Genomic DNA, 72089 nt, shown 5'->3' with positions numbered 1-72089 from the left:
GATGAGAGGTATTTTCCTCATTTACCTGATAGAATCTGATGGGGAAACTGAGTCACTAAGCAATCCAGCTATTAGCCTCAGGCCTCACAGCTGAAAGTGCCCAACCAGCACAGATGGTTGGGCCCAACATCGAGTCACTTCCTGTCTGCTTCCTGTGTGATTCCGAGTCACACAGCTGTGAGTGCCATTGAGGTCGTAAGCCCCCAGGAACAGGAAGGAAGGCTGTTGGAGGAGGAATGCTCATTTTCTATGACAGGTGCAGGGAAGGGGTTGGGCTAATCACATCCAGTTGCTACGGGCAAGGAACCACCATTTTCAGGCTGGGTTCTGTTGCAAACAACCCCCTAATCCTGCATTGGAAATGGCTTTCTTCTCACACTTGCAGACTCTGAATGGGTGTCAATGGCTTTTGCACTGAAGCACTGCATTAAGGACGAAGAATCAGCATGCGATAAGAGGGAAAAGTGATTGTTTTTTAAAGCTTAAAACCCTTCAATAACTTTCCAGTGCTCTTAGGCCATGGTAAGGGTTTGGGTCTCTCAGTCCTTGCGTGGCCTGGATCCTGCCAACCTATGCCGACAGCATCTACTCTGCCGCTGCTTCTTTTTTTTAATTCACAGGACCTTTGCACATGATCTTTCCTCCAACTGCCTTCACCTGGACAACTTCTGAGCTTTCCTCAGACTTCAGCTGAAACCTGTCTTTCTTGAGGAACATGTCCCGATCTCCCCAAGCAGGTGCTGAGACTCGGGTTAGGCACGTGCGTCATCACACTGCACCCCAAAACACTTATCACACTGCAGCCAAACTACTCGCTCTGTGGTTATTTAATGTCCACTGCCCTGTCCAGACCTGTACCGTCCAGTATGGTAGCCCTGGGGCCCAGGTGCATGTTAAGAACTTGCAAGGTGGCTGATGTTGTGGAGGAACACTTGATTTACCTAACAGGAATTTTAAAAGCTTGGGACAACTTGAGTATGTAAATCAATTTCTCAATTGTATATTTTATAAACTCTAAATACAGATCAAGTACTTCCAGAAATTTAGTGTCTTAATTGAGATGTGCTATACATGTGAAAACCACACTAAATTCTGAAGACTCAGTATGAAAAAAATAATGTACAGAATCTTATCAATGATTTTATACTGAGTACATGTTGAAATAATAATGGTTTAGAGACAACGAAAACAAAATACATTAACAATAGTTTGTTAAATTAATAGGTTCATGGAATTAACAGATTCATTGCTTGTTATTTTCTAATGTGATCCCTAGAAAATCTAAACTACATATGTGATTCACATTATACATCTGTTGGACTGTGCTGCTCTAGACTGTAAGGAATGCCCTTGACACTGGAACCATGTACCTGTTTAACTACTGCATGCTCAGTACTTAGCACAGTCTCTGGCTAATAAGTGTCAAATTAATATTTGCTTGACATTTGAATAAATGAATAATTATCCATACCTGTCATGGTTAAGAAGAGAGGATGGTGCATTTGCCCTATATTTTCTAACTCCATGCTAACTTTTTTCTTTGCCTTGGTAATAATAATAGTAACAATAATAACAACTATCCTTTTTCATCACTTGCTGTGTGCAAAGCACCTTTAATCTACCTGAGATTTGTTATAAAAATTAGAGATAATATATGTGAAGCAACTTGCCTGTAGTCACATTATTAATAGATAGAATTTACTAATTGTTTGCTTATAAATAACTGAATGAATGAATGAATGAACAAATGAATAAACAAACTTTCAAAGCCCCGAAAAAATCAGGATAAAATTTTTCTAGGCCTTTGTTGCCTTGAACATGAATATGAACCCAGTTTTTTCTCTGATTCAAAACTGCTCACTCCAGCTTAGACAGGCTCGTAGAGATTTTTAAATATAAAATCCTGGAGTGGAAACAAGAAAAATATTCTATTGACAAGAAAGTAGGTTGCTCAGCATACAAGAATAAATTACATTTGAAACGCAGAAGACATGCTTGCCTTTAGGGGCTTGAGAGAGGACCCAGGCCATGGCTCCCGCCCATCTGCACTCGCCGTGGACCATCCATAGGCACCACGAAACCAGACTGATCAGAAATCGGTGAACCTCTCTGCTCTTGGGCTATATGACCTTCCGGGCCAATTACGCAATCTTCCAAGCTCAAGAAAACACACTATGTCTTTGGCCATGCATTTTGCTCTCAACTTTAAAGCCCATATGTATTTTAATGGCAATTTATTCCATTTTGGTTCAGATTATTTGCATTAGATTCATCAGAAGAAATTTTCGAAGGAAGCTGCGATGTAATAACTTCCTCAGTGTGCTGTGCTAGATTCCTGCTCGCCGGTTCCTCCAGCAGATTCTGATGAACGAACTTTTCGGAGCTGGGGCCTGGGAGCCAGACTGCCGAGGGTCAAATCCTTATCTTGCTACTTAAGGTGTGCTTGACTTCAAATTTACTTTCCTTGAGTGTAAGATGGGTAAACACTGAAGAGGCCTACAGGGCTACTGGAAGGTCTGCCAGCTCTGTGAAGTGTTTACAGAAGTCTCACTGTGTGCTAGGCGCTATTTTTAACCATTACCTTCTGTTAGTACCACACTCATGCTGCAAGTGATAGAGAAATAACTGGAATAGATTGTACAGGATGGTTGTCTTTCACACAAACACAGACAGTCCAGGTCTGTATGGTGGCCCCGCCTCACCAAGAACCTGACTCTTCCTATCTGCTGCTCCACCTACAAGCACTTGGTTCTCCCTTCTGGTCCAAGGGGGCGACCCCAGTGCCAGCCAATCTGTCTGTGCTGCAGCCAGAAGGCAGGAGGAAAGAGGAGAAACCCACACACCCTCCCTTTCAGAACACCTGCGAGTGGCTGCACACACCACTTCTGCTTACGAACCATCACGCGTTGTCTTACAGGAGACTAAGAAATGTAGCTTTTCATTGTTATTACTTAGTCTATTGCTGTTACTATAAAAAAAATGGAAGGTCAGGTATTAGGGGACAGCTGGCCGTCTCTGTCACAGATTCAGATGGAAGCTGAAAAGCACCATCTGGATCTCGGACGCGATCCAAATGGAGCTCTTTGGCTGATGGGATGTGGTTTGAGGAAACTGCATCTCTAACACAGTACTCAGCCGTCTTCACATTCTGTTGGCTTATAAACCCCATAAACAAATGCTGAACAAAACACTAAATAAATGTTTATTCTAATTACTGTGCAAAAGTGACCACAAATCTCTCTCCACTCGCACCAGAATTACATCCATGGACGGTTTCAGAGGCTGTGGATTTAGAGTGGAGAGGAAGACGGGGTGAGTTACAATACTGCCTCAGTTTCTGAAAGGAAAAGGCTCCTCAGACACCCAAGCGCAGCCACATTCCACAGCCACTTTCTAGCCTTTCACCTCCATCGTGACTGCGAAAGTGAGGATACTGCAGCAGGCCCGGAGACCCACTGTCCCCACCCTGTCTGAGCCCTGCCCTGGGAAAGATGTTGACAAGACATATGAAGATAATAGGAAACATGTTTCTGGCCAGCAGATCCGCTTTTTGGTCAGACTTGAAGACTGTAGCAGATGGTTTGGAAGTTTCCCCAGCATCCTCACCCCACTCTCTCCTTCTGAGCAGAATTGTATCTCCCAGCCTTGTGGTTGGGTTTGGGATTGGCTTAAGCCAATCAATGTATCCAACACTGTGTCCACAAGAATTATTTCAGAGTTGGGCATGTGACTGAATAAGATGTGAAGGGAGACGTGGGGGCCTTGGAGAAAGAAGCTTCAGTTGCTCTTGGCTATATACTCTTGGGGCTGCAAAAAATATTCAGTCTTAGAGTAAAGACATCAGATTAACAGCCTATATTACATACTAACTAGAGTGGCAAGGTGATGAGAATTGGTCCAGGGGACATTGTTGAGTCAGGGGATTGCAACTTCCCTAAAGCCCTTCAGATCTTTGGACTTTAAATTCACAAGCCTGTAAATTCTCCTTGTGGTTTAGGCCTCCTGAGTTGAGGTTCCTGATAAGTAGTGTTCTAACTTACCCTGAGTCATTAAACGAAAACCTGGAAGTATCTGACATGAGACAGGTTAATCAGGAAGCCAGCAGAGACAGGACTGGAATGCTGCTCCACCACTTTCCCATAGGCGAGGCTTTTGGAGAGAACAGAAGGCTCAGTTTCTCACTCAGGCAATTGGGAATAACCCGACTGATCTCAGAGGGCTGTTGTGTGCACGACGCCACACAACGCGAATGAGATGGCCCGGAGCCAGGCCTATTTCCCGGACAGAGAAACCAGCAAAGATACAGTCACAAACAAAGGGAGAAGTAAGAGGCGCGTTTACTCAGAAATAAATTGTGCGTGAAGAGCATCTCTAATGTATAGGCAAGGAGGGGGATGGGCGGAGCCTGGATGGATGGCTGTAGACCCCAGACTTCGCAGGACATCCCAAGGACGACAGAGAAGCCAGACATACCCCAAGTAACATTTACAGGTGGTTACGAGTTTTTATCATCAAGTTCTGGAGCAGGTCCACCAAGCCCCAACTCCCTCCTGCTCCTCAGACAATATACCCAACCCCCCACCCCCAAAGGAGCAACAAATCACTCATCTGTTTTCTGTCCCTACAGTCTAACCTTTTCCAGAATGTCATATAAATGGAATCATACATTTTGTAGCCTTTTGAGTTTGACTTCCTCCATTTAGTGTAGCGCATTTAAAATTCATCTATGGTGGGGTGAAGTCACTAGTTTTTACTGCTACCCATGGACACCTCATCAGAGCCTGCCTTTCTTCTTAGCTGTATACACCACATGAAACGGTGGCTGTGGGCAGAGACCAGCATCCAATGATTGTTTTCATGTCTCCAAATTTTTATACACATTGGAACTGTAGAAGGAAAAGAAGCATGGAAGAGTGTGTTATAGACTGAACTGCACCCCCTACAGTTCATGTGTGGAAGCCCTAACCCTCAATGTACCTAAATCTGGAGGTGGGGTTTTTAGGAATTAAGGTTAAATGATACAATAAGGTTAGAGTCCTAATCTGATAGAATTGGTGTCCTTAGAAGAGGAAGAGAGACCCGAGGTCTTTCCATCTCTCTCTCTCTCTCTCTCTCTCTCTCTCTTCCCCCACTTCCTCCCTCACTCCCTCACTCCCTCTCTCTCTACCAAGTGAGAACTCACTGAGAAGGTGCCTATTAGTAAGCCAGGAAGGAAGTCCTCACCAGAAACCAACCCTGCCAGACTTTGATCTGGGACTTCTGGCCTCCAGAACTGTGAAAAGATGAATTTCTGTTGTTTAAGCCACCCAGTCTGAGGTTCCTTATTGTGGCGGCTCCAGAAGACTGATACAGAGTGACTCAGAGGGAAGGCCCGGGGCTGGTCACCAGTGAGACAGGTTTGGTGCTCAACATCTGTTTGTGTGTCGGGGCTCGTCCCTTCTCTCCTCTTCTCTTCTCTTCATTTCTTTCTGGGACAAAGATAATCTTCCACTTGGTTCACTATGAACACTGAACTACATGGATGACATATGTGCAGTGTTAGGCACACTCCTTCACACCTGCACCTGGAAATGCTCACTCTCTGGCACTTCTTTTTTTAAAAAAATATTTTATTTATTTGTCTTTAGAGGGGAAGGGAAGGAGAGAGGAAGAGAAACATCAATGTATGGTTGCCTTTCATGCATCCCCTGCTGGGAACTGGCCCCTGCCGGGAACTGGCCTGCAACCCAGGCATGTGCCCTGACTGGGAATCGAACCGCGATCGCCTGGTTTGCAGGCCCGTGCTCAATCCACTGAGCTACACCAGCCAGGGCTCACTCCCTGGCACTTCTTATTGGCCAGTTTGCATCCATCCTTGCGCCGAATATCCCTCACACACGCAGGGATGCTCAGGGGAGATTTGCGAAAAAATAACTGAAATGTAAGTGGACATACTAAGGCACACATGTACACATTAATATTTAATTTGTATAATGAAGTAATTGATGTGAAGGGTGTCTCTGACATCTGACACCATTGTTTTCTGTTGACCACAATGTCAGCGGGAAGGAATCTTACGGCAGTCATTTTCATTTTAGTGTAAACCTATCTCAGATATCATTACCACAATTAGGTATTTTCAGATTAAACTAGTTATCAGCAATCATGAAAAGAAAGTGTGTACCTCCTTGAAGCATAAAGTCTTACCACAAGATGAAAAATATCTGAGGGGACTGGGAGAGAAGAGAGTAAGGTGCTTCCATTTGTGATTGAAGTCATAACTGGTTCACCTCAAGGCCCTGGTGGAGACCAAAGGTAAAGAGGAATGAAAAGAGTGTCCTGCCCCTTGGACTTCACAGTTCCCTGGGGAAGGGGTGAGAGTAGAGAAATGGTGGATGTGTGGACCGTCCACTGACGCCCATGGCGGTGTGCTGGGGCCGGCCATTCCAGCTCCTGAGAGCCAGCCATGGACTTTTCTTCCCCACCTCACACTCAGTGATGCCATGTTGGTAGCTTGAAACCAGTCATGAAAGAAGTGTTTATACCACAGAAAACAGCAAATGCTATAAAAAAGCAGGGTTTCCCTCACTCTGTGGAGAGCTAGTTGTTACACACTTACCAGCACAACGGTGAGTTCACGACCCAGGCTTATCATTGCTTCCCAGGCGAGCACAGGGGAAGCAAACACAGTTCCAACTGGGGCTGCCATTCAGAAGCCTCTAAGAAGGGTAAAAAACGGAGAGCAGGGGGTTGGCCTGCACGAACCAAGAGAATGAATGACACAAGGAAGTTAAGGAAGCCCAGAACCTGGACCTTGGAGTCGAGGCCTTTATCTTTCACCATTTTTTCAATTCAGCAGATATCTGTGACCTGGGTCTAAGAATTGAGCCATGTGTGGTACTGAGAAAATTATCCTCACAGAGGCAGACTGTACCTTTTAACCTAGCAACTTCTCTGCCAGAACCATTACTTCCGATGAAAGTAGGAAGAATGTGTGCAAAGACTTTGTCTGCGGGAGGTTCCACACAGCGCTCCTTGTCATGCAGTGCATTCTGGAACCACCTAATGCCCACAGCAGGGCACTCTGCTGACCTCTGTTACTACAGTGGGTCTGCACGTGTGGATGCTGTGCAGCCTCTAACACTTCCTAACATTTGATTTTTAATGTTAAGGGAGAAGAAGAGCCACGATAAAAAGTGAGAAGAGCAAGTCACAAAGCAGAGCCATTTTAATGATAAGAGTTTCATAAACTATGAAAGCCTTGAAAATTACAGAGTAGTTAACTCTGAGTGGTGGCGACAGTTGTAACTTTTCTGTATTGTGTTACTTCTGAAACAAGAAAGAAAGAAAATACTATTTTTTTAAAGATTTTATTTATTTATCTTTAGAGGGGAAGGGAAGGAAAGAGGGAGAGAAATATCAATGTATGGTTGCCTCTTGTGAGTCCCCTGCTGGGAACTGGCCTGCAACCCAGGCATGTGCCCTGACTGGGAATCGAACCGTGATCGTGTGGTTCGTAGGCCCGCACTCAATCCACTGAGATACACCAGCCAGGGCAGAAAATACTATTTTTTAAAGTCATTTCTCCAACTAGATAATCTGAGAAGTTAAAACCCAAAATTTGGCTTATCCATGTAAAAGTAATGCTAATTTAACTAATGAAATTTAGTAACCATTATGACTAATAGGTAAGACCACAGAATTTATGAAATCATCGATTGTGCCTAAAACAATTCCTATTTTTAATCCCTGTCCCTTTATTGTCTTCCTCCTCCTTGTCTTTCTCTTTCTAATAATATTAATAAGCATTTTCCATGTATCGCTATGGTGCCAAGTAAATTAAACACATTAACTCACTTATTCTTCAAAATAACCCCTATGAAACAGTTACTATTTATATTTCCATTTAATAGATGCAAAAACAGAGCTTACAGTTATAAATAACTCGCCCAAATCCTCACAGCCAGTAAGTGCCAGACCCAATACCAAACCCTACTTAATAAAAGCATGCATTTTGTGCTGAAACAAATAATCAAATCAACTTGTGTTACTCACGCAGTCAGACCTTTAGGGAGGTCGGCTCAACCCTGAAAATGTGGAGGCAAACCCAGGAACTCCTGGGGCTGTGGTGTAAACTCGGTCTCGGAGACTAGACAACTGCAGTGCAGCGACCCACAGTGCCCGCCCTGACTCCAAACACAAAGGAACTTCTCACCTACACACCACCAGTGTGACACAGGGGCAGCCGGCAGAGTTTTTAGCTGGCCAGGACTGAGCACCTCCTGGGTACAGGGCACTGTTAGCAGATTCTGGGGACAGAGCAGCAGCGGGCTCGTCCTCATGGGGCTTGCAGACTCCCCAGAAAGACTACGGGACTCAGTGAACAGGGCGGATGCTAGGACAGGGAGTCACAGGGCTCAAGTGAAGCTGTCGCTCTCCCCTCTGATGTCATACTGGGCACGCTCATCGCTCCTTTCAGTCACAACCTAACCGAATCCTCTTATCCTCTTTTTAAAAAATAAAAACGACTGCTTTAGCAAAAATGTTTTATGCCTTCTTTATCTTTACACGCTCTGTTCCAGGTCTTTGTGAACTTACTCGGAGTGTTCACAGACTTACAGACAGGGAAGACCAAGGCTACTGCAAACCACCTCTGAGCACGGGTCTGGAGGTTTGAGGCCAAGCAAGTGGTGATGAGGCGGCTGCAGAAGCCGCAATTCCAGTGTTCCTCCTGCATGAAACACAAACGCCCCCACCGCTTATCCCTACCCCTCTTATGAAATCACTACGCTTTCCACCCAGCACTAGGTTCCCAGGGACAGTCCCTCCACGCACACCCCACAGTGCCCAAGGATTGCCTTTTCTCCTTAGTCAGGGACTTGTTCAGTGTGATGTCTGGGTGGACTCAGGTTCTTCTCTTCGTGTCAATACATGTGCCACCCAGCAGAGGGCAGGATTGCACAATGCACCCTAGACTTTCAGCATAACAGAGCATAGCCCAGAATGATGGCCATTGTGCTTAGAGATGACAACCTGAGAAATATTCTGAGCTGGGAATCGATATGAGTGGGCCCCAGTGTGGGTCAAGGAGTCACTTCACTGAAGGGCCTGTTTTGTGCCAGTCTCAGCCTATCAATAACTAATGCTTTGGCTGGACAAGCCCTTGTAGTTATTGTGACTTCAAGACACCCTCAACAAAGCTGATTACTTACAAGTCCTGGAAACAGAAGTGCTGTGGCACACCTAAGACCCCACCGTGAGGTTGCATGTGGAAAAAGAGACAGCAGGGCTGGGGTTCTGCTTTTAATGGGGTTGAGGGGGGAGCCCAGGGTTTCTCAAGCTCATTGTTTATGGGTGAATTTAAAACGTGAGTGGAAATTGAAAGCATGGCTAGAGAAAAAGCAAGCAGCCCAAATGGTCAGTTACTGAAATCAGTCAGACATGATCTCTAAAACAAGAGGGGTGGGCTGGGGTTTTTTTTGTTTGTTTTGCTTTGCTTTTACCTAGCCTTGAATGCCTCACAATCAAAGCTTAAGTCAGGTACTTGCATTATAAAAACAAAGCCAACAGGCAGAGCTCACACTGCAGGGTCTCAATTCCCCCAGGTATATGTGACGGCATTATCTTAGGTGACCCCAGATTTTATGTCCTCTCAAAATTTCTGTACTATTACACTCAGGCCTAACCTGAAGTAACTCTCTCAAAGTTGTGATCTTTCAACATGCAAACTGCAGCACGTGTGCCCCCAGTCTGTAATCTGGGGGTGGGAGTTACAGTGTGAGATGACTCACACCTGCTGGCTCCAAGCAGGCTTCTCCTCCCAAGTCCAAGTCGGAGTCAGAGGCTGGTGTTGGCTGTGGTGTGGTGGCAGTAATAACAATAGACTAATGTGCACTGATGAGGCAGGCAAATGCAAATCACTTGACATGAATTAATTCATTTAAAACTCCTGCCAGACTTCCAGCCAAGATGGAGGCATATGTAGATATACTTTGCCTCCTCACACAACCAAAAGAAGGACAACAAATTTAAAAAACAACAACCAGAACTGGCAGAAGATCGAACTGTACGGAAGTCTGAAAACCAAGGAGTTAAAGAAGACACATTAATCCAGACCAGTAGGAGGGATGGAGACGGGCAGTCAGGCAGAGAGGACTCTCAGCAAGGGCGGTGGAAGACCAAAGTGGGCAAGGCTGGCAGAGCAAGGCTGGCAGAGCAAGGCTGGCAGAGCAAGACAGGCAAGGTGGCAGGTTGCAGAGCAGGTGGTCCCACATTCGTGTGCAGATAAACCAGGAGGAACAACTGGGGACTGACACAGACCACATAACCCAGGGTTCCAGCTCAGGGAAATAAAGCCTCAAAGCCACTGACTGAAAACACCTGTGGGGGTTGAGACAGCAGGAGAAACCCCCAGCCTCACAGGAGAGTCCGTTGGAGAGGCCCGCTGGGTCCTAGAATGTATGCAAACCTGCCTGCCCAGGAATCAGCACCAGAAGGGCCCAATTTGCTTGTGGGAAGTGGGAGAAGTGACTGAAAGCAGGTTGAGAGCCTAGGAAGCGGCCTTGTTCCCTCTCAGACCCCTCCCCCACATACAGCATAACAACGCAGCAAGGTGGGTTGGCCCGCCCTGGTGATTACCTGGGGCTCTACCCCTTACAATGCAACAGTGCTCCCAGACAAAACAAAATTGCCCAAATAAAAGAACAGATCAAAACTCCAGAAAAAATACAACTAAATGACAAAGAGATAGCCAACCTATCAGATACAGAGTCCAAAACACTGGTAATCAGGAAGCTCACAGAATTGGTTGAGTATGGTTGCAAAATAGAGGAAAAAGTGAAGGCTATGAAAAGTGAAATAAAGGAAAATATACAGGGAACCAAAAGTGAAGAGAAGGAAGCCAAGACTCAAATCAACAGTTTGGACCAGAAGGAAGAAATAAACCTTCAACCAGAACAGAATGAAGAAATAAGAATTCGGAAAAAAATGAGAGGCTTAGAAACCTCCAGGACAACTTTAAATATTCCAACATCCAAATTATAGGGGTCCCAGAAAGAGAAGAGAAAGAGCAAGAAATTAAAAACTTATTTGAACAAATAGTGAAGGAGAACTTCCCTAGTCTGGCAAAGGAAATAGACTTGCAGGAAATCCAGGAAGCTCAGAGAGTCACAAAGAAGTTGGACCCAAGAAGGAACACACCAAGGCACATCATAATTACATTAGCCAAGATTAAAGGAAGGAGAGAATCTTAAAAGCAGCAAGAGAAACAGAGACAGTTACCTAGTTACCTACAAAGGAGTTCCCATTAGACTATCAGCTGATTTCTCAATAGAAACCTTGCAGGCAAGAAGGGGCTGGAAAGAAATATTCAAAGTCATGAAAGGCAAGGACCTACATCCAAGATGACTCTACCCAGCAAAGCTTTCATTTAGAATGGAAGGGCAGTAAAGTACTTCCCAGATAAGGTCAAGTTAAAGTAGTTCATCATCACCAAACCCTTACTATATGAAATGTTACAGGGTCTCATCTAATAAGAAGATAAAAAATATGAACAGTAAAATGACAACGAACTCACAACTATCAACAACTGAACCTAAAAAAACAAAAACTAAGCAAACAATTAGAACAGGAACAGAATCATAGAAATGGAGATCACATGGAGGGTTATCAGCAGAGAAGGCTAGGGGGGAAATGGGGGAAATGGGGGAAAAGGTAGAGGGAATAGTAGCATAAGTGGTAGGTACAAAGTAGACAAGGGAGGGTAAGAAAAGTGCAGAAAATGTAGAAGGCAGATAACTTATATGTACAACCCATGGACATGAACTAAGGAGGGAGGAATTTGGGAGGGGGTGTGCAGGGCGGAGGAGAATAAAGGGGAGAAAATGGAAGAACTGTAATAGCATAATCAATAAAATATATTATAAAAAAAGAAAATAAACCTCCCACCTACCTCATTTTCCAGACGAGATCTCAAAGGCAGAAAAATGAAGGAAATTGCCTAAGAGGATGCTTCTGGGAAAGACTGGAGCTGGTATCTGAACTCCAGAGAAGGAGCTCAGAGCTGTTCTCTGTTACTGCCTCCAAGAATTTTGGGAATGGGAAAGAAGCCGACCAAAGACAACTATGGGTCCTCATTTGGACCACACTTAGTTCATTCATTCACTCACACCCCACCTCAGTAAGGCATACCAGGTATTTACTGTTTCCCAGGAATTTCATTAAGCACTGGAATCCTTAAATTTGTGATAATGGCGTCCTGTCCAATTATATGGTTTTCTACCACAAAGCTTGGGAGCCTGGGGGTAAAAGAAATTTAACACTGATTTACAGTTGAGGTTTTGCTGGGTAGGCACAGTGGGGCTTGGGGAAGCGGTAAAAAGTTCTAGGGAGACAATCACCCACGAGGTCCAGCTGAAAACAAGTTATCCTCTGAGCTGCAGCTGGTCCAGATTTCACGCATCGGCCCCCATCCTCCCTCACCCAGGCTCCCCAGCTTTTTCCCAGCACAGCCCTCACTCTGTGCTGCTACGTGGCCCAGTTGTGCCAGAATAGTGGCAAGGAGCACGAGGTTCCATCCCAGCTCTGCCCCGTCTGTGCAGCCTGGAAAAACTGTTCGCTGTCTCTGAGTCCATTTCCCTCACCTATGAAACGAGGCACCGTTTATCACAATCCATTGAATATTTTTGAAGAGAGTAAAATGTTCCCAGTACTGTACTTCATGCCAGTCCTCAAAGAGTTCACATCCTAGCACATGCTAGGTACTTTTAATCTATAAAACAGTGGCTATCCCTATGATAGAAGGTTCTACAAAATACCACCACTACTATCACAAATAGCCTATGCTTTGGAACACCTAGTTTGGGCCGAGCTTTATACGTGAATTGTTTTGCTTTTGTTTTGTGGGAGGCAGAGAAAACTGATTCTGTCTTTACCAGCGATTTTTCTTAGCACAGATTCACTGGGGGAATTATAATAACTTCACAAGCCAATAACTCACAGGAGAATATCTCTTAATAAGCCAAATAAAGAAATAACACACTCCAAACAAATGACAAATTAATCACAATATTGTTCCAGGCGAGAGGAGATGAGAGGAAGAAAGTCCAAATTTTCACAGAGGTGTACCTTTTTATAGAGGAAGCACTTAGGAGAGATGGCGCAGAAGCAAAAACCCCTGCCGCTAGGGAACGAGGACACTGGTGTTGGCAGACGGACTCCCTTCCTTCCTGGAACCGCTGTCTGGCTTTTCCCCACTGCCCATCAAAGAGTCACCTTGGCAATGGCAGGAACTAAGTGCCCCAAAGGTCTTCGGAGACTCTCAGCCCTCACAAACACTCGGTGCTGTATTTAAAGTCTAAATGTCGCCTTGCCACAGTGGCTTCTCCACATATTCTTATCAATAAGCCCCAGCAAGGCCTCTCAGCATCTGGGCTGCTGTTTTGTCTATCAAGGACAACAGATGTAGAATGATGACATCCTGGCACGACTTACTCCATGCTTATATCAAAGCAACTTTTTTTTGTCTTTGTGCTAAACAAGTCAGTTAAAAATTCACTTGAGTCATACACAAGTGGATTTGAAATCATATAAACCAATATACAACATGAGTTATTTTTGTAATCCTTCATCACAAGCCTACAGAGCAGATACAGTTACCCTTCCCATTTTCCTGTTGGAAAAAAATGAGGATTAAAAAGACTCAGTTAGCCCTAGCTGGTGTAGCTCAGTGGACTGAGTGCAGGCCTGCAAACCAAAGGATTGCGGTTCAATGCCTGGGTTGCAGGCCAGTTCCTATCAGGGGACATATGAGAGGCAACCATACATTGATATTTATCTCCCTTTCTCCTTCCCTTCCCCTCTAAAGATGAATAAATAAAAATCTTTTTTAAAAAAAGCTCAGTTACTTACCAAAAGTCACATTGATAGTAAGAGGTAGTAGAACCAGAATTCAAGTACAAGCCTGCCGGTCTGAGACCGGTGTTTGGGACCACATGAAAGTACAGCACCAGGGAGCCTACTCTCCCAGAGGGTAAAATTTCAAGTCAATGGTTTCAGGTGACACCTGCCTTGATTCTTGAAAACAAGTTGTGCTGATCTTATCAATTCCTCTCCTAGAGGTAATTTCCCTGAAGACTCTTCAGTCTTCACCCAAGACAAGTTGGCTTAGCAATCAGAACTGGAATTCAAGGAAACCAGATTTTTCCAAATGTTCCCTAAAACTTTTGGTCCAGAGCTCTTCAAAAGAGATGTAAAAAGATGTGAAATTGTTAATTGGATACATAGTTTAAAAAATAACACTTTTGCCTCAGCTAATTCAGAGCTGTTGGGTGAGCGCCACTTTTTCCCAGGGCCTGCCTTGGAAACAGCCCCAGTGTGGAGAGGGACTTGTCAGCACAAACTCTCCATCACACACCCAGAGAGCCCCACAGAATCCAAAGTGCTAAGAAGTCCAGGTCTGCTGGAAAACATCTGCAAATCACAGCTCTTTTCATTTTAATTAACACTGTGGAAAGTTTCAGCTTCGGTGACTTAACGAAACTCCTGAGCCATCCCTAAAGACTTGTGTTCTTTCCTTCCCTAAGCCAGAGACCGAAACAGCTCTGAGAGTCATATTTGAAAGGGTGTACAACCCAGATGGCTGTTACAGTTGTTAACCTTTAAAATGATACTTCAGATATTCCTAGTAGCCTAAACAAACTTTGGTAGTCTATTGGTCATTTTTAAAAAGTCCTTAATGTTATGATTTATATCCCACAAAATTCATTTAAGGGTCCCATCTCATAACTTTTCGTAACTTTTCAGAACTGCGCCACCATCACCACAATTCAGTTCGAAGACATTTCTATCACCCCAAAGACCCTTCATGCTGGTCTGCAGTTACTCCTCACTCCCAACCCCAGCCCCCAGCAATCCCTAACCTCCTTTCTGTCCCCAGAGGTCTGCCTTTCCTGGACATGTCATAGGTGAGCTCATCTAAAATGTGTTTGCATCTGGCTTCTTTCACTCAGCACATGTCTTTGAGGTGTATCCGTGTTGCAGCCTATAACAGACCTCTGGCTCCCTTTTCCTTGCCGAGTGGCGTTCCATTGCACAGCCACAGCATGTGTTGTGTATTCATTCACCAGCTGATGGACACTGGGGTTGTTTCTGCTTTCTGGCCATTACGAACGATGATGCTCGTCTCGTGTACAAGTCTTTGTGTGGCCATACGGTTTCATTTCTCTCAGGAGACTCTAGGGATGGACTTGCTGGGTCACAGAGGAAATCTAGGCTTAACTCCCCTTTTTTTCTTTGTATCGCTTTCCTTTTTCTGTGTAACTTTTGAAGAAACTGCCACACTGTTTTCCTAAGTAGCTGTGCCATTTTACATGCCCATGCCGGCCACTATTACAGAGACACGTTAAGAGCACGTTAACTTCACAATATTGGGAATTTCAGCTATCTTTATTTCATTAGGGGCTTTCTGATTTTAAGCTGCTTCAAACCTTACTACTCGCCCCCTGGGTAAGGAGAAGATGAAAGGGGGATATTAGGCCTCTCAGTAAACAACCCAGCAGTTACGTAAACTGTCACCCCCACTCTTGCGCACTTAGGGTTACAACAGCTTCCTGGCCTCTCTCATTGGCTACATGCTACTGCTATCATGAACCCCACTGACACACCCAAATCTGAGGAAAACACCCTATTCACGATTCCCGTAACACCCGTGCCTGCCTTTTGCTACTAGATAATTTGTAAAGGCTCTCGGAAAGAACTACATTCTGCTCACCTGTGTCGGCTCACTACTCAGGGTAAATTTTGCCACCTTGAGTGTGCACTGAATAATAGTCTATGGATCAGTGAATGAATCAATGAACACGGAACAAGCCTATCAGTAAAGTATATCATCGTGGTCTTAATCTCATGTAATTGAAATACAGTACAAATATCGAGAATGAAAGAGCAGAATCTCCATCCAGGTAATATCTGATTTTCCTCAAAAAATTAATAGGAAATTAACCCTGAGAGTCTAAAGAAGGCCCTGAGAACTGGGAAAAGGCTGCCTGTTCCGTCTCCCATCAGCTTTGGGGCCTCGCTCTAGTTAATTCTGCTAAGCGTCAGTTTCTTTATCTAAAAGCATTGCTATGAGGATTAAATGAGATAATCGACATAAATCCCCTAGTTCTTATTTCATTGTGTCACCATTCAAATGTACACCGAGTAGTTACTAAAATCGGTGTCAATGTGAGTATTGAAGTAGACATGTTTTGCTGATAAACACAGCACTCCCTGCTGTGGGGCCCCCAGAAGGTGATGATGTACATCTCACCCCCCTACCATCCCCCGAGGCACCTGACACCAGATAATTTCAGGCTGTCAATCAACCTCCAAATGATAGTCACCTATGGAGAGACTGTGTAAAATATAATATCCTAAATCCAAAGGTCATGCACGACAATAACATGTATGTGGTGTATGCACACATGCACACACATCCACACATGAGCCCTCCCCTTATTCCTGTCTCCATAGATTCCTTTAATTTCAGAACTTGCGTCCCCAGGCTTCCTCTCTGAGGGAGGCTGGTGTTAGCACAGCACCCAAATCATGAGCTACGGCTTCTCTCCAGGGGTCCCTCTGGCCCCAACCTGCCACGTCAGTCTCTCTCAGGGGAAACAACTCAGGTCACCAGAAAGCTCTTGGGAACCCTCCCACAGGGAGCAAACCACTGCTGTGGAAACACTTCCCCATGACACAGGGCGCAGCCAAGAGTGGGGCCCCAAATGGGGATTTGGAATGGGGCCCAGGACTCAGAGTGTCCAGGAAATATTAGAAAGACACGTAAGATGTCCTCACCCCTTCCCTCCGACTCAACAGGTATGAGTCGGGGGGAAGGGACAAATGGAGCAGGAACATGCAGAGCTGTTTTGTACAGCAACAGCTTTGCAGCTAACCTCTGGCATGGTCATTTAACACATCTATAACCTTTAACTGGTTGCATAGATATGTTAAATAGCTGTGCCCATGCTTTGAGCCAAGGGGTAGAAGTGACTTCAATCCAAGAGGTACCTGGGGGCAGGTCCTCCAAGTTATGCTGCCTGCGTGAGAGCTTGGAGATGATTGGCTCCACACCATCGGGCCACACCTGCCCAGACTCACGACGGCAGCCCAGTAAACTTAGTATCATAAAGAAATGCTGGCAGGTGTAACTGTAGGAAGGGTTGGAAATGGGAGTACAGAGGAAAATTGGCATGGGGATTTAAACCCAGACATGACAGCCATTGAGGGGACAGCCATGGACTTTCGGCCAGAGTGGGGACCCCCTCTTGGCTTTGACAGGAAAAGAGATCCATGTGGTTTGTACAGACCCCTGCAGCTCTGGTGGAGAGAACCATGCAGTTTTGACCAGAATGGGGACCCCTGCAGCTTTGGCAGAAGAGGACCACGTGGCTTTAGGTGCTCCCTTTGGCCACGTGGCCTGGGAAGCAGGAAAGACTTTGCCTGGAAAATGGGTACAAAGAACTCTTGCCAATAGACCATAAGAAGGTGCCACATGGCTTTGGATTAATTAGAGATCCTGTCTGGACGACAACACAGTGGACAGTGCCAGCAGCCTGAAACACGGTTGTGTGCTTCTTTTCCTGAGATACGGTACCCCAAATTAGAGCAGGGGGAGAAGGAAGCACTATGGACATCTATGGGTATCCTAAAGGACTTTGATATTTTAATAAAGACATTAGGTCACTATAAGTCTGAATAGCATTAAATAAACATTTCCTTTCTTTTTCACAAATCTCTGGCATTGAGAGACGTCTTTCCTATCTGGTGGCGGATATAACAAACCTGGGGAGTGCTTTCGGTAATCGTATATCGTGACACCCCCCCGCCCCCGCCTTGGCCCTGTGTGTGTGTATTTGTTCTGTATCAGTTTTTGGCGTCCCTGGGTGGGCCAATAATTGTCCCCCCCCCGCCGGTCTGTTCTGTAATAGCCACACGTTATCTGATTTGAAAACGAAGGGGTTGCAAGGTTGCAGTTCATCTCTGGTGTTATGTGGACCAGCATCGTCCACCTAACAGCTGCGTGAGGTGACAAAACGCTGAGATACACCACCCCATGTGAACACACACGCATTTCTGTGACGCTGCCATCTGTGGAGGCAAAATTTTATTAGAATCCTCATCTACCACTTGCTTGTCTTGGTTAAATCATTCAGCTTTACTGAGCCTCGGTTTCCTCGCATGGAAACAGGGGTGAAATACTTTGCTGACATTATGGTAATTACAGTAAAAGTAAAATCGTCCAGCCAAGTATATGGCAAGTTATAGTTGCTCAAAAGTAGTAGGTGTTACTATTCCACAGTGTACATATGAGTACACTTCTGCACATGCCAATATGCCATCGTGCTAAACCAATTACTCAGCAATACATTCATGACTATGTATCCTGTGACATAAACTATTCAAACAGAAATAAGGAAAAAAAGGTAAGTTTTCTTCCAGGTTCTCATCTCTGTTTAGTTCACATAGTTTCTTTCCCGTTCATCCTCTTGCTTTCACTGACTGGTTGCCACTGGGCTAATTTTTTTTGACGTGAATATTCTGATTACCTGCAATGGGCAGTGATGTCACTGGGTCAGCAAAGGAAGCGAGCTTGTTGAAAACAGAAGGCAGCCCTGACCTGCTGGTGCCTGGCTACTGCAGGAGATGGAGCAGTGGAGAGAAAAATGGCCTGACAGTGACCGCTGAGGCTTCCCTGCCACGGCCTCAAGCATCTGAGACAAGGGCATGGCCCCCAGACGACAGGTAAGAGAACTTGCAATGAACACACACCCTGAGAACACTGGTACACCCTCAACTTAACCCTCCTTTTCCCAAGACCATGAAATTCCCAAACACACTTCTCAAAAGACGAAAGAATATTGCCCAAGGTGGTTTGGAGTGCTTTTCCATTTCAGAAAAGAATAAATACTCATTTGTCAATGAGAGAGTGTCATCTGGCATCATGGCTGGTAAAACCCTGATGTAATTTATTGCACTGCATTTTCCTAATTGCTTACAAAATTTATTCTACAATCCTGTGTAAATAACGTTGAGACTGGCAGTCATGAAGTGCACTCAACAGATGTCAGTTGTCCTCCACTTAAGCAACTTTGGAACAACAAAAATGAATTAGGATTATTGAATGCTGATGTGGAAAGCTAAGACATTAAATATTTAATGCCCCGAACATAATGATGTAGTTGATTTTGTGTTCTTGTTAGTTTGGGCGTTATGATTGTGCATCAGTGATCCTGCAAATGCGTTCATTTTCCTGCAAGGCTCATTGGGCGTTGCTATGGAGACCAGAGCTGTTCCGACATGTCCCCCTAGGCCCTGTTTGCTGGCTTTTTCAGCAAACACTTAATTATGCATTGCATTCAGCAATCAGGGTGGTTAGAGGAGAGTTTGCCTAGCTGATTGCAGGCTAAACATGAGTCCCCCTCATAAGCAGATGCTTTTGTAAGTCTGGTGTGTATGATTTTAATAAACAGAACAAAATAAAAAACCTCCAAGAGAAAGGCAAACTAATAAGAAGGCAAACACTTGATCTAATTCCTTCTGATATCCAACCTATATAAAAGCTGGTCAAAGTCTAATTAACAACCTTAGCTCCGTACTAAAAACATTCATAATTTGGGGAGCAAAATGGACTTTTTGACACCATATGACCTAACAGGAAAACTGCACAAAAATAAATATTTCTGAGGACTGTCTAGGAAGATGGTATTATCAAAATACAAGATCTTCTCTAGGTCAGAGATTTTCAATACAGGCCTGGACTTTCAGGGTTTGTGATTGACCCCCTCTTTGCACAGGTATAAGCAGAATATTGTTTCTTGGTATATAAATACATCTTTCTGGAAGGAGGGCCCAGACCTTTTATCGGAAACTCAAAAAATCATTCGACAAAACAAATTTAGGGCGCTAATGAACAATGCCGCACGACTCGCTCGGAAATCACGGTGCCTCTTTCCCATCATGTGCAATGACCAAAACGCGGGGAGGCGCTTCGGGGAAGGAAACCCACCTTGCATCTGTTCGGCATCCAGATCTGGGTTTTACCATGCCTGTTGGTGCTGGAATTCCTCCTCATCTGAAGGAACAAGTAGTGGGTGCCCCAAATCCAGCACCAGATCCGACCCATGCCTAGCACTGCAAGTTACAGTGAAAGCTGTGCCCCAATAAACTCCTCACTGGGGTTTACTAAAATGTTTTAATTCAAGGAAGTAACTAGTTGACAAATCCCTGTAGGACTCAGATTTCTATTGGATTCCTTTTTACTAGGTATTTGCTGTGCACCAGGAACTTTCTTATTCACACTCTCTATTCAATGTCCTCCTTGTGATTTCAATGTTGTTATTGATGCTGAAACTAAAAAACGAAGGCAAGGGTTTAGAGTCAGCCAAAACTCAAAATGACTGAAGCAAATCTGGGAATGAGAGGCATGTTGAAAGAATTCAACACATCCTTCGTTAAATGTCAACGGTGTGAGTATTTGTGCCGCCACATAGGATGCGTATATAACACACCACCCTAACACTTAGGGGCTTAAAAAGTCGCATCTCTTCCTCGTTATCATGGTTCTGTGGGGTACAGAGAGGACAGCTCGTCTTCACTCCACAGTGTCTGGCTTCCACTGGTTTGACCCAACAGTTTGGCTGCTGGATCACCTGCCATCTTTCTCTGCGCGGCCTCGGGCCTCTCCATGGACTCGCTCTTGTGGCCTCCCTAGTGTGACACTCCCAGAGTAATCTAACTTCCTAGTTGGTGGCTCACGGCCCCAGACCAGGTTTCCAAGAACCAGGGCAGAGGCTCCAGCGCTCCTTGGGACCTGGCCTCATCAGTTCCAGAGCACCACACCGTTCCTCAAGAAGACACTGGAGCCAGCCCAGATGAAAGGACAGAGGTTTGGCTGTGCCTGTCAGTGGAGGAAGTAGCAAAGACTGCCCAGCTGAGTTCAGCAGCTCAGAAGGCAGGGTAACGCAGTAGGCAACACTGTTAAGTAACTGTCCTAACCTCGATACATACCCATTATCTCAGTTACCTCTGCAAAGCGGCCCTGCTATCCCATTTTACAGATGTGAAAACTGAGGCTCAGAGAGATTATATAACTCGTCCAGGTGGTGGCAGAGCAGAGATTCAGTCCAAGATTGTCTGCAGATTCTGCGCCCTTCTCTACCAGCCTTCCTAGCTCTACTATGCTTTGAACTGGGTCACAGTCACTGCAGCCCCCACTGACTTCTTCTCCCTTCCTCCTAACACACTCCTTGAATATTGCATGAACTACGGTATAATTACTCATCACCCTGTTTGGCATGTAGGCATCTCCCCAAAGAGGTCACAGAATCACGGGAGAGCTGTGAGCGGTGAGATGGGGAAACAGAAGGGCACATTGGGCCAGCATCTGGCCATGATCACGCAGATGGCTGGGGGAGAGAGGACTGGGCTGACGGGGAGCTCGGCTTCTGGCCCCACCCCTCACTCCGTCCCTTTGTCTGGTTTGGGGCGGCATGTCACAGCCTCTGAAAAGAACATGCGGTGAAGCCAGCGATTACTGAGATATTCCTTTCCTCTACTTTGTTGAGAGCTGAACCCTGTCAAAGGGAAGATAATTTGCTCTCTAACAAGCGTGTTTGAAGTGCGTTTCTTTCACTTGCTTTGAGGTTTCTGTCCATTTTTTTCATCTAGTTCTAATCTAATGGAGCCTAAATCCATTTTCATCTAATTACAGGAAATGCTCCTCATAGGTGAATTATGGCCGCACTACTCTGGAAGGCTCATCAACTGGCATCTCTCCCTTCATTCCCCAAGGTTCGCTTCTTCTTTTGAAAAGGCTTGTCGCTCCCGCGTCACCCAGCCTTGTGAGAAGCTTCCAGGGGTCAGTCTGCCCTCACGGACCCCGAACATCCACCGAATCTACGTCCAGAGCCCTGAGTTTACTGACTGCAAATTGCTAATCATTTTAGAGGATGAAACGCCAGTCCTGCTTCCGGAAAACAAAAGATGGTTTGCTACTTGCCTGGAGGCTACAAAGCCTGCCAAAAGCAAAGTGGTGGGAGTTGGAATTACCTCAAAAACACTGTGAAAATGTCAGTCTTGTCCATTGTGCTGCCTTGCCTCCTCTCACAAAGGAGCTGAAGGAAACTGTGGGTCACCCAGCCCATGACGGGTGCATGTGCTCACAAAGGGAACAGTGGAGCCCAAGTGACAGGGAAAATGAACATTTGGCTGAGATTATGCCTAGCGGCAAGTTCAGCTGCAGATGTAAAGAGCAGGGCTTTGGAGGCCAGACACTGGCTGTTAAATTGGGTTCTTCATAGTGTGGGTCAAGGTTGAAAAGGAAAAGAATGGGGGGACCCAGATGATACAGCCTAGGCTACGTGGTAAACCACCGCTCTACACGCAGTCACCCGTGATCAAAATGTCGCTCTGCTGTGCATGACTGCAGTCCTGTGGAGATGGGGGGCGACGATATTCCTGGAACCTGCCCGCAGCCTCCTCTGCCCAGCAGAGCCCCCTTCCCTTCCCTGAACGGGTGTTGCTGAGTTCAGCAGCTCAGAAGGCAGGGCAACGCAGATCTGTTCCCTCCCTCGGCATCTGGGACATCCTCCCGTCCTCTCACGGGCTTGCTGACCCTGTGCCCCGACCACCAGTTCGGGGCAGGCCGGGCTGCTCCTGCACGTGGCCTCTTCCGCCTGTAGCTTCCACGCCCAGCTCTCCTCCAGGCTTATTGTTCCGATCTTGGCTTAAATGTCGCCTCCACAGAATGTCCTCCCGAGGCACGATGTAGAAAATAAGTCCCTCTCCACTTCCTTCATATCCCATTCCTTCAATCACCATCCTGGTGATTTTCTTTATTGTTTTCATAGGAATCTGTGTGTGTGTGTGTTGTCCACACAAGAAACGCCCACACTGCAGAGGATCTTTATGAGCTGATGTGAGCCAGCCTGACGACACACGCTGGGAGCAAGATCTCAAATGCTCCCGAGAAATAGTGGTTTTGCAGCTTCTTTTATGCCTTTGAAATTAAAGAGAGAACATACAGAAGGTTACATGGGGAGAGGAAAAGCAAGGGGGTTGGATCCTGTGAAGTCACTTTCCACAGAACCCCCTTTTCCGTCCACAGCGTTTAAGGCATTTGTTTATATTTTTAAAAAGTGAATCCTGTTAGGTCCCCGTCGTTTGTTCCCTTCTGTATTCCTAGGACCTTGTTCAGTGCAAAGAACATGAAAAGGACGAGTAATGTGTACTTGAAGGCGGGGGGTGGGGTGGGGGGAGGTTCCTGGAGGGAGAGTTTCTTGTGGGGGGGGGGAGGGAGGGAGGAAAGCAGAAAGAGGGAGGAAGCTATGCACAATTTCAGGAATCCTGTCCTTCCACTCCTGGCATCCATTCATAGAGCAGAATTCCACTTTGAAATTTGCAAATTAGCTGAAAATATGTTAGATCCATTACAGAGGTGGAGGAGGGAGAGGTATGGAGACACCTGTTGCTTTTCTGGCTTATATCAGTAGCAAAAATGTTGAACTGTACAGATAAACTAATTTTGCAGATAAACTCAGTTATGTTTCCAAACTGTTATTATGCAGATAAGTGTATGTCTCCTTGCCTCTCCTCTGTCTTGCGTGCTAGGAAGGGGCGGCTTCAGGGCCGACACCACTCACTCACCAGTGGTCGCTGTGTCTCCCTGAGCTAGGTAATACTGCTTTAAATGACTGCCAGTCTGAGAGCAGGAAAGAATTTTTACCAATGTGTCATAAATATATTCTGAGTGCCATTTCAGAGCACGATAAAACTATCACTTCTCGACAGATTCCAAACTCTAACACATTTAACAAAGGCATTTTAGAGCACTTTGTCTCAATAAAATGTACTGAGTCGATTTCACCCAGACCCAAGTCTGGGTGGAAATTGGTTACGAACATTCAGGAGCTCAAACGCCCCACCCCTGGGTGAGAAGCGCTACCCGCCCCCCCACCACTGGTGTCCTGTCTTCCCTCCGTGCCTGTGACATCACCCAGCCTCCTCTTTCCTCCAGCTCCAACTCTTCATTTCTATTCTCTGTCTCCTTTTCTGTTTACTCTTTACTGTTGGGGTTTTCAAGGCTACATCCTGTCCACTTCTCAAAGAATAACACCAGGAATGTATGAGCTATACTTTTATGCAATTTTCTCAAGCTTTCCCATTTATCTCGCCAGAGTAATAATGTAACCACTTCTTACTGTTGTCTCTATTCCATGAAAGAGGAAACTGAGACCCAGAGAAGTTCAATAACTCATCCATCCAGGGTCTCATGGCCAGTCACGGACAGAGCCAGGCAATCAGGTACCACAACCTCAGCTTATAATCATTTCTCTATGCCAGTGGTTCTCAATGGGGCAATTTTGCCCCTCAGGGGATGGTTGGAAATATTTGGAGATATATCAGTCATTACAACTGGGGGATACAATTGGTATCTAGTATATAAGGTCTGTCCAGAAAAAGTCCAGCCATTGCTATTATAGCGAGAATGGTTTGCACAACATCGATGTAACCTGGCAGCCAAGGAGAGTGGACTGGAATATGTATGTGTGAATGATGACAACTCCACCATATTAGTCAGTGGGGGCGGTGGGCGCCATTAAGTGAGCATGTGTACTGCATGGCCGTCACATTCAAAATGACTGAGTGAGCAAAGCAATGAATCCGCATCTCATTTTGCATTAAGCTTGAACATTCCTCCACAGAAACTATTCAGATGATTCAGAAGGCTGCAGTTATGGACAGTTGGAGATTGGCAGCTTCATTATGACAACATGCCCACTCATGCATCACATCTCATGCAGACTTTTTTGGTGAAACATCAAATCACCCAGGTGACCAGCCCCCCTACAGCCCAGATTTGGAGCTCTGTGACTTGTGGATTTTCCCAAAACTAAACTCACCTTTGAAAGGGGAGAGATTTCATACCATTGATGAGATTCAGGAAAATATGACAGGGCAGCTGATGGCAATTGGGAGAACTGTGTGAGGTCCCGAGGTGCCTACTTTGAAGGGGACTAAAATGTCACTGTCCTATGTACAATGTTTCCTGTATCTTCTTCAATAAATGTCTCTGTTTTTCATATGACATGGCTGGATACCTCCTGGACAGACCTTTTATATAAGTCTGATAAACATTCAACAATGCACAGGACAGGATTTCCTCCTTCCCTTCTAGGTTCTTTGGCTGGTCTAATAATTAAACTGACTTAATACAAATTAAAAGGAGAAAAATATTTTTTATGTACAGGCACCCCATAAAAACATGAGACTCAAAGACAGTTAGTTGGGCACCTGAGCCTCATGCAGCCTCCTAAGTTAAGGAGGAGAGGATAGGGGTCTGGCGCTTTGAAGAAGAGGAAGAAATGCACAGGAAGACGAGAAGAGCAAATGCTTGATAAACAGATGTCTGCCAAGCCACAAAGGTAAGTCTTTCTGATATAAAACTGTATCTCGGATAGTAGCTCTCCTCCTGAAATAGGACCCCTATCTAAATTCTCTTAGGCAGTAGAGGGGAAGGTAAGAAGCTTTACTAGACTCTGCTGGATCATAATTGCCTTCAGCTCAAAACGATTCACATGCGCCAAAGCTGGATAGTTTGGGGTGGCATAGGCTGCTCCCCCTGACAGCCCCCACAATAAAGAAGTATCCAGGCCAAAACACCAGCCATGCTGACATTGACGAACCCTGCTCTGCAGCACTTTTGTAACCTTTTGCTAAGTGAGTCTATCCGTGCCTAGAGCATTAAGCTCAATATGCAAACTGAATATACCATAATTTACATTCTTAACCCTGACCTCTTCTTTGACTTTTATGACTTTCCTGCATTTGGACATACCACTTGATGTCACCATGTGATATCACAAATTCAATGTATCCAACACTGAATTTGTGCACCCTCCCCCACCCCACATCTTCCCCCAGGTTCCCTGTCTCAGCGAATGACACCACCACCCAATCACCTGCACAAGCCAGAAGCCTGGGAGACTCCTGGGCAATTCCTTCTTTTCCCCTTCTCCAGTTCTATCCAACGCAAGTACCATAGACTCTACCTCCTGAGTATCTCCGGAGACAACCCACTTCCCTCCGTCTCTACCAAGCACACTGCCTTCCTAGTCCCAGGCTCCCTCTAGTAATTTCCAGCTTGGGCAATTTCAGCCGCCTCCTCCGCTCTGCATCACCACTCACCATCATCTAGGGCACCTCTTATATATTGGTGATTCCTCAGAAGACATCACTTAAAATTGCTATGCTGGTTATTTTTTAAAGTTTGAAACTATTAAATAGATATTTTACCCAGCTCTGTCAATACCCTTCTCTGAGCCGATTTCTCAGTTTGACCATTGTGTTTGTCTGTTGGTGTCTCCACCAAAAATGGATGGCTCGTTCAAGACAGGACGGTTAGGGCCAAGTTGGCAGAGCCAGCCTCTGGCCCCTCCCCAGCCACTACCACCAGAGAACAACAACTGGACAGCTCTCCACAAAGAAAAATAGCTCCAGGTGGGCTCAGGAGCCCACTGAAGAAGCTTTAGGGACACAGAAGAGCAAAAAAAAACAAAAAAACAAAAAACCCACCCTGAAATTCACGGGAGTATGTGTGTGCATTTTTCTCAGTCTTAACACTGCACGTGGCACATAGTGAACACTCAATAAATTAAAAATAGGAAGACCTTGAATATCTATTGAGCTCTTACTAAGCACCAGGTCCCATGCTGGGTGATGGGATTATGTTGGTGGGAAAGACTGGCCTTTCAGGTAAGGTCCTCCCGGATCACGAACCACAGGGCTTCACAGTGAACCTACTCCAGGGGAAGTGGTTCCATTTGGTTCCTGCAGGCAGAGCCCCGCTGACCCGGTCCTCACCATCCCCTGGAAACAGTGGCGCTGCTTCCTTTTCCCTTTACCTGAATTCTGGCGTGAATTCCTCCCTTCCATTCTGACACTTAAAAGGAATATTCTTTACAATCTTCACTTTTTTTAATGTTTATCCCCTCTAGGATTAAATGCCTGGCCAAAGTCACCGAGCAGGATATGAAAAATCAGTGCATTGCTGTTTTGTGTGTCCTCAGAAAAGGTTATGTTCTCTCTGTTGATTTGCTGGACCATGTTAAAGCCCTGAATCGAACTACTGACAAATCCTTGCCCATTTTCATTGATTTTATCAGCCTAAAGAATAATTTAGTAAGTTCTCAGCCATAAAACAATTCTGCCGCCTGCAAGTGCTTCTGGTTTTAGACTATCAAACTATTTTATTTGAATACATCCAGTATAAGATGCTCCAGAGAGTAATTGATTTATGGCTTAATGACTTTCTAAACACAGTATGTTCTAAGACAAATTATCCATAGGGAATAGCATGTTGTGGTTTAGGACAGAGGAGAGCTATGTTAAGGATTCTTAGTGCCTGTGCTTGTTGCCAGAAATAGTGTGACTGCTGTGTACTTAAATGCCACCTAAGAGATCCTTGAACCTTTGACACCTGAAGAATGTCTCTAATCTTCATATTTCCATCTAACTTAAATTTAAGGATGTTGCTTGCCCTCAATGCAAAGTCAAAATGGCTAGACAGAATGAAATTACTGAGACAGCATGATGGAACAGGAACAGAAACAAATTGAAACCCAGGAGACCTGGCTTCAACCCCCTAACATTTCCACTCGCTGAGTCTACACATTTGTCACTTTTCTCCCAGCATCCTGACCTGTGACGTGAGGTAGCTGGATCAGATCAGAAATCACCAACTGGCAGCCACCTGGCAGCATTTGGCTTGCAGGCATGTTTTCTTTGGGTTGCACAGTATTTAAAACAAAAACAAAAACACCAACATAGACAAGATATTTTAAGTCAAGAGATCTCCACTTCAATTCCAGATTTCTGAGTTCTCTTGGAAAACCAGAAGATTTGGCCCCTACACATGTGTTCTCCTGGTGGGCACGGCTGGTAGAGCTATGTGGCCGCTACCCACTTTGGGGGAGCCCTGGCAACCCAGTATGTCACCATCTTGACACTCCCCATGCTGGTTCTTGGTTTTAGGACAGAAGTTATTTTTTATTTATATTCCCAGTACTCTGTTCTCTTACACTAGAGAAATATTTCATTTTCTGAGTGATAGAAAAACAAATATGCACAGGGGCAGACTATGATAGTTCCCACTTCAATAAAACTGGCAAAGAACGTGTCCTTGTTCAGATGAAGACTATTTCTAAATCTGTCATAGGCACACAGGGTGCATCTTGTTGAAACCAAGCGAGAGGCTGATTTCACTTACTGATGCTCCCTGCCTTCCTGTGGGCATATGACATGTATGTAATGTAAGCATTAGAGTTCACACCTCCCAGACGAGATGATCTCAAAGGTCCCTTCCACTTCTCTAAACTTTGCCTATAGAAATGTATGTTCTGCTTTTAGAAAGCCATTTATTCACCTTTTAGGATTCTTTCTTTCTTCCTTTTTCTTCCTCCCTCTTTCTTTTTTTCTTTCTTTCTTTCTTTCTTTCTTTCTTTCTCTCTCTCTCTCTCTCTCTCTCACTCTCCCCTCTCCCTCTCTTATTCTGTCTTTCATTTTAAGAATAACTCACATCTCAAGCAAACTGTTATCTTTGGAGAAGAGGTCTTAAATGGGAAAGCATGGCTTGACCAAATGGAAAGCATGGCTTGACCATCAGCAGTGGCTGATGTTTAGAATACACACAAGCCCATCCTGACACTCTCTGTCTCCGTGCGTAGAAATCACCTACGCTGTTCAGCAGGGGCAGAAATGGAACGGCAAGGGTGCTGAGTGCACACTGATGAGCTGTGTACAGAGAGAGGCTCACCCTTCGGGGTGTGCGGCAGCATCTACCCTCTACAGCAGTTCTTCCTCTGGAGTGCACGGATCCAATCAAGTCCTGCAATGGCTCGAGGAGTCTCTGAAACATCGCCGAAAAATGTAAATGCTTGCATGTCTATGCGTATCTGCATTTTTCTGAGATGACTCCATAGCCTGCCTCAAATTCCCAAAAGGCCCATGACTCCCACCCCCCAAAGTTAGGAACCACTGAGATACACAGGGTATTAATTAAGCAAATCAACTGAATGTGTTCTTGTTGGGGCATGATTACAATGACCATAGTTTCAGCACCAAAAGTTGGGGTACAGATTTGGCACATTGCTGGACACCAAGATAGAATGTTGAAATCAGACTTGTTCCAGAAAACCAAAGACTTTAGAAATGGGTCCTCAGGACGCAATGGGAGCCAGGGAAATGTGGTTTGCCAGGGGTCACACCCAGCAAGCTTAAACAAGCAGTTGCCCTGAAAACCATACTATTACTGGCAAAATTGGGACTAGAAATGCAGAGTCATTTCCATAACTCCACCCCCTTGCATTTATTCTAGAACGGTCCCTACCCTCCACCCCACTCCCATTCGCACGTCCACACATGCACACTTCTTTTTGCTATCCGCACTGGGAGACTCTCTGGCAAAATATCTCTGGCTCTTTCCTAGGCTAGGACCACATCTCAGAGTGATTGCCATCCTGGATTTTCTTTCTTTTTAAAATTTTTCTTTTTTTTTCTTTTCCCCTCATCCCTCTCTCCCTCCCTTTCCTTCCACAGCTAGGATTTCAAAGACCTTTTTCTGATGTCAGACTTTGTTTCAAACCCCAAACCTTGGTCAATCAGAGAGTCTACATCAGAGTAACAACACAGCAACTAAAAGGAAGTGGAAACCTCCCAGACCAACAGCCCTTATTAGTTGGCCCACAGAAGGCCCTTCTGCCCCTTAGTTGTGCACAAGTTTAAAGCCATGCCCCTCGGAGTGCGGTCCCAGAACCAGCAGCACTGGCGTTGCCTGGAGATTCAGCCAGAAACACAGTCACAGGCCCTTCCTTGGACTTAAAGAATGAGAATCTGCATTTAATGGACCCCAGGGGAAATCTGAATGTACATTAGAATTTAAAAATCTCCACATTAAAGGCATGTACCCGTCTGATGAACTAACTGCTGGCCAAGGTTAGTTATTACAGTCATCTTAACCTCATTAGAGACACCAGAAAAGAATCCAGTGTGCACCATGAGTTAGCTATGCAGCTCATCGGAGTGTCCCTTTTTCCTTCAATAAAGAGTCTAAATGGTCCCACTCCAGTGCATTTAATGGAGCATGACAGAAGAGCAAAAGGACCACTATTCTAAACACTGAAACATGGCTTCTGATTGTGGCCCTGCCACTTAACTTCACATCGCTTCCTTCCTCTCAGGCCCTGTTCCCTCTGATACAAAACAAAGCAAGTATTACCTGTGCTGTCCATAGGGCAGCATTTCCATGAACGTCAAATGGAAAGGGGTGCAAGGTCATGGTTAAGAGTGTGGACCCTTGCTTTAAACAGCCCCAATGACAAAGTCTGTGTCGGGCATTTCTTAGCTGAGTAACCGTAGGTTAAGTAGCCTAGCCTGTTATAACAGCATAGCACCTCTCCTATGACGTTGCTCTGAAGATTAAACATTTAACACTGAAAAAGCAGAAGGCACTCTAGGCACATCGTAAGCAATTGATGAGTGTTATCACCTGTGTGAAAGCGCTGTTGCAAACTGTGAAGAGCTCTGCAGATGTGGAAGTGTATTCCTGTTGGCAGGCATGCTGGCAGGCTGGCGGGCAAGACCATCATCCTACAGGAGATTAGAGATGTCGCCTGGGGCTCCCTAAGAAACTGCCCAGACCTGGGTCCCAGTTACCCTGAAACACACATAGCAGCACGGGGACTCTTAAAAAGTAACTGTTATTTTCAGAGTAACTTGGGGCTTCTCCACTATGCTTGGTAGCAAAGCCGTGAAGTTGCAGGTTCTGTATGCTCACAAATATTTTAGTTTTGTAGGAAGTTATCTTGTGATAGATTTTAATAAACATAAAAGGGAGTGAAGCACCAAAAGGTTAACTAATAGGATTTCCTCAATTTTCCACACAGGACTTGATAAAACTCATTTTGTGCAAATTAAAACAGACCCCTGTTTTGTGAAACCAGACTGTTTTAAGTGCTCTGTGGGTAGAATCACGTTTCTTCCTCATAATAACCTGATGAGTTGGGTAGTCATAACACCCCCAGTTTGCACAGGGAGACTTGCCCAGGGCCACACAAGTGGGAACAGGGGGAGCCAGGACTGTGGCCTGCAAGATTCCAAAGCCATTGCTCTTTCTTCTACTGAGACGGTTCACTCTGTCTTGTGGTTTCAGCCAAGGTCCACTTCACAGACTGTCCCAGAGAAAGAACGTGAGAATCACCTAGGAGGTGGGCCTGTCACGTAGCAACCTGGTGCTTGAGCCTGGCGAGGAGAGATAGGCTCCCTAAGTTTTTTAAAGTGCCATCACTAAAAATAGCCTGAGATATGACAGCGAAACACAGGTCTCTTCTGAGAAGAAAAACCCATCTTACAACTGAATGTCTTTGCTGTGCTGTCCTTGAGAAAAGCCTGTGAAATTATGGGGGAGCTGGGCACCTGCAGCTCTTCTCAGCAAACACATTCCTTTACTCCCCTCACTCGCCTCACAGATGTAGGGCCACCATTTGTACGGTACTTGTGAAATATCTATCTCCATATTTTCTCCACTCCAAGGCTGGAACGCAACCCAGGTCGAGGCAAGAGCAGCCTACTTGATTGCAAAACGTGGCCTTCAGCACCCCTGTATTAATCCCCCAGAAATGAATCACCTCGCTTGGAATTACCTTAGGTGTGAACGCTTATAATGCCTACATTTGTCACTCTGGGAGAAACCGTGCCAATTATGGTGGCACCAAGTATAAATTACATGCCTTCCAAAGGATATTAGAGATTTAATTAGATCTTGAAAACCCTCTTCACTTAGCACCTTAAGGGTCTCTGGGTCCTCTTCTGAGGCTGATAATTAAGGGAGGAAGTCCTCCCCAAGTCTCCTGTATCTCTGTGGGAACCAGAGAGCGCCCACTACAGTAATTGCTTAGGCCCAGTATTGGCCTGGCTTGGGTAGGCACAGGAAGGATCAAAAGAAATTTCAGCACAGCCATTTGTCCACAGAGAAATTCCAAGTTACTTGTCCATTTATTTATTCAAGGCAGAGTAATGGTCCCCCAAGAGATCTACTTCCAGATCCCCAGAACCTGTGAATATGTTAAATTATATAGCCAAAGGGAAATAAGAGTACAAATCAAATAAAAAGTGCAAATTTGCTGGCTTTAAAATAGTGAGCTTAGCCTGGATTATCCAGGGGTGCCCAATGTAATCATTAGGGCCCTCAAAAGTGGAAGAGGGTGGGGAGTAATAGGAACTCGGAACTGTGAGAGAAAGGCACAGGGAGACACGACTTTGCTGGCTTGAAGGTGGAGAAAGGGAGGCATGAGTCAAGGAATGAAGGCAGCCTCTATGGGTGGAAGACAAAAGAAACAAGGATGAGATTCTCCCTGAGATCCAGAGCCTCCAGAACCCCAAGGGCCTGCGACACCTTGATTCTGGCCCAGTGAGAGCCCTTTTGAACTTCTGACCTCCCTAACTGTAGATGATAGATGTGGGCTGTTTCAAGCCACAAAGGTGGTGGCAATTTGTTACAGCAGCCATGGGAAACTGATACCAGCACCTCCTGGGTACGTGCTTAATAGCACAGTGCGCAGCACTGGGAACACAACAGCCAAGAGATGGCCACTGCCTTTACCCTCCTGCAGTTCATACGCTGGTGGTGCAGACAAGTTGTGTTGCCCAACACAAATAATCCCAGGCTGTACCAGGCTGAGCAGTGGAGACGTGAGTCTAACAGAATGGGAACGGGGAATATAGATGGGAATGGCAGGAGGCATCTCTGCAAAGGTGATGTCTCAGCCTAAAGGAAGAGAAGGAGTTGGGGGCAGAGGATTCCAGGTAGAGGGCACAGCTGGTGCAAAGGCCCCAGGGTGGAAAGAGCTTGATGCATTCCAGACACCGGAGGAAAACCAGTGAGGTCAGAGCACGATAGGCTTAAACAAGGGAAGCATGAGAGGACACAGATGAGCTAGACAGGACCCATCACGCTGGGCCTCAAAGGCCTTGGTGCCAATTTGGATTATCTGCTAAGAGTTCTGGGTTTAAAGGATTTTGAATAGAAGACTGATATTGTACAATTCAAATGTAAGAGGATCCTTTTTGCTGCTGTGCAGAGGAATGGATTGAAATGGAAGAACAGAGAGACACCAGGCTTTTGCTATTACCATCCATGGAAGGAGATGACTGTGGCTTAGACTTCGCTAACAGCCATGGAGATGGAGATGGGCAGGTTCATGACAGACCTTGAGAAAGGAACCCAGACTTCCTGATGGGCTACACATTGGAAGGCATGGATAAGGGAAGTATGGCACTTTTCTGGGTGCTTGTTTTGGTTGCCACTGGTTACTGTTTTCTTAAGCAAGAGGGAGGCAAGAGGTGGGGTATGTCTTTCTCTATACGCTACTCAGTTCTTGCATGTCTACTTATTCATTCAACAAGTAGTTATTGAGTAATGACTAAGCACCAAGTGCTGTTTTAAGTATTAGGGATATGGCAATAAATTCAATATAAAGCCCTTCTCCCATGATGTTAAGGTCTAGTGGGTTAAATAGACAATGAACAGACAAATGTAAAAATGTATAATGAGAGTTCAGGTTGTCAGGCTATAAAGAATAAAGCAGGGAATTGGCACTTTCAATGGGATGCAAATCCTCCCTAAGTCATGGAAACCCTGAGCTCATTATTTAGCTTCAATAGGAAATAGAGATGTTACTTCTGTGGTTAAGATAATTGGTAATAACTACAACTGGAGTTGTCATGAACCCTGAGGCAACTGCTTTTTCTGTCAAAAAGTGTTCCGTGGTGAACACTGAATCGGGCCATGGAAGATGCCTTTATTTTTGATAGCAGGAAAGGAGCAGACAAAAATTGGAGGTGAACCCTTGCTGGTGTGGCTCAACTGTTTGGGTGTCATCCTGCAAAGTGCAAGGTCACTGGTTTGATTCCCAGTCAAGGCACCTGCCTGGCTTGCCTGCTGAGGCACGTATAAGGGCAACCGAACAATGTTTCTCATGCTGGTGTTCCCCTCCATTTCTCCTTCCCTCCCCCTCCTTCCAAAAATCAATAAATAAAATCTTTTTTTAAAATAGGAAAGCAAAAAGAGGTGAGAAGGAGGGAAAGAAATGGGAAGGTCACTGCCACTATCAATCGGCACGAGACTTTTCCAGTCTCACCATCGATAACACTCGGGTGCTGGTTTTCCTGGATTTCAAGACAGAGGAAGACATGTGTAGGAAGGGCAATCGGGCTAACAAATTACTTTAACAAACCTACCTGAACTGTACAGTTTGCATAGAATTCCTCTACAAAATAAAATTTCCTTTTTATTCAGATATTACTGAAATTGATAAGATCAGAAAAGCTCTGCTCCCAAAACTGGAAGTTTACCAGCCCCAAACAAGAAAAGCTGCCACATAACTAAACTCTTGAAATTTCTCTGTGCTAAAAATAGAAGACTGGCGAAATGCTGAGCACATCACAAGAGATGTTAGACTCTGGGCTTCTTGATGGCAGACGCTGGCCCGACAGCTTCAGACCTAGCACATAATAGGTGCACACGCTGATGTGATAAAGTGCATTAGTTTGCACATTTCAGCAACAAATTAGTAAAACAATGAGGCATTACTATACAACCATTGCATGCAAAAGTCTTCTGTTCCTTGAAGCAATGCCTGGGACGTAGTCTTAAAAAAAGATTTTATTTATTTATTTTTAGAGAGAGGGGAAGGGAGGGAGATAGAAAGGCAGAGAAACACCCATGTGTGAGAGATTGGTTGCTGGTCACATGCCCCGACCAGGCTGCACCCCAGGCATGTGCCCTGACCTGGAATCAAACCAGTGACCCTGAGCTTTGTGGAAGGGCACCCAACCAACTGAGTACACAGGTCCCCAATTTTGGGACATAGTCTTGAGTGAGAACATTTGCCACTATTTCATAAGGGGAACTATTATGAAATATTCAAACGACCATTAAACAACTTCATCTAAGTCTGGGACACTACGCTAAAAAAAATAAGTCAAGATATATATCACAGTAGAGCTTTTGCTTCTTGAGAGATTTTTATACTAAAGAGAGAGAGAGAAAATAAAAGTAAAACATGAAAATGAGGATGGTGATTGGCGATGATAAAAAGGGAGAAGAGGAAGAGAAGGAGACTATCCACCATTTATTGGGGTTTTAATATTTTTTAAAAATTAATTTACCATATTTTTCGGACTATAAGACACATGCACCCACCCACCCCCAAATTTGGGAGGAATAATGGTTGTTAATGCTGCTGTTGCATTCTGTTTACATGTACATTGGTGAAATAGTATGTTATTTATGTTATTAAATATTTTACCACATTTTTTGCTTCAAAACTTTTCTTCCTATTTTCTTCCTCTAAAACCTAGGTGTGTCTTATTGTCCGAAAAATACGGTATATTATTTTATATTTATCATTGTATCTAAACCATAAACCACCTTATGAGGAAATCACTAGTTTTATCCACATTTTACAGATGGGAAAACAAAGACGGTATGCCCTGGCTGGTATAGCTCAGTGGATTGAGCGCGGGCCTGCGAACCACATGATCGCAGTTCGATTCCCAGTCAGGGCACATACCTGGGTTGCAGACCAGTTCCCAGCAGGGGACTCAGGAGAGGCAACCATACATTGATACTTTCCTTCCCCTCTAAAGATAAATAAACAAAATCTTAAAAAAAAAAAGAAGGTAAATAACTTGCCCAAAGTCACACAGCCCACAGATAGCAGAACTGGGAACAGAACTCCTGCAGCCCATGCTCTCAAATCCTGTCTGATGCTGCCTCCTTGCAAAGCTCTTGCACTCGAACTGCAGCGGAAGTACCCATGAGTGTGCATGGCAGCCTCCTATTCCATATTAACTACATGAAAAGTCAGCAGCTACTCACCCTCCCAAATCATATATCAAGACTGTGTTCCCTAGTAGGAAGGGAGAAGAAAAAGCACTCTCTTCCAGAGGTTGTAGTTAGTGTCGTCATGACCATGCAGAGAGAGAACGACTTTAATGACATCATACTTCTTGCCTCCACTGACGCAACAAGATCCATCTCAAACTTCAGTCGGTCAAAAATGCAGACTTTGTTATCCAACTATTGAAATTACGTTTTTAAAAACAAATGATCTGGAGAAAAGTGCATAGTAATATGATTGTGTATATATCATACATATCATGCTCCAACTTGTAAACAGAAAAAAATTCTTTAGGCATATATGAGTTAAAATGTATTTTTAAAAAACTATAGAAAGATATAAACACTGGTAATTTCTGTGTGATGATATTTGGGGTTATTTCTTTTTTCACCTTTAATTATTTTCTATCTTCCAAGTTTTCTAGAAAGATTATCACATTCCTTTATCAGGAAAAGTTTAATCTCAAAATCTACACACACACACACAAATCTACACACATATTGATGTTATTCACAGATTGCTTCTAAATTTATATAAGTCTATTTGACATATTGGAGAGAAATCTAGAAGTAGCAAGGAAAATATAATATTTCTTCTTGATTCATTAAGTCTAATCTATAACCTCATTAGTATGATGAAAGACCATTATCCCAGCCCAGAAGAGTGTGAAATAGACTTTTCTCCTCCAGATGAATGACCTTTACCTGGAGTCAGAGACAACGGAAACACAATGCAGAAAAAATGCAAACATACTTTAATGCATCCTCTAATTTTTCTAGAAATCCAATGTGAAAGAGAAGAAATGGATCTTAGCAAAAAAGGGGAAGTGAGTTATAATTTCTCACCACTCCAGATGGAACCACACGTGCCGGAGGAGGAGAGAGGAACTTTGGACCTCGATTAGATGGACTCCAGTTCCTGTGACCAGAGGGGTCTGGCAAATCACCCCTCCTGCACCCTAAAGAAGCATGCCGTCATGATTCATGCACACTGCGTAACAAACACTTAGAGCGGATACTGTGCGTTTTAAGAAAAGTGAAAAAGAATACTTGTGGAAGTAAAGACGATTCCTATTTTTTGCAAAAGTATGAGATGTAGGTAAATAAAACGTTTCGCTTTCATCTTTGTCTCACTTGTACTGATGACTGTCTCATGGCAAATGCATGGAATGCACCGCACGGATATCTGCAGAGCAATAGGGGATGGTGCAAACTGTGGTTGACTTGAGGTTAACTCCAGCTAACTGGCGCCATGTTTCAATCTCAGAACGTAGTCTGCAACAGAATTGCCTAGGGATATTTTTAAAATTACAGTCCCTGAACCACAAAACCAAAGATTCCATTCACCAGGTCTAGAGCAGGTTCTGGGATCTGCATTTGAGGGGCTGCCTTAGATCAGTGCCGTCCAATACAATTGCGATGTGCGCTACAACTACAAGCTACCTGTGTAACTTCATGTTGTCTGGTAACCACAGCTTTGTAAGTAAAGGGAAACTGAAGAAATTAATTTCACTATGTTTTATTCATTTCACATATCTATAATTTCAACATGTAATCATTATTAATAAAATTATTAATTCTCTACTAAGTCTTCAAAATGTGGAGTGTGTTTTACACTCACTGTGTTCCTCAATTCACAGTAGCCATGGCTCAAGTGTTCAATTGTTATTATTGCAAGAGACTTATTTTTTTGGTTCAGTTTTGTGGAAGTCGCACTCTCCTTGATGTCTGTTGCTTAAGACAAGTTGTGTGTCTCAGTCTTTTGGGGCGGCTACAATAAAACACCAGAAACTGGGGGGACTGTAAGCAGAAATTTCTCTCTCAAACTTCTGGAAGCACGGTGTCTCAGGTCAGGGAGCGAGGGGCTGTCTTCCCCGCAGACTTCCCATTGCATCCTCACTGGGCAGGAGGGCTGGGGAACTCTGTGGGGTCTGTTTTATAAGAGTGTTAACCCCATTCGTGAGGGTGCCCTCTCATGACCTAATCCCCTCCCAAAGGCCCCACTTCCTGATACCAACGCATTGGACTTCAGGATTTCAACATATAAATCTGGGGGGACAAACGTTCAAACCATAGCAGTGCTCAAAACTGAACACTATTTGGCCACTACCATTAGGTCCAAACACCCCTTCCCAGGCTGAAATAGGAGACAGAAGCCCCAATCCCAGTTCTGCCTCTTATCAGCTCCCATTACCTTGGACAAGTGGCCATTTCAGCAGTCAAGGTCACAGTTTCCTTACCTAGATGTAGATCACTTGAACTAGAAGCACTCTGAGACCCTTCTTTGAAACTCGGTAGTGCTAACAAGTGATTACCTGCCCTTCGGTCCCAAGAAAAGAGCATTTTCGTAGTCCTCCTTCCTTTGTTTTGTGATCCTTCTCAGAGAATAGAAGGTCCTCCATTGGGCCTGGAGGACCTGCTCAGTCCTTCACGTACATAGCCCACCAGGTATTTTCAGTTCTGTGGGGCCATGTGAAAGGGAATCATCACCAACCCTTCGGAAGAGATGCTACTTTCAACTTCATGCCCACTTATTGGCAAGCTGACGAATGAGTGTGCAGATGATTTAAACTTCCGGTGTTAATTAGGACAAGTGAAATAATGCTGACATAACAAACAACCCTGAAATTTTAGTTGCTTAAAACAGAACAACAGGTCTGAATGAGCTCTGAGATTGATGAACATCAGTTGTATTGGGGAAATAATGGGAGACGAGGAGAGCACAGACACGATGCACTTGCCCTTCTACTTCTCGGGGGAGCAGGCATGGTAATGAGGCAATGTTTATTTCAGGGTCAGCATAGAAAAGAGGGGGCTTCAATGATGTTCTGATGGTAGGCTTCAATCCCCAATAATGTGATATTGGGGATCGATATTGACATTGGAGAGCCCTAGATATGTACACCCCTTTATGATTTCCAGGCTGCTTTTACTTATGTTATCTCCTTTTGTATTCTCAACATTCTCAGCAAGATCGAGTTGTAGATAAAGGGGAAAAATTTTCACAGAGGTCAAATGATGCTCCTAAAGTCATGCAGCAGGCATGACTTCCAAAACCAGGATTACAGCCCCTATTTCTCAGGGCTCCTACCAGGGGCCCTCTCTGTAACCCTGGGACAGAGGTGAGCATCATTGATTGACAAACCTGCTGGCCTCAGCTCTAGAAAGATTTTTGAAACAGGAAAAGGAAACACTTTGTTTAGCAGCCCATTAGTGAGATGCATACTCTTCAACCAAGTACTACGTAGAAAGTTCTGAAAGTGACTTAAAGAGTTGGCTGCCATTATTTCTCTTGACCTTTACAACTCCCCAAGGTATCGTTGTTTTTGAAAGGTGCATGGCTAAAGCACTTTTGTTCTCATACACCTGGTGGTGCAACATTTAAATGGAATCCAGAGATGCACTGCTCCAGAATTTAACATTTAGGCCAGTGTAGGTATGTAACCTTGCAGAACTCTGTTTCTTTAACATTTCCTTCTCCCTTCTGTTTGTCCCCTCCCTTCCTTAATCATTAAGCCATTAGGACATAAGATTCTGGTCAGCATCAACCTGTCCTAAGAAGAGAGTCTCAGGTCTGTTGAGCACAGAAACAGAGATCAAGCTAGAGATAACATCTGGGCTTCGGCTGCATTTCAGCCCCAGGCCCATGAAAGTTGACCCTACAGACTACACATTCATGTAACCAGACAGAACAATGCCATCACTGACATCAGGGCCTAATACAATGATCAGCTGCTCCCTATCCTTGCCCCGATTCGACTCCTTTAGCCATCGTGATTAATGGTTTACCTGCTGTGTAATCCATCCCCTGGGAGCCACTGGGAGGCCAGGTCTTTGGACACTAGCTTACCTGTAACTCTGGGCTTTGTGCCATTTCCTCAACTAATAAACCTATGTTTTCTTCTATGTAAACTCCCATTTGCATTTTATTAGGCTTTCATGTGCTCAGGCAAATAGACCCCTTTAGTCCTGTAACAGAAACACACATGTAAGCTGCAAGCTTTGAGGCACTGTATTCAGGTAACATGGTCAGGAAACATCTCCCTCCCCAAAATGCCGGTTCGAGAGGCTTCCCTAATGGGCAGCATGGGAAAGATGATTAAAGTGGCACTTTTAAGATGACTTTTTAATTGCAAAATAATGATACCCCAGCATCCCTGCCTCTCAGAGTTTAGGGAAATACTTAGAAAGTGCTTGTGTGTCCTGAGAGAAAGGTTGGTACATAATTGCAGGTTATGATCACTCCTTCAGGTCATGCCGACATGATTATCGCCCAGCAGGCTGACCTTCGGATATCTGCATCTAATCTCCAGGGTTTTCACCGCTAGCAACCTTTTCCTTTATTCCTGGGTAGAACGGAAAGCAGTGGTGAGGGCTGCACTTCATGGGCCATTTATCATTTGAGAGCCCAATTGTCTGCAGCACTCTAACCAAATTAGGTAAACAGAGTTAGTTCTAGGAGGAACTGACAGCTGTTAGAGAGACAAGTAATCACTAAGTACAAAGCTTCATTGCAGCAGCTGCCATATAAACAGTTTTCAAAACAGGGCAGTTAGGAGGCAGGCTAGGGAGAGAATATTCAGGGGACTGCCTATAATGCTCATAAGGTTTAGCTTGAAAGGGTGGCTTATATTCCCAATTCTTTGATATGGTGGGAAAAGCCCCGCAATATCTGGCCCTTCTCCCCTCAGCCCTTCGCAGCCTGCAGGGTGCCAGACGCAGGGCTGAATGCATTCCATGCAGTGTTTCACTTGATCCTCAAAACAACCCTTGGACAGGTGTAACTCCTGCTGCCATTTTCCAGGTGATGAAACTGCAGTTCAGAGAGGCTGAGTAGCGCACCCAGGGTCGCACAGCTAGAAAGGGGCGGAGCTCCCTGTATCCAAACATTCTCTACTCTTACAAGTCACATTATCACGGGCCACACACTGTGCTTGGGTCTGGGGATAGCTAAGGCAAAAATCACCTTGACGTTTGTTAAAATGGCAAGCAAGAATTGATTCCAGACTGTTGTAATAGGTGTCAAAACAATCCCCACAGGGGAGAGATCTTGGACTCAGCTCCAAATACAGCAAAGACAGCTGGGGATTCATAGCATCTAGCAGAGTGTGGAGGGTCTGGGGATAAAAAAAGTTGCTAAAAGAAGACACCTAGGGAGATTCTTGCTGAAGGCAGGTCAAGGGCATACATCAAAGGTGGGGGGTGAAGCAGTTAATCAGATATCAAGGGTGGGCAGGATCCTCACTAAACCGACTTAGCAGGATTTTTGTAAAACTGGGCTAGGCAAGCCAAAAATAGGACAAGGGCCCTAGCTGGTCTGGCTCAGTGGATTGGGCAGTGTCCTGCAAACCAAAAGGTCACAAGTTTGATTCCCAGTCAGGACACATGCCTGGGTTGCAGCCCAGGTCCCCATTTAGGGGTGTGCAAGAGGCATCTGATCAATGTTTCTTATACACACCAATATTTCTCTCCCTCTCTTTCTCCCTCCCTTCCTTCCTCTTTAAAAATAAATAAATAAATTCTTTCAAAACAAAACAGGACAAGGGCCAATGTTGAGACCTAACAAAAGAGAGGCTCTGGGGACTGACCAAGTTTGGTCAGGGAAAGTCTTTGTCACGATCCTCAACTGAGCCAAGTAGGCAACTCCTACCCTTCGTGGAATGAAGAGTATAGAGGCAAAGCGACAGTCTTACCATCTGTGGTGCCCTGGTGCACCAGGGCAGCTTGGCAGCTTGGTGGGTGGGGTGGGGGTGAGTATCAGGACCTGCCTAGCATAATCCCTTCACCCCTGGAGAGAGGGGGAAGCAGCCAGTCCAGGGTGGCATTTCAGTCTCAGCTCCTCTATCCCTTGGTGTCCGGCCCTTTCTCCCTGGCTACCTGGTACTGGGTGCATCTTCTAACCCTGATGCACCACTGAGCTTCGGGTAGTACTCTGACTTTGCCCTTCCTGAAAGAGACTTCGCTACAAGAGCAGGGAGATTGGGGAGACCGCTCCCTGCATGATCTTTCTAAGTCCTGCGTTCTGTGTTCCAGAGAAACCCACACCCTAGCCTGCAGAGTGGAGTTGGTGCACAGACAAAGCACACACTTGCACATTCATTCAGTGAACACTTAGTGAGCTTCTAGCGTATGACAGGCCTTGTGCCAAGCGCTAGCAAGATTCAGGGATGAACGAGACATTAATTCACAACTTTAGCAATTGCCACAGCTCACAACTTGTGTTTAGACACCTATATAGGAACTCATGTTAGGAGCTAGAACTTGAAAAGCTGCAGGGGAGAATATAATAATGACTATAAGCCTACAATCGTTCTAAGAATTTGATGTACGTTAGCAATAGACAACAATCCTAAGAGGTAAATCCTATTAGGCTCCTTTTAAAAGGAGACTTAGGGAGATTATCTCCTCCAAAGTCAGAGCAATGGAGTAGTGAAGCCAGGCCTGAAACCCAACACTGGTACACCTCACAATACACAGCATACTGTGGAAGTACTGTAACCTTCACTGCAGCATTGCACAAATAGGTAACTTATAACGGGCACTGAGATCTGGAAAGTTCAGTTCCACTTCAGGATCAGAAGAGCATAAAAACTCATTCAATGTGACCACAAAACAGAAACAGACTGAGCTCAGTAGACACTAGGGAACCTGAGCCATTACTGGCAGCAGCTGAGTCTCAAAAGCTCACACTGCGCTGAAAAATGCTTCTCTTTCCTCTGATGCAGCACTTCCCAGGGCTCACTGCAAACACAACTCACCAGGGAGTCTTGGTAAAAGTCAGGTTCTGATTCAGTAGGTGTGAGGTGGGGCCTGAGACTCTGCGTATTGGACAAGCTCCCAGGTGAGGCAGATGAGGGGTTCTCAAAGTGCGGTTCCTGGAACAGCAGCCGCAGCTGCAGCCGCAGCATCACTGTTGGAAATGCAAATTCTCAGCCCTGCCCCAGCCAAACTGAATCAGGAACTATGGGGAAAAGCCTAGCAATCTGTGCTTAGCAAGGTCTCCAGGTGATGAGGATGCATGCTGAAGATATATAACATATGTAGGTTTTGTATTACTCAATAGATTTTTGGTAAAATATACATTTGACTATAAGAAACATTTCCAAGATCTAAATGTAACTACAACAGACATGAAAACTGCTTAATGTGTAATATTACAGAAAAACATCTCACTCTAAAATGATCTCAGTATTTGTTAGGAAGGTTATGATTTCTCATGTTATAATTACAAACAAGCTTATTATCATCATTTTATGAGCCTTGAGTTTAATTTCAATAGAAATTGAGATGTTTGTTTCCACTGTATCAAATTTGCCTCTGGATACTGGGGATCTGTATTACTTAAGATAGAATAAGCTAAGTAGTAAATAAATAGAAGTTTTCAGTGTTTTGTTTTCCTTTCATGCTCATATCACATCTTCAGCGTGGTGTGTGTGTGAGAGAGAGAGAGAGCAGTAGGGGTCAGGAGGAGTAATTTGTTCCACCCAGTCACGCAGAACCCCCAGGCTAAGAGAGCTCTACCTTCTTTGGACACAGCTTCCTCAGCCTAAGGCTCCAGGCTACTGGTGCAGGGCAGAAACTTAAGACTTAGCTGGGCTTTTTCACTCTCTCAACTGGAAGTGATGCACATCACTTCCACCCACATTTCATTGGCCAGAATAAGTCTTATGATTCTGCCTAGCTGCAAGGGAAGCTGGAATAGTGGTCACCTATGTCCAGGAAAAAGACGAGAACTAGAAATTGGTGAACGATAGTAATATCTCCACATGAAGCCAAAATATATTGCATTTGAATCCCCAATAAGCATCATAAGTAATAAAAAATGGTCAGCAATCAACAAGATCTCTATAATTCAGCATGTGTGACACTGCCAATTATGAATAATTTATTATGTGCCAGGCACTGACTATACTTTTTTACATATGTCTATATTACGTAGCTATTAAATGGACACTTATAAAAATAGACATAAATAGTATAAAAATCTTTTTCAATAAGGATCAAAGTGTCATAGAATGAATGTTGACAATGGAGTGAAATGGTTTTTATTCTAATCCCAGCTCCATCCATACCTGCTCTAGTTGTTTGTCTGCTGTCTGCCTCAGCATGCTCATCTGCAAAAGCAAAGAAAAGTATCTCTACTTGGGAGGGTGGTTACAGGGATTAATTAAGCCCAACCAGCTTTAACAATTAAGCCTTATTGTTAAAGCAATAAACATGCTTACCTACCATGCCTCACACATAGCCCTCAGCATAAGTGGGGGTGAAACCCCACGTGACTGTGGCAGCGGGTTAGGAAAGAAAATGGGAACCAGGGGGGCCGCCATGTGGAGGATGCGGCATGGAATACAGTTTTCCCGATATTAAATAGGACATACATTTTAATCTCTATACAAGGTTGGAGGAGGACTTGCCTCATAGAAACTATAAACATCTCATTTTCCACGAAGCTATACAATTAGGCTAGGTAGCTGCCCAGAGTCTACTTGGGGAACAAAATGTACATTTCACTATGAAGAAAGACAAACACCACTAAGAGAAACATGTTCCACCTTTTATCCCTGCCTCTAAAGCACATCTGTATTCTGAAAGACAAAGCAGAAAGGAAATACAGCCTGGCAGCCCATGCCCTTTCCCAGAAAGATGACTCACCTCCTCAATGAATGTCCTGGGGAGACATGTTTACGAGGATGGCAGCCTCTGCAAGCCTCTGGTTGTGCGTGTTTTATGCTATGTATTTTGCTCCCGTGTAGATAAACTGAAGCAAGCTCATTTTGAATGCACAATCTCATAAAAATTCATAAAAGCAGATACCATGCATATATTATGTGTATATATAAATATAGAGGATGTGCTGTGGGCTGGTAACCTAGCCAGAATCCCACAAAACAGACTGTGGCCATAACCCACACTGCCTCTTCTTCACTGGGGAACCCGGCATCCTCCCAAGCCATGGAGGTATCTCCAACATCTTGCCCTACCCTCAGCAGCTCCCCCAGAAAGCCAACCAATCCTCCCCTTGTGCTCTCTTCATGGGAGGGCACAGTCTGTTCTAGCAGTGTTATCTCCTACTGCTAGGCCCACCCTTTCCTTAATCAACGCCAGCTTCTATACGACTCTCCACGTGCTTTTAGTCTTCTGTGTGTTTCCTAGAATGAACTTCACCTCCCCTCTGGCCCATCAAAATTCTTCCTCTCCTTTAAAAGCCAGTTGAAATGTTTTTCAATATCTATAGTCAGTCAAAAATTATATATTGATTACCTGGGTGCTAAGGCCACAGTAGTGGGAAAAAGAGACGCTTTGCTCCCTCTTTCCTAGAGCTTAGACTTTAGTGGAGGGAGGCAGAGACTTGAAGAGAGCTATGTATTAGAGCATCTAGTGACGAGTGCTGTGGAGAAGAACAGAGCAGAGAAGGGACTAAGGAATGGCAGTATTTCAGATACTGTTCAGGGCAGCATCACTGGGCTTCTCCGTGACATCTCCCTCTGCCCCCAGGAGGAAGTCATGTGCCCAGGCATCACTCCAATGGAGCACCGTGCCAAGCGCCTTGAACAAAACACCAGTTCAGATCAACGTCCGTGAGGATTATGGGGGCAAAGAGAACTCTGTACATCAGAGAAAAATGGGGCTAAACAAAGGGTGGAAACTTTACCATATTTGTAACAGGGTGCAGCCAAGAGGGGGGCCTCAAAAAGGGATTTGGAATAGGGTCCAGAACTCAAGGTGTCCAGGAAATATTAGGATGTCCTCACTACTTCCCCCGCAGATGTGAGTTGGGGGAAGGGACACATGGAGCAGGGCCATTGAGAACTGTTTTGTACAGCAACAGCTTTTCAGTTAACCTCTGGCATGGTCACTTAACATATCTATAACCTATAACTGGTTTCACAGATATGTTGAAATAGCTGTGGCCATGCTTGGAGTGTGGGGGTACAGGGGGGATGGAAGTCACTCCTCCCCAAGATGTAACGAGGTAGGGGGCAGGTCCCCTGAGTTACAGTGCCTGCGGGAGAGGTTAGAGAAAATTGGCTCCATGACATGGGGCCACATCTGCCCAGACTCACTATGGCAGCCCAGTAAAGCTGGAAGGATACGGGAGTGCTGGCAAGTGCAGCTGATTGTGGGAGGAGTCAAAAATGGGGCTACAGTCCTGGCTGGTATAGCTCAGTGGATTGAGCACGGGCCTGCGAATCAGAGGATCGCGGTTCGATTCCCACTCAGGGCACATGCCTGGGTTGCAGGCCACTTCCCGGCAGGGGACACACGATACATTGTGTGTCCTCAGCAGACGCAACCATACATTGATATTTCTCTCCCTCTCTCCTTTCCTTCCCCTCTAAAGATAAATAAATAAAATATTTTTAAAAATGGGGCTACAGAGGAGGATTGGTGTGGGGGTTTAAATCAAGGCTCGGCAGCCATTAGAGAGAGGACCATGCGGCCATGGCAGTGAGGAGAAAGCCACACTCTCCTGGCAGAGTGGGGACCCCCACAGCCATGTGAGAGGGAGAGATCCATGTGGCTGTGGTAGTGCAGGGAGAGAGCCACATGCAGCCATGTGAGAGGGAGAAACACATGCTCTGGCAGAGTGGGGACCCCTGCAGCTTTGGTAGAAGAGGACCACATGGCTACCGGGTGCTCCCTTTGGCCACGTGGTCTGGGAAGCAGGAGACACTTTGCCTGGAAAATGGGTACCATGAACTCTTGCCAGAAGATGCCACGTGAATTAATTAGAGATCCTGCCTGGACAACAAACAACACAGCTGATGGTGCCAGCAACCTGAAACACAGACGTGTACTTCTTTTCCAGAGTTACGGTACCCTGAATTAGGGCAGGGGGAGAAGGGAGAGCTGTGGGCGTCGTGGGTATCCAAAAAGGGCTTTGATTTTTTAAAAGATTTTATTTATTTATGTTTAGAGAGGGAAGGGAGGGAGAGGAATATCAATGTATGGTTGCCTCTTGTGCATTCTCTGCTGGGAACTGGCCTGCACCCAGGCCTGTGCCCTGACTGGGAATAGAACCACAATGCTTTTGTTCGAGGCACTCGCTCAATCCACTGAGCTACACCAGGCAGGATTTAGGGCTTTGATATGTTAAAGAAGACATTAGGTCACTACCTTAAGTCTGTATAGCACTAAATAATCATTCCTTTCTTTTTCACAAATCACTGGCATTGAGAGAGGTGAAATTTTTGGACATAACGAATCCCCTCTGTTCAGTAACAGTTTTTGGCATCCCTGAGTGGGCCAAATATTGCCCCCCGCCCTGGACCTGTTGTTTCTGTAACATATTCACAGATTGTATATCTGTGAAGGGTAGTATCAAATGCAGCCTCCCAAAATGCATTTGACATTACCACCCTCCCACAGGGCACGTCACAGGTCTATGGTTGCTTGAAACGTATTTCCTCTTCCACAATAGTAACTCTTTAAAGACAGGTATGGCAGCCAATCACTGCATCCAACATGTAACACAGCTCACGTCACATGACAGGCACAAAGAGATAAGCACTTTCCTTGCTAACGGCTTATTGTATCAGGCAATTGAAAGGTCTGCTTCAAACCCTCATTGTGGTGATGGGAAGTGGGACAAGAGTGGGTGCCCACCAGGGGTAAGATGAGCTAATTTTTTTATTAAAGAAAGGAATTAATGAACTTGCTTCTAGCCTCCATTCCCCCCAAACACCCTGGGTAGAAGCCTCTAAGAATTTTCCCCAAAGCATGTGTTTAACCTGAAAGATATATACCCTCGGTGGAGGTCTTGAGCTGATATTTCCAAGAAGGTTACAGGATAGAAGGAAGCTTAGAAATTATAATGCTTCCTGTGTTAATATGGTAGCCACTAGCCACGTGTGGCTATTTAAATTACCAGAAAGTAAATAAAATTAAAAGTTAGTTCCTCACTGACACTAGCCACATTTGGTCTGTGGCCACTGTACTAGAAAGCAGAGAATTTCCGTCACTGCAGAGAAGTTGCATCAGACAGGCCTGTGAGAAGTACAGCCCTCCACCGTCATGACAGCCCACGTTCTTTTCCAGCTTCAAGCAATGACCAATACCCACCCCTCCCCCTTAACAAGAATATTGTGTGGCCGTTTTCAGCCAGCCAGCCATAGGAAACACCAGAGGCTAGCAGCAAACGGACTGCATTCTTTTCCAAGGGCCTGTCCATCTGTCTGTTCTGTCTGTCTGTCTGTCTCTCTGCCCACCTGGTAGTATATATTATCCCAGATACACCAGACGGCTGCATGCCTGAGTGTAATCCCTGAGCAGAGCACAGATGGCATAGTTTTCCCTGTGGTAAAAACAATGGGTCGGATAAGGCACCAAGCCAGGTAAGAGGTGGAGTCTGGATTTAGGGAGTGATATGAGTGCGCACATCCCCTCATCAATCTACTAAAGTAAAGGTTCGACCAGAGTTGAGTTGTGAGTTGCTGGTGGGCAGACCCAAGGCCAGGGTGAGGACACGGAGGGTAACTGCCTGTGGAGCAGAGTCTGTGCTTCTTCCATAGACACAGAGCTTCCCTCCACACTGGAAAATTTCACAACTAATTCACAAGCTAATTGAGACCAGACTGTGCTTCATTGTACAGCACAGTTACGTCATTAGCTACCTCCTAGGCCAGGCCCTCATTTGGATTACAAATTTCCCAGTACAGTTGTTGCTGGTAATTAAACCTAGCTGATTGTTCTATTACACAGAGTTTCCACGGCAGTAAAGGAATTAAACATAACTCATCTTTAGCTCATTTCTAAAGGTGCACGGAAATGAGAACAAGCAATGGTATAAAATGTGTGAATGATGCCCGCCCATCAGTTTTTATCAGTTTTTGGTGGCCTGCCTCATGGAAACTCAGAGATTTAAGACATCTTGATATGCAAGCATATATCTATTTTACTGTTACACAACAAAAATTAAATATGGATGAAAAACACCATGAGTTACTTTGAAAAATCACTTTGGCAGAGCCCAGATGTAAATTCCCAGCAATTTACATCTTTGTATTCCAGGGCACTTCTAGAAGCATTTCCTATAATCTGTGTCTAGCCTTTTTTCCCAGCCCACACTTGCTTCCAGAAATTAAGGTCCGTCTCAGGTCACTGACTTCTTGGCTGACGTGTCTATGTAGACTTCCTGGGACTGGCTGGTTTCCAGTCTTTTACTTTATTTTTTCAGATTCAAGTTCCACTTGGCCCCCTTCAAAGTGCGGACACAGTGGAATGACCCGAGGGTCTGGCTGTAGATGCAGGTGCTTGGCCCCGCTGCATCACCTTCCCTGAGGCTGCCGCCCAAAGGCCTGTGTGTGCAATCGTCCCCCAGCAGGTGCTTGTGCAGCAAAGTCACGCACACTGTGTGTGACTCCAAATCTCTCAAGAGCTGGAATCAACTGTCATGCATCTCTAGACCGCCACCACCCAGCTCTGTGCCTACCCAAAAATGGGCATCAACGAGAGAATGGGCAGACCCAAACTCACAAGTTCTTTCCTTTTTTAAATGGTCTTTAAAAACAAAAGAACCAGCACATTGTGCAGGGATCTGTCCGATTCAGCCTATTTTCCACAAAACAACCCACGCACCTTCCCTGGAGCCTCTTCTGAGTTGCCCAAGTTGCCAACTCCCAAGACCGGAAAGAAAGATCGTTCCAATACTCCCAGGAAGGGTGCCTCCTGGAGCGGCGGCCACCACCACCCTTTCCTCTGGGGCAACCTTAAATGTCTTTCTCTGGAGCACAAACCAGTGTCCTTAATGTTTACAACAGAAGCACCTAAGACGCTTGCTCAAAACACATGTTGCTGGGTGAATTTTACCCTGAGATAAGTACCCGTGGGTGGGATTTGGAGAGCTGAATTCTCCATTTATCCCCCCAAATTATTTTGATGCTGAAGACACTGGCCCATTCATAGAGAAATTCCTATTTAAATCTAGTCCTCAAAGAACTCCCTCAACTTCCTCTCCTTAAAAGAACTCCCTCAGCCTTCCTCTCCTTAAAAGGTAGGAAGGCTGTGAAGGCTGATCCTGCTTTGCTCTCTCTGATTTGGCATGAGAGGGGCAGGGGGAGGGGGTGGTAATACAGGGTCCAGCAGAAGTAACGCCTGCTTGAATGTGGTTGGTGGGGTAATAACATGGGTGTCATAATTTATAGTTTTAATTTGAACATTTCACCTAAAATGTCATATGGTGTGCTCGAGTGTGATAGTGTTATCTTACAGAACTGCATGCTAATGATTTTGCAATAAAAGATTTTGTAATAAAAAGGGGGCGTTATTTGCGACAGATCCTGTAGATGGAGGATGAATGCCCAACCAGCAATTATAACCATTATACTCTGATGGATGTGATATTTAATAGGAAAGCCCTCCCCTGAGGCTGACCTCTAACTGCTTAGAGACCCTCCTGCAAATTGAGGAAGGAATGGAGGAAACTCACATTTCTTAGGAAAATAATTCTAAATACTAAGTATTCCCTATTACCTTACCGCCTCTCCACAGCCTATCTGGACCTCACTGCCTACTCGCAGGCAGAATTAATTGCTTGCCTGTGGCTCCCCCCTCCTCAGAGCACTTAGCCCCCTTCCTGGATGAGAGCATTTATCTGGCGTTAAAGCTAATTGTTTGTTATAGGTCTTTTCCCCAGACATCCTTTGCTCTCAGACTAGCTGGAGTTTCTTTATCTCTTCGGCACCCAGTCTTGACTGTAAGGTGCTGCTCAAATAGAGGTTCCAGGTGGCTGAACTGAAGATAAGGTCCACCCTAGTCCCTGGGAGCTTCTTGTTGGCTTTCCATACTGCCCTTAACTTTTTTATAGCTTTGCTTCTCTTCCACACATTTTCTAGAATTATGTCACTACCAACAAATCTGTTTACAAAAGCTACAGAGACAAGTCATCTTCCCTAAAGACTACCTTGAAACCTGTGTTGTTTTGCAGGTTTCCAGATATACGTACACATATACATGCATGTATATTCCATGTATATATAATCTTATTATGATGCATTTCACATGTGACGTTCCCGGTGCTCTGGCCGCCAGCCTTACAAAACCCATAAAAACTAAGTATTTTTACAGTAGTCTTTCTGATCCTAAAGAAGATGCTGTGCACATGGCCTTGGTACACAAGACATCTCGACCTGCTTTTTGCAGTAAGACCACCTCCTGCCAAACTCTGTCTTTCTGATGTAGGGAGTATGGGGGTTTTTCAGAAGGCTTAAAGCACCTTTTTCTGGTTCCTTCAGCCAGAGTTTTGGAAGAGCCCCAACTGCCTCCAATCTCTCCCTACTTCCAATCCACCCACCGTGATTCCACAGAGATCTTCCCGAAAACCCAGACCTGTTACTCCTCTACTTTTAGGAAGAAGGTCAACCTCTATCTTGCTATGGCTTCCAACACCTTTTCACCTGTTTCCCAGGCTCTGCTCCACCAACTGCCCCCATTGTTCCAGCCCTGTGGCTCTATCTGCTCCTCTGAACAAAGCCCTTCACCCCTGCTTGGCTTCTGCTGCTCCCTCTGCTAAGAAGGCCATCTCCTCACTTTGGCCTCTTAAAATCCCACCTACCCCTCAAAACCTACCAGAGTGCCAGCTGCAGCTCAGTGGATGGGATCAACACCCGGCTCCACAGTTCACCCGCCGAGTGACCATGGCCAAGGCACCAGACTACTCTGAGCCTCAGTCTGCTCATCTTCAAATCAAAGGTTCAATCAAAGGATGTCTACAAGAAGATCAAATAAAATCCCTGGACAATAATTTTCAGTCCCCAATTCAACCCTCTGAACCACTCTCCCCACCCCTATCAAACAGAGATGAGAACACACTATACATTAGTAGAGCTGAGTCATGTTTATTACCACGTCCAATAAACTAAGAGGCTTTAAAAGTCAAGGGGTCACATCTTAGACATGCCTTGCACATAATAAGTATGCAGTGGATATTGGATGAAAGGTTAATTTATCTGCTTCTTATTCATAATCAGAGTCATATAATTCATAGGTCAGTTGCTTCTGTGAGGTGATGTTGAAATAAATGAACTCAGAGGTCAGAATGATCTAACCTTGAACCCAAGCTGTGTGAACTTAAGCAAACTATTTTTTATTTCCTGATCTGGAAAGTGATGATGTTAATACCTCTATGGAAATAACCCTATTTCATGGTGTTACTCAGAGGATTAAGTACATATAGGTGAGGTGACATCACTGTTATTATTAAGACTGTCATCAAGCTTTTGGTTGGGCTCTCTCAACTTTGGCAGCCTCACCAGGTGAACATCTAGGCTCAGATGGTTTTTGGAATTGTGGCTTAACTGTCCCACAACCCAGAGACACAAAGGATTTCATGGGCCCTAAGCAATTTTGGTTTTATAAACCCCTTCCTCAAAAAATAATAATAAAATGAATTCTATTTAATGACTGTATTGATGTAAAAGTGAATGCAATCCCAGCTAGATTTATTATTTTATATTGGCTATTACTGTATTCATTTTCTTCTACTTTTAAAAGAAATTAAAATTAAAGCATTATCGTGGGTCCCAGCCAGTGCACCTCCTGCGGGGATACAGAAGTCAGCCTGGCCTTAAGTCTCTGAACTCTGACTTCTTACATGTGGGCTCCCACAGGCGCCCTCTCACCAGCTCTTCTGGAGCCGCTCCTCTGGTGTCCTTGCGCAGCACGGAGTCTTGGCACAGACTTGACACTCTTCCCGAACTCTCTCCCCCGCTCCTTTCCTCCCCTGATTTATTTATTTATTTATTTATTTATTAAGATTTTATTTATCTTTAGAGGTGAAGGAGAGAGGGAGAGAAACATCAATGTATGGTTGCCTTTTGTGTGTCCTCTGCTGGGAGTTGGCCTGCAGGGAACCGGCCTGCAACCCAGGCATGTGCCCTGATGGGGAATCGAACCGCAATCCTGTGGTTCACAGGCCCGTGCTCAATCTACTGAGCTACACCAGCCAGGGCCCCCTGATTTATTTTTCACACACACCTGAGAGCAGTGGCTCTCTGAACATCAGAATCTCCTATGCGCTCCCACTTGGCCTTACCCCTGTTTCTGATCCAGCAGCTCTGGGATGGGATCCAAGACTGTATTTTAACAGCATGCAGGTGGTGCTGATGCTGCTGGACCTGAACTACCCTGGGGCACAGCTGCTCTGGAGGTCTGCCATTTCCATTTTCTCTGGGAAGGCTTCTCTGATCTGGGTTGTTCACGTTTCTCCGTCAGATGCTCTCCAAGGACTAAAGGGCTCTGCTTTATCTAAGTAATATTGTTTTATTACTTTCTCCCTCTCTCTCTCTGCCACTTAACAGTAAGCTCCGCATGCTGTGGCATCTGCACATAGCAAGTGCTCAGTAAATGCGTGCCGATGGCTATTCAGAAAAGCTGAACCAGCTTCACCTCCTAGCAACAGTGAATCCTCTCAACTCACCAGGACTGCATTTTCACATTTTTTCTCCTTTATTACAACTGTCAACTACAGAATTCCTCATCTGCCTGCTGTTCTAGAGACGGAGCAAGGAGCTGAGCAGAAACCCTTCTCACTACCGGACCCCGGAGGCCGGGTCTTTTTTTCCTCCAGCCCCACCCTGAGGGTCGCTCCGCCCCAATTCTCCGCCGACGGCACTAGGCCCCGCCCACATCCACAGGTTCTCTGCTCCGTTCCGCCTCAAGCCGTAGGCCCCGCCTCTCTTCCGTCCGCCGTCCCACTGCAGTTCTGCGCATGCCCGCCCAGTGGAACACCTCCGAGGAATCTGCTGCTGGAAACAAACTTTCCCGACCAATGTCGCGATCCTGTCCTCCGGAGTCAGTCAGGTAAAGACCCCATGGCCCCAAGTGCACTGAGCCCGGACTTGATCAGAACAGGGCCTAACAGATCGTGGGTCACGGGTTGCCGGGGCCTTTTGCCTGAGATTGTTTTTGCTGAGCCCGCGCTCCACGCCCACAGGGTCCCAGGACCTCCGCATCTTCTCCGGCCCTAGACATCTTAAGTTAACACCCATCACGGGTTCACTTTCCTTCTCCCAAGGGCAAAGCGTTTTCCTCTGCGCAGTGGGCTTACCTCTTCTGCTCCGGGGGGGGGGGGGGGTTCCAGACTTTGACCTTAAGGACCACGTGAGTCCGTAGGAGGCGACCCAGAGTTCAGGACCCTCGGTGGCTACCTCCAGTGAGGACCTTGGGTCTCAGTTACGTGACCTTTCTGACCTGGACAGGATAATGGCGCTCACCTCACCAGGCTGTTGTGAGGGTAAAGAGAGAAGCAAGGCAGGAGTGTGGGATAAGCTCGTGCTCACAACAGGTTGGCTGCTACTGTTGTTGGTGTTTTTATGGTGATTATTCCAAGGATCGGGCACTAATGTGGTCAAACACATTTTTGCAGACTTTGCATCTGCTGGACCCTCTGGTTAGTTATGGGAGCCTCTGAGAAATCACACTGGGTCAAGTCCATTGTCACTGGGCCGGCAAGTTTCCTCTTCTGGACCTGGGCCTGTGCGCTTGGGATGCACCCTGGAGTGTCCTCAGGTGCCAGCACTCAGTGATTATTTTCAAGACTTTTGGTCGTTTTTGCCCTGCACAGCCATTATCCGATGGCTATTAGTGAGCACTCTGCCATGTAGGAAGAGGCAAAACGGAGAAATACCTCCCGCAAGCAACTGCTCATTTAATTATGGGGACATTTATGACAGTAGTCACCATTCATAGGCCACTAGCTGAGTACCAGCCACAGTATATGAATTATGTTATTAAATCCTCACAAATGTTTCCAGACGTGTCACAGGAAAGGGTGAGGAAAGGGTGGCTTGGAGAGGTCATCTGTGAACATTTCGAAACCAGTTCCAGCTGACCTGCACATCTGATTTTTGCCCACTATGCAAAACCACTGCCTTTAGAAAAATGAAACTGTTCATTGTGTTGTCGATAACAAAGTGCCACAATCTGAGTAGCTTAGAAAACAGAAATTCTCTCCCAGTTCCGAAAGCTGGAAGTCCATGCTCCCGGTGTTGGCAGGGTCTTTCTCCCTCTGAAGGTTCTAGGGAAGGGTGCTTCCTTGCCTGTTGCAGCTTCTGGTGGCTCTGCTGATCCCTGGCTTGTGACAGCATCACAGCCAGTCCCTGCCTCCATCTTCACATGGCCTTCTTCCCTGTGTGTATCTGTCTATTTGCTGTCCTCTTTTTGTAACGACAGCACTCATCGGAATCAGGGTCCACCCTAAATCCAGGATTATTTCATCTTAAGTCATAAATGAATTGCATCTACAGAAATTCTATTTCCAAGTCAAGTCACATTTGAGGTTTTGGGTCGACACTATTTAACCCACTACACAAGTCAGCAACAAAATACTCCTTTCAAAAGGGCCAAAACAAATTCACAGCCGTAAATTCAGGGCACATTTGTGGTCACAAATCCAAACACTTGCATATTATCAGGTAATGGTCTTCAAAGTGTGTTCCCCTGGTCTGCAGCATCCCCATGGCTTGGGAGTTTGATACCTGCTAACTCTTAGGCCCTACCCCTAACTTGCTGAGCCAACTTGCTACAGTTGTAGAGCCGGCCCAGCAATCTGGGTTGTATGTAGTCAGCTCCCCTGGTGATTCTGTTGCTGCCAAAGTCTGGGAACCACTGTTTTAAGGCAGCTGAATATTTGATAACAAAAGGAATACTTAATAACATGACATAAGAGCCAGATTAAGGAAAAATCCTTAATTTTACTATGGTGCAAATTTACAGTGACTTATTCAGCAAACCTGTCTTACCTGAACATACTTATGGATTTCAGCAATTGTTGTATTGTTAAAACATATTTTATCATAATTTAAATTTAATTTAGTTTCCAAATGAACTTATGTACTGAACTGTGTTTTTAGTACAGTTATCCCCTCCTCACACATGGGGGATATATTTCAAAACCTTCAAAAGATGCCTGAAACCACAGACAGTATGAAACCATGTGTGTGTGTGTATGTGTGTACACATGTATATACATACATATATATATGTACTGTGGTGGTATTTCCTATACATAAGTACCCATGAAAACTAATTATAATTAGGTAAAGAATTAGCAACAATCACTAATAATAAAATAGAATAATTATAACAGTATACTATAATAAAAGTCATGTGACTGTGGTCTCTCTCAAAATATCTTACTGTACTGTATTCACCTTTACCCTGAAGGGGTGTCCAACCCACAGCCTGCAGGCCGCATGTAGCCCAGCACAGCTGTGAACACTGCCCAACACAAAATTGTAACTTTACTTAAAACATGACACTTTTTTGTGATTACGTGTCACAATATATTTAATGTGTGGCCCAAGACAACGCTCCTTCCAGTGTGGCTCAGAGACGCCGGAAGGTTGGACACTTCTGCAGCCTAAAGGAAGCACTTTAGGCCTCCCTTTGGCATATCCGACCTGCCTGCCCGCGTCACTACTCTGCTGCTTTGGGGCCGTCAGCACATAAAATAAGGGCTCTTGAACACAGGAACTGCAGTGCTGTCGATCGGATCACCAGGAAGGCTACTCAGTGACTGATGGACAGGTAGCAGGAACACAACCTGGATAACCTGGGTGAAGGAATGATTCACGTTCCAGGTGGGATGGCATTAGACAGTGCAAGATTTCATCACGCTGCCCAGAGCAGTGCAGAATTTTAAAGTTATGAATTGCTTATTTCTGGAATTTTTCACTTAATATTTTTGGACTGAGATGGACTACAGGTCATTGAAACCACAGAAAGTAAAATAGAAGATAAAAGTGAACTACTGTAGTTTTTTTATCTTGCCAAAAACTACATGATTTGGGTATTATTTTTGCCATACTACTGGAAAATACACTGAGACTCAGAAATGGTGAACATCAAGATACACAATGAAGCAGAAACACAGGACGGGGAGATTTTTACCGTCACCCTGGCACCATAATGTTTGGTTTGTTTCCCTTTTAGAAACAACTTGATAGATGATGCCAAGGCCCGCTTAAAAAAGCATGATGTTGGGACCAAGTATTCTCACTTGTTGTATAGTAAATGTTCCATCCTTTTACCATTGTTGGTTAAAGAAGGAAAACTTCACCTGTTGTTCACCCTCCGCTCAGAAAAGGTAAGTAACTAAAAGGTTCTGCCATTAAGGTCTCAGGACATTTGAAAATCCCATGAAATTTTATTACTTGCACACATTTTGAGGCAAGAGATTCCCAGATGGACTTTCAAAATTGTGATATTTGAGGGGGCCACAAAATAACATGGAATTTTTTGAAGCTTTGAAAAGAAAAATAAATAATTTAAAATACATTTAGACCAGGGTTTCTTAACCTTGATGCCATTGGCATTTGGGCTGAATAACACCTTGTGGGCACTGCCCTGTGCATTATGGAATTTTTGTTTAGCATCATCCCTGGCCCCTCCCCATTACGTGCCAGTAACACAGACACACACCCCTTTGTGACAGCCACACATGTCTTCAGAGACTGACTACTGTCCTGGCAGGAATGGGGGGCAATTTCGCCACTGTTTTAGACCAGTCCCACCATGGGTATAATGTGAAAGTTCTGGAGCACAGAAATGAGCAGTTGGGTTTAGGAGCCAGCTGCCCATGTTTGAATGCAGGCTCTCTCCTTGCCAGCTCTGTTGTGTGACTTTGTCTCATTTAGTTGCCCTCTCTGTGCTGTGATCGATGATCGCTCCACTTGCAAAATGAGGACAAAAATAGGAGCACCTGTTCAATAGGGCAGCTTCGAGGATTTCACAGGGTAATGAAGCTAAAGTGCCTACAACAGCCCTGGCACTGGGCAAGGACTCGGAAAATCTCAGCTGTCGTCATCACTAGGGCTGTTAACAGACATGGCCTGAGGTTCTCAGATACACCGTTCAACTTTAAAGAAATGCTGTGCTGGGCGTGCAGTTCCCCTGAGTTCACACTGGCCACGGTCACTGTCCCTTGCTGTTAGGGGAACTTCCAAGGAAAAGTTGGTAAGCAGGAATTTCAGTTATCCAAGTACAAAACAGAAAATGGGCCCTAATACAGTGTCTTTCTGAGCAGAACAACAAAACGTCTGGCTGTAGGGGAAGAAAACAAGCTGAGAACTCAGTGGGAGTTTTGTGGATTTGGGATTAGACTTGTGTGCATTCTCTCTCCTGTCTGGGTCGGATGATGACAGTCCCGTCTCCAGGGAGACACTGAACTCGGAACTGGGGGGCGGGGGTCTGTTCCCAGCTCTGCCAAAAAGCATGGAAGCACTTCAACATATTTCTTTAATTAAAAAAAAACAATAATGGAGAAAATCTAGACCAAATGGGCATTTGGTCTCTGTTTCAAGTATCTTTGCCTATTCATTATTAAGTGAGAATCACCTTAGACCATAAACTCTGATATGCAAAAGTTACATTTTTTAAAAAGTATTTAAATTTAATTAAATTGGACTCTAAGCATATCTGGCTTTGAGGTCAAGAAATTCCTGCAGGCATCACCTGCACTTGGCCTCTCCCTGGAGTCCCACAAGCTGGGTCCCCAGATGTTGTCTTCTCCTAAATTGAGAAGAGGGTGCGTGCCACCAGTCACTCCTGTCTAAGTGGGGGCTCCCCTGCTGGCTCTGGAACCTGGAGGAAAGTTCTTCATCCCTGAGCCTCAGTTTTCTCCTTTCCCTGCCCCTCCTCTTCTCCACTCTCCCTCCTCTCCTCTCTCTTCTCCCAGCTCTCTAGGGCTAAATAAGCAGGAAGTCAAGCAAAAAAATAGATGAAAGTCTTAGGAAATTCGGTTGCATTCCATAAGGTTTTATTTAATAAAAATATGCTATTTACGAAAAAATAAAATAAAATTGAAAACTTCTGTACTTAGATAAGGACCCTTTTTGGTGCTGACAGTTTGTGAATAATCGTTTTTATGAATATTTTCTTTAAAACTGCATAACATTTTCTATTTTTAAAATGATTTTTATTTATTTATTTTTTAGAGGGAGGGGAAAGGAGGGAGAAAACCATCAATGTGTGGTTGCCTCTGGCACAGCCCCTGCTGGGAACCTGGCGCGCAACCCAGGCGTGTACCCTGACTGGGAATTGAACCAGCGACCCTTTGGTTCCCAGGCCTGCACTCAGTCCACTGAGGCACACCACCAGGGCTGCATAACATTTTCTTACAAGCATTTAAAATAGTCATTCAGTGAGGTGTGTATTTCTGTCAAGCCTGATGTGCCCCTGCAGGTGCCTCTGGCACGGATGCCTTGCTGCTGTATGCTAACACCATGGAGTTCATTTTCAGCGGTGATGCAGCCTTAGGGCTGTCTCTTATGCATTTGGGTGGTGAGTGGTCAAGGCAGTAGGAAGATGTCCATTAGCCTGGTTTTCACCTACACTTATAACTAAAATGGATGGGAAGATGTGTGAGGTTTCTGTGTATTGCAGCAGTTCCTGCGTTGTTACTGATTTTTAACTTGCTTTTTTGGTACTGATTTATTAGCAGAGAGGAACTTTAAAATGATTTCTTCGGTTTTTTAAAAAGTTTGCCTAAACGAGACTTTAAACGGTAGGACGTGACAATATTTATAATGGCATCTAGTTTATTTTTACAAGGATATATTGGGCCTGGTGCTAAAAAATGCCTACATGACCTCTTGATTTAGCTTCTAAACATCGAGAATGCTCCTACGCATTCTCATGAATAAATATTTCACATGGGCCAGGCGCTGTGCCATGTGCTTCAGCTGTCAGCTCCTGTGAACAACTCCACGACCACGGGAGGTAGGTGCTGAGATTACGCTCACCACACACGTTGGAGAAGAGGCTCGGCCAGGAGGCTGGCCCTGAGGTCACAACAGTTCAGGAGAGAAAGGATGGTGGGCACGGCGGGAGTGAGTGTGAAAGAAACAGAGGTCACGTTTGCTAAGAAGTTCGGTCCTTTAGAGGAGAGAAGCATGGAGGGTTTGTGCTTCTCCACCTGTGCCCAAGATAGGAGAGAAATCATTTTAAGGACAGAGATAAAAAAGGGGGGAGGTATTTAGAATAAATCAAGGATGTACGAGGTGGGGACGATGCAGGAAGAGGGCCTCCGCTCCCTCACCGGGCGTGCAGAGGTAGAGCGCCGTGGACACAGGGCAGCGTTGATAGCGCGGGGGACCACATTTTCTGTGGGAGGTCGTGATGAATGTGTGGTGTGTTCTAGAGTTAAAATGCTGGTTTACACTCCAGCCCCATTACTCGCATCTTACGTGAATCTGGTCAGGCCATTGAAGCTCTCTGAGGCTTACTTCCCTTATACACAAATGGAAAGAACAGTATTTCGGTAACCTGTATATCCATTAATGGAAAGATAGATCATTGTGGTACGTACATAGAGTGGAAGTCTATTCAGCCATAAAATGGAAAGAAGCACTGACACATGCTGGGACGTGGAGGAACTTCAAAACCGTGGAGCTAGGCAAGAGAAACAGACACCAAAGGTCATGTGTCATAGGAGTCCCTTTACAGGGAATGACCAGGACGGGTGACTCTGCAGACAGAAACTGAGGGCAGGGGGATGAGGCAAGTGGGGATCAGCCGTCCAGTGGACAGCTGAAGAGTTACCGTCTGGGGAGATGAAAATGTCCTGGAACTAGATAGTGGTAATATTGTGTGACATTGTGAATGTATTAAATGTCACTGCATGTTCACTCTAACTTTATGTTACAGATTTCACCTTGATTTAAAAAAATAAACTAGTGCTGGCTGGTGTGGCTCAATGGATTGAGTACCGGCCTGTAAACCAAAAGGTCACAGGTTCGATTCCCAGTCAGGGCACATACTGGGCTGCTGGCCAGGTTCCCCAGTTGGGGTGCACGAGAGGCAAACGATTGATGTGTCTCTGCACAATTGATCTTTCTCTCCCTCTATTCCTTCCTCCCTTCCCCTCTCTCTAAGAAGTAAATAAATACTTTTCTTTAAAAAAAGCTTATAAAACTGTTCTGATAACTCTGAAAGAAGTCCTTGTGAAGCAACAGGTCCAGAACAGAGTAAGCACTCGGTTGCTGTCCATTGGTAACAGTGCCTTTTCAGTGCCCTCTCCTTCAGCCTCGCCCATCAGTGTAAATCTGGGTGTGTGCGTCTGTGTGCGGTACTTTGGGGGCCAGTAGGGAATAGTTAACAGTGAGAGAAGTTCTCTAAGTTCACTTTTTTTAAAAAGGATTCAAGTAAAAACATTTTTTCTTTTACTCCAGTTCCCCACTTATTCCCACTATCGTAAGAATGGTCTCGAGCCCAAAACAGACATTCAGGAAGTACTTGTTGAATGAATGGATGGTTCCGAAATTGGAGTCACACAGTGCAGCTCTGTTCTTTCCCTGTCCAGCTCAGACGGTCACCTGGAGAGGTGTGCTTCCCTGGAGGACAGCGTGACCCTGTAGATGTAGATGACGTGGCCACAGCCCTCCGGGAAGCCCAGGAGGAAGTGGGCCTGCGCCCTCAGCAGGTGGAAGTCGTCTGCTGCCTGGTGCCCTCTGTGTTCGATGTAAGAGTTGGAACAGAAACGGGTTGCTAAGACTCATGAGCTCCCAGAGCAACCCCATCTTCAGGGTGGCCAGACATGCCCCTGAGAGACTGGTTCTTGTGTGGCTTTGCCTCCTCCAAGCCGAGCAGGCTTGGGAAAGCCCCGTGTCTTATTCAGGACATTCTTGGGCCACCCGGAAATCAAAGGGAAACTCCACGGATGGTTTTCAGATTGGGTGCTGTGGACCCTGTAGTTGTTTTTACGCTAACCCCAGGGGTCCCCCTCAAAATTTCCAGTAGAATCTTTCACTCAGTAGTGCCCTACATTTATTTGCAAGGAGTCATGATTGTAAATAGAAATCCTCCCACATACAAACATGGGTAAAGTAGTTCATAGATGATTATAATTTCCCATAAATGGGAATATGTCACAATTAATGTGATGTCACTTTATCGATAAGATGGCACATCTGTGTCTGCACTGATAGGGAAAGTTACCTTTTGCATTTTTTAAGGGCTGCATAGAATCCCATTGGGACTATACTCATAATTGACCTACCCTAAATGTCCATCATCTGAGGAGTGGTACCTTTAGAGTTTTCGGCTACTGCAAATAATGTTTCAGTCTTGTGCAGCTAGGTCCTCACTGAACATTGTTGATAAGCGCGGCAACTTTAAGCGAGCCACCGTCTAAGGAAACCAGTTTTCCCATAGACTAGTTGATATAAACAAAGTTAAGTTCCCACAGCATCGCATCAATGGCATATCGAAACACTGTGATTATAGGATCTGATATACTTGTATCTTTTCTCTCTGGTAGGAATTTGTCATACAGATACACTTAACACAAACTCAATTGCTAAGTCAGAGGGACCATAGTTTTGTAATGCGAAATTGCCATTCCAAAAGACTGTACCTACTTACGTTGACAACGTATTTTCAGAGTTATCTCACAGATGCTGCCTAAGGTAGGGCAGAGGCTGCCCCCTTTCATGGGGGACGTAAAGGTTACATCTGCCACAAGTTTCCTCCTCCTGACCCACCTCATGCACTGACTGCTTCAGCCTGTTTTCTCAGTCCACGTGGAAGTGGCATGACTTTAGCATTTGAAATAGTATCTCTTTACTTGTTAATTTCTGTATTTTGTTTTCTGTTTTTAGAGAAGCATATTGATAACACCGGTTGTTGGGTTCATAGACCACAACTTCCAGGCCCAGCCTAACCCTGACGAGGTTCAGAACGTGTTCCTGGTCCCTCTAGAGTATTTCCTGCGTCCGAGCACCTACAGCTGGTACCACCTGACACGGTGTGGCCGCCGCTTTCTCTTTCATTGCTTTGGGTACACAAACCCTGAAGATGGGGTGACTTACTATATCAAGGGGATGACTGCAAAATATGCTCTCTTCGTTGCCTTGATTATTTTGGAGAAACACCCGACCTTTGAGGTTGAATTTAATCTCAACGATCTGATATCATCCTCTGAAAAATCCTTCCTGCAGTTTCATAATCATGCCACAAGCAAATTGTGATTTATGAGACCAACGTCCACATAACTGCCTAAGCAGCTTTCGTGTGTGCTTATTCGCAGAACCACTGTAATGCCAGCTGGTGGAATTCGACGGGTGAGAGTATTTTTCCTGCAATATGGAGATAAAAAACCTTGCCTTGTTTTCAGTTTCCCTTTGTTTTCTGAAAGAGCAAAAGTCTTTCAAAATTGGAAAATGTGTTTATAGGATTGCATCATTTCACTCACAGTGTATTAGCACCATTTTTCTTACACATATAAGGAAATATATCTGGCACACAGCAGGCACTTAATAAATATTTGTTGACTGTATGACCACATGGCATTTATCTCATTTGTAAGAGGTAATATCTCTTTCTGTCTGATGTTACATGTGACAGAAACTTCTGGCCAGCCATCAGAATCCGTTGTCCCTTTCTCCACGGCAGGAGAGTTGAAGTCCAAAGCTTCGGGTAGAAACAGCATTACCCAGGATCCCTTGTGGTTAAATGTGGCTCTGGAACTTAGTTTAGACCAGTGGGATATGAATGACAGTTCACTTTGCAGGTCTTCACCAACTTAAGAGATAAGCCACCTTGCCCGACTGTTTCCCCCATTCCATGGGCTGCAACATGGATTTGTCTGCAACCCACCCTTGACCATACAGGAGGCAAAGAGAATTCCTGGGGGAATGGCAGGACCAAAAGATGGTAAGAGCTTAGATCTCTGACTCTGGAGCAAAGCAACCCACCACCCTGGGCTGTGCCCGTGAGAGTTGGGATGATTACACAGGAGAACAATAAAATTCTGTTACCGTCCTGCCACTATAATTCGGAGTCACTTTGCCTGAGCAGAGTGACACTTGAAAATGGCCAGATGGATAAGCACCCAAACTTGAGGTGATTGCCAGCAGTTAGAGTTTGGGATGAGCTATGACATTTAACATATGGGTTCTGTGGCAGGCACAGAACGCCCTTGGGTGTTGGTGGGGTGCGGCAGTCACCATCCAGAGCAGCTGAAATGAAGGAGTCTCACAAATGGCCTGTGCGCCTACCGATCGGGAAAAGGGTATCTAGCTCAAGATGATGAGAGCAGGAAAACACCAATTTCAAGCATAAGCCCCACATCAAGGTCAAAAGGACAAACGTTCTGAATTGCATTGAGATCTACCACTTCTGACATGGGCATGTCCATATGTCATGCTTTACGTTTAACGGGAATTTCTTAGCTGAATTATGGTACAAACCATCCTGCACAAGGACAGGGAAGCAGGCGAGTAAAACAGCACAACCTTAACTGTGTGACGGCGACTGCCCAGCTCACTGGCGCACTTAATTTTTAGAAAGCCAAACCATGTGTGGTCTCCAAGAACGTGATGCCCCCACTAAACCCATCAACCGGCTGCACAACGGCCCGTGGCTGCTGAGTTTTTACTTTCTGAGAGCTGGCAGAGGAAAATACCTGCTCTGCTGTTTTAGACCCGCAAATGTTGAAGCAGCACAAATCAGGCTCCAGCCATGAAAGCAGATGTTGCGTAAGGCTCCCCGTTAACATTCGGTAATGAGGCCCACATGAACAGGCCTAAATTATTTCTGAACAATTACGGGGGCACTTATAAATGTGCGTTTACAATCTGACAGCGGGGTGATTGCCGGGTAGGCTGTTGACCTCCCAGGCGGTGTAGAGTCACCTTCTGGAACTTCTTACATGGACTCCGCAAACCTGCCTGGGTTCTGAGGAACTGGCCCGACCGAAGCCTGAGATCGGAATGGCACTCACAGCTGCTCAGTTTAAGAAGCTAAATATTTAGCAGTAGAGGCACTGTTCCCTCACCCACCCTTTTCAGCCGTGTATTTTATGATATCTCTGTTCCAGTTAAACATCCTTTGGTTAAAAGGCAAGGAAGTGTAGCAAATCTGGCTCAAATCAAAAAAACAGGTACTGGCAGAGTGCTGATCTCAGGGAATCTGTAAAAGTCACTCAACAAACCAGACTCGAGAAGCGTGGCGATGGGGAGTGCCCTCAGCAGCACCAAGCTGTGAACCTCCTTCCCTTTTGCATCCTGTCACATTGGGACAGTGACCACCTGTGTGGGCTGACTGATGTGGACACAGACCAGCGACAAGCTCAGGGATTCAGTCCCCAGTTCCTTGGATAAAGCTGCACTTGCCCTTGCCCAATAAGGAAGGGCAAGGGTCAGAGTCAAGACCACAAGTGCACACATCTCCCTGAGTCACCTGAGTCAGCGTTTGGGAAGTCAGTTTGATGGATGTCCCTGAACACCGATGCTCTCCAGTCCCTAACATCTGTAAGTTCTGCAGATTCTGCCACCCAGAAAGCTCAGCCCTGTCTCCTTTGCATCCCCATCCCCGCAGCCTCGGTCAGCAGGTGGTTAACAGCCCTACTTCTGGAGTCAGAATGCCTAGATTTGAATCCTGGCTCCAGCATCCACCCCTTCAGCAACTTTAAGCAAGTTACGCATCCCCTACAGGCCTGAGTTTCCTGTGCTGCAGGGGAATACACTTTTGTTTTAGGGGTGTCGTGGGAGTAAAGGAGCTAATATGTGCGACCCCTTTAAGCACACCCGAATGCTCATGACAGTGCCTGGGAAATAGTAACCTGTTAGCTAGTATTTACAGCATTGTTATAACTGTGAAGTTAGTTCATTGTAACAAAAATAATGAGCACTGACATTTCCGCCATTCGGAACACCATCATTTCTCCATACACAGGTTCCTGAACTCTCTTGGTTCAAGGTGAGCACCCTTGACCTCTCAGTAATATTATTCACAGCACATCTGGGCCAGAAGAAAAGTCTGACTTTTTTTACGGTATATCCAAACAATTTAATAAGTGTTTATGTCCTACTGACTTGGTAGTCATTTGAAAATACAGTCTGTACATTACAAGAATAAAACATATTCAATCTTAAATAACTGCAACTGCCCATTTATTGGGCAGCCCGGGTGGGCACATATGTAAATGCAAGAGTCAGATACCGTCAAATAACAGGGATAAACAAATAGTCAAAGAGAGGAGGTGGTGGTTAGGCTGAGCCTTGATGGATAAGGAGGTGCTGCCCCCTGTAAGTAGGATGGTTGTAGGGATAATGGGGACTATTACATAACCTGCTTCTTTGCTTTCATTATTTTATCTAATCCTCACAAGAAATCTCTGAAGAAGGTACTATTATTATCCCCATGTGTAGGCAGGAAAATTTGAGGATCAGATTTGCCCGTGGTCACACGGTTCACGAATGGCAGAGCCTACGTCCAACCCCCATATAAATTTGAAAGCCCGCGCTCTTTCTGCCGAACCCATTCACTCCGAGCTGAGGCTCGTTTCATAGGCACAGAGGCAAGAACAGAAGGTTAAGTTTATGTGTCCCTTGAATCACTACCAGTGGAAGGAAAAGCAATACAAACTTAATAAATTAAAGAGAGAGCAGCTTATTTGGCTGGTGTTGCACACAGCGAAATGAATGATCAGTTAGGATGATTTTAATTAAAATGGAACGTACTAGTTAATAAATTAAAGTGCTGGCATACTTGTTGACAACTCCTTTCAAGTTGCCAGCTTTCCAGTTAAAAGAACTGAGATGGGAAAACATTCCTCTATGCCTCAAACAAGATGATTAAATTCAAGCCTTTTTCTTGTTTCTGGTTGGTTTTTTATCTGAGAATAGCACAAGGTTTTGATAAAATCGCTGGAGTGATCATCCCAGGTCCAGGTGTCTTGGACATGGTTTTCATAAGCCGCTAATGGGGTCTATGTGTTCCTCCACTCAGAATTCGTGATCGCCTACTGTCCCCCTCAGCTACCTCCCTGTGCTTTCCCATTGCTGAGCCCTGTGCAGACTTTAAGAGTCAATTCCTCTGTGCTCACTTCTTCAGCCACCCCCACTCTGTAGCATGAACACACTTCATGGCACCCCTTTGCAAATCTGATTAATATATGTACAACTTTGTGCTTATTCCAGCTGTGACCCTGGAAGGAACAGACCCACATACCATGAGACCCCTCAGTCTGACTTCCCCTGACCGACAGTGAATGGATGCGGGATCAATAGTCATCCCATGAAGTTAGCACCTGATTTAATGACCAGTAATCTATGACTTGTGTGCCCTACTTAAATAAGTGAGGTAAGCCTGCTAGATTTTCCAAAGAATTTGAACTATGCCAGAAGATAATATATGCTTGGGAACTATTTTGGCCATGTGTGTGCCCAAGAAGTCAGAGGTTCAAGGTCAGTTGGCCAATAATTGGTGGAAGTTGTTTGATCTAGGCAATAGTTGTCACATCAGAGAGTCCATCAGACACAACTGGAAGAAGAAATATTTCCTGAAGCAACTTAAAGATCCTTACTCAAGCCCGTAAAACTTTTATTTATAGGTATAGCCTTGACTATAACATCCCTCATTTTTCATTTTATATCCTCAAGACTTTATTCCTTACTTCATCGTGATCGCCTGTTTCCTTTTTTTCTTTCTTTTTTTCCTTTTTTCTCATGTGAATCTTGAAGTTTTCCTTCCTGTTATTTTGTTCTACTCTCTTTACATTCATTTGTGTTTCTTTATCAATGTGAACAGATTCTGCTTTAGGCTCATTTCATCTCCTTCCACAGCCTGGAGTTTTTCTAAATTTGCTCCATCGCACAGAGCCCATAAAGCAATCTGAGAAGTTACTTATGGGTGTTTTTTTTCTGACTACACATCTGTATAGTCATCAAATAATAAAATGAAGATAGTTTTGCCAGAACTCCTAACCTGTTGTAACATATCAATCTATCTTAGTCCCTGTAGTGAACTGAATAGTAGTCCCCAAAAGATTTCCAACTCTGAGCCCACAGTACCAGTGAATGTGCCTGTATTTGAAAACAGGGTTTTTGTGGACGTAATTAGTGGTCTTGAGTGAGATCATCCTAGATTCACTGTAGACCCTAAATCCAATGACTGGTGTCCTTACAAACGGAAGGGGAAGATGCGAGACACTCAGACACAGAGAAACAGGGAAGAAGGTCCTGTGAAAGGGGAGGCGGAGATGAGCGATGCAGCCTCGGACCAAGGAGCACCTGGCGCCCCTGGCGCCGAAGAAGCAGGAAAGGCTCCTTATCTCTAGACTTCCGAGGATGTGTGGCCCTGATAACATCTTGGCTTTGGACCAAATTAACAATCTGTGGAGTGAGAAGCAAGTGTTATCTGCATACGAAGTTTCAGACTTTTTATAGTTACAATTTTTTTTCAAATAATTACCAATATCTGACCATAGTTGAAACCTGTATCTCCAGTTCAGGATGCTCGGGATTGCCAGGTGGCCTTCAGTTTTGCATGAGTACAAAGTATTTTGTCCCATCTTGGTGAAGCAGTCTTGGGAGTGGCCGTGGGACAGAGGTACAGCCACATTGTTTCAGACGAGTGGGTGGCGGGCTCATCAGGGCCTGCAGAGGTCCCGCGCATCCAGCACTCTGGAGGTGCGAGCTTTCGCGCCTCCTCCTCCTCCAGGGCTGCACAGGCGCACTGCTAACGTGGCGGGGGCCCGGGCAGCACTGTGCATCCCGGGCCATGACTTCCCTTTTCCACAATTCAAAAGAACTCCCTGGTTCTTTTGTCCAGCCTCAGTCTGCTATTCTAGACTCTTCCTTTCGGGCCGGTTCTCTCCTGGGGCCCCGTGGTCCCCCTGGCAACTTGTTTGCGTGGGCCCACCCCCCACCAAGTTCCAACATGCTGGACCTTGGTGAACCCCATTGCTGGAAGGTTTCAATTTACTTTCCCAGGACATGGCTCAGCCCCCGTGTGACTTAGTCCATGAAAACAGATGCCCAAGAGAGGGAGTGGTCGCAGCCTCACAGATCTTCCTCACATTTAAAAACCTCAGACTTCTCAGAGTGTTTTACACATGACCAATTCATAATGCAGGTATTTGAATGTGATAGATCAGGGTGTAGAAGGAGAGAAAACGAGGGACGTTCTCTCAAAACGTCGATATTCTATCAGGATGTTGCGGGCTGAGCCGACCGACGTCCACCAAAGACGCAGCAAGGATCACCTGTATCTCATCACCCCAGCTGAATTCTGCAGCTGGAAGTCTTGGTTTCAGAATTTTGATTTTTATTTTGCCTTTTTTAAATTTAGGGAGTAGGGTTTTTTTTTGGGGGGGGGAGGAACTCATTCTATTCAAACATTTCTTATATTTTATAGCCATTTAAACTTCTTGTTTTAAAGGTTAGGCATAATCCCAACATTCTTCCCAAAAAGAGAATGTTAAATTCTTTTGTGAATGTTCTTCTAAATAGAGAGGTGTGGAAAAACTTATTCAACAAAAGTATATATACTTTTCTATAATTTACTTAAATATTTCACAAGTTGCTGGGAGACTGTCTAGGTTATCCTCACCTTTTTCCCCTTATGTATGCATATTTAGAGCTGGGATAATTAGCTGGAGTAAATTAGAAATTTTTTAAAAAGAAAAACAGCCCTGCCTGGTGTGGCTCGGTGGGTTTGGCACTGACCCATGAACTGAAAAGTTGCTGGTTTGATTCCTGGTCAGGGCACACACCTGGGTTGCAGGCCAGGTGCCTGGTTGGGTCGTAGGAAAGGCAACTGATTGAGGTCTCTCTCTCTTACATCGATGTTTCTTCTCTCCCCCTCTTCCTCCCTTCCCCTCTCTCTAAAAAATAAAATTAAAAAAAGAAAAACATTAACACTTATAAAACATAATTAAAATGCTTAAATGGTTACAAAATTATGTCTTAGTGAAACAAATTGTCAGTATTAAATAAAATAAATATTAAAGCCCTTGGGAATATTTATAATCTAATCATTGATATGATTTCATTATTGTGTTGACCTACTTTTTGTGGCAAAATGACTTCACCATTTATTTTTCAACAAAAGGAACTCATCCATCTATTTAAGATCTATTTATTAAGTTCCTGGCAGAAAATAAAATATAATGAAAGGTCTCGACACACCAGAGCTTATGTTCCAGGAGGAGATGGAAAAAAACCAACGAGTAAATACAAAGGTATCAGATATAGCAGTGGTGTGAGAAAATGCAAAGGTGGGTGTGCCGTGCACAGTGACCTATGCTAGACTCGCCCAGGAAAGACAAGTCCACTGGGGGTTCATAGTAAAACTGGTGCCAGCCCAGCAAAGCCCAAGGTGAAGAGCACTCCAGGGAGAGGAGACAGCTTGTGCAAAATCTCTGTCATGGGGATGATTTGGGAATGTTTCCAGAAGAGAACGAGAGGACTCAGAGGTAGACATTGTCCAGAATGTATGTGCTAATTCTGTCAGCTAGGAAAGAAGGTTGAATTTGACTACAGGCACCATTGAAAGGCACTACTAGATGGTGTTAAGCCAAGAAGTGACATGATGTTACTCATATTTTTTAAAAAATGTTTCTAAATGTTGAATGAAGAATGGAGTACAGGGGCCAAGAGCAGGAATGAGGGGGGAGACCAGTTGGGAGGTTATTGTAGGTGTAGGGGGAGGGGATGGTGGCTGAGACCGGGTATTACAGAAGAAATGGGGAGAAATGGGTGAATTTGGGGTATGCACTGAATGCTAAATGAATGACTTGTTTATAAAATGCAGGTGAAGGACATAGGGGAAAAAAAAAACAGAATCAAGGGTAGTCTATGGGACTACTGAGAAGAATAGTATTTTGTCCTCTAATCATTTTTGGAAAAATAGTATGTTTGGGCATCTATTACAATACAAAACATACTGTGGATTTTTTCTAATAATAATAGTAATGATAGTACCTTCCATTTATCGACTGCCCACGCTGTGCTGGTCACTGTTTTCCTTACTGTGTGTGGAGAGGATACACAGATGGAATTAAACTGTATTCCTTTCATCTCGCTGAGTTACAAAATGACCCATGTTTTCCATATGGCCTTTGCCCCTCTGAGGATTGCATTGCCAAGGAAACAGATTGTTAAGCAGAGGCTCTGTAGCTAAATCCTATTAAACATGCAATAATTCAAAGAAAACACACAAAGCAACCGGCGCTTGGGTTTGGAATATTGGCTCCAAACATCCCCTTCTTAATGCCTAACTATATACCTAATAAGGTCCAATGTTTAAATGCCTGTCTAATTCTCCCCGGAGTTCTGTGCTTGTACATTCCTGCCCCAAATCCCCACTCTGAATGTCAGAGTTTTTAATTAATCTCCCCAAATGGTATTTTCGCATAATGAACTCTCTGCATGCTGCTAGCTTCAAACAGGAGACAAATAGGCAATTCTTTTCTTTTCCTCAGTCAGATTTTTCCTTTGTAAAACATTACGCAAAACTGCTTAAATACCTGTATGTGTTCAAGTATGGCTGGAGACAGCCCAGATTAGAGACCAACCAGTTCAGATCTGCTTTACACATAAAGAGCCTGAGGTTCAGGAAGACGGATTCATGTCTCCAAGATCACGTATATATTAATGGGCAGGGGCAGGACCGATGCCCACTTACCCTGGCTGGTGGTCCAACAGTATCTTTATTTGGTTCAAGGTTGTTCCTGTCACCTCCCCCTTCTAAAACTTGTCCTGACTACTCCTTTAGTATACATTCTTCACTTCCTACCCTGTGCCACCTCCATGCTTTGCATTCCAGCCTGATCCGTCATGCTCATTCCTGTCTTCCCCTGCCCACCCCTCAAATGCAGCTTCTTCCTCCAGGTCCAACTTCTGATGCTATCACTCACTCCCATCCCAATTTCTCTGGTTCATCCACCTCCTCAGAAGATCAATGCATTTATACAGCAAATATGTTTTGCATAAATGTGGTTTTTTCAGTCCAGTGCACATGGGTTTTGCAATAAGGCTGTCCTCACTTGACCCTGTCATTTCATTAAAAAAAAAAAAAAGACCCAGTGGGGTGAGGAAAAGTATGATCAAAATCAGTGTATCACATATAGACAAATTGTTATTTAGAAAACTTCACTGCCAGGCGTATTGCATGTGGAAGGTAAATCCTGGCAGGCATGAGAGCCAAGGAATTAAATAGAGACAACCCTTCTGCAAGTAAGTGGGTGCCATTATGGTAGTGCAAGCAAATAGTGAAGAGAAAGACAGGGGCAAGCGTCATTGAGGAACACAGCGTCAGCCGGGAACCTGATTCAGCAGAAACGCACAGAAGTTGTTAAGAACAAGAAAACCAACATTCAAATTTTGTTTTG

The 72089-nt window shown here is 44.9% G+C and overlaps 1 protein-coding gene across 2 annotated transcripts; it reads left to right on the top strand.

The window, feature by feature from the left end:
- The first annotated feature begins 53648 nt into the window (after positions 1-53648).
- NUDT7 (nudix hydrolase 7) lies at positions 53649-63251 on the top strand. 2 transcript variants are annotated; one of them, XM_037037950.1, is made up of 4 exons: positions 53649-53773; positions 56906-57059; positions 61275-61394; positions 62572-63251. In XM_037037950.1, the coding sequence occupies exons 1-4, from the start codon at positions 53682-53684 to the stop codon at positions 62938-62940; spliced, it is 735 nt and encodes a 244-aa protein (XP_036893845.1). In that variant the 5' UTR covers positions 53649-53681; the 3' UTR covers positions 62941-63251. The 2 variants fall into 2 exon arrangements, with proteins under 2 accessions (XP_036893845.1, XP_036893844.1); XM_037037949.1 differs by having other exon boundaries at positions 61275-61433.
- Positions 63252-72089: the final 8838 nt, after the last annotated feature.

The sequence above is a fragment of the Sturnira hondurensis genome, unplaced genomic scaffold (assembly GCF_014824575.4).
Source record: "Sturnira hondurensis isolate 20B ecotype Veracruz unplaced genomic scaffold, ASM1482457v3 Scaffold0023817, whole genome shotgun sequence".
Lineage (NCBI taxonomy): Eukaryota > Metazoa > Chordata > Mammalia > Chiroptera > Phyllostomidae > Sturnira > Sturnira hondurensis.
Note: the sequence above shows the minus strand (reverse complement) of the source record. Positions and strands in the feature narration are given on the sequence as shown.

What these genes read in the sequence shown, in the direction of transcription:
- NUDT7 (XM_037037949.1), top strand. Translation starts at nt 53,682, where the DNA reads ATGCCCGCCCAGTGGAACACCTCCGAGGAATCTGCTGCTGGAAACAAA. An exon ending in TGTCCTCCGGAGTCAGTCAG is followed by an intron (nt 53,774 to 56,905) that starts GTAAAGACCCCA and finishes TTTCCCTTTTAG; the next exon opens with AAACAACTTGATAGATGATG. An exon ending in TCACCCTCCGCTCAGAAAAG is followed by an intron (nt 57,060 to 61,274) that starts GTAAGTAACTAA and finishes TTCCCTGTCCAG; the next exon opens with CTCAGACGGTCACCTGGAGA.